Consider the following 72,089-nt stretch of genomic DNA (forward strand, 5'->3'; position numbering starts at 1 on the left):
ATAATCAGTGGGACTCAAGGACAAGATGTCTGAGTGGTGGGCATGTCTCCTGAGGGTGTTGTTGTTGATGTGGATGAGTTTGTTTGATATGTTTCGTCGGTTCCATTTCCTTAAGGTCACGAAGGAATTTGAATCCCTTATAGTAGCCTCTCTCGTCGCATGTTTACCCTAGTTGGAAGGTTGCTTGAGTGGACCTAGGAGGAGGGGGTGTTACATAGGGTTTAATCAAGACTAAAAGGGTTTGGTTATTTTAAGAGGTCCACTCTGTTACTGTATAAATTTGAGCTCGGATATGGGTAAAGCTCCCCAACCTTAGCCATGGTGTTTTCTTTAACAATTAATATTGTCTCGGTTATGTAATATTGTCTGACCATGTTGGGAAACTTATATGTGTTCACTATCTTATTTATCTGTCACAAGGAGACTATTCTCCCAACTACGAGTCTGGTAATGATGTTTAGACTATCCCCCAAGCTCCTTGCTCCAAACAGTTCCTTAGTTTTAAATATCGAGGTAACCACTCTGAACCTCAAGGCTGACCAATCTAGTTTAGGGTTATTTTCTTCCTCAAGGTTCACGACTAGCATCCAATTCAATAACACTCTAGCCAAAAATACTACACCTTTCCGTAGAGATCATTGCTTCCAAATCCTTTTCTCGTTATTGTTTCTTTTTATTCTCCCTTTGAGATTCCCCTTTTTCCCTTTTTTTTCCATCTCCAAGGAAAGAAAGAAAGTGATAATTGTTTTTTCCAACTGAATTCAATTGTTTGGAGGTTTCTTGGAATTTGTTACTCATGATTCTTCTTATGATTTGTTTTCCACACATATTTAATTTTCAAACATTTCATGTGAGCTAGAAAATTTTACTAGACTCTTCTCCAAGCCTTAAGGTCGATTACATGCATAGTTCAAAATATTTAAAAGCAAAGAAAAACAAAGAAAGTTATTGTAGTAATTGATGCATGCAGGGGTGTTACACTTCTCCAGTTTAATTTTTCTTATGTCATATCCACCATTTTATATAAAAATATACATTCTTATAAACTTGATTTTCTATATCATTTTCATACCAATGAATTACAAAAGTCAAATCATGATCTACCATATATTTTTACTTTATAAATTGAGATGGTATGAAATTATAAATGTATATAGTTTCATATTAAATTGAGCTTATTCAAAGGATATTGATGTTGCAGTGTTGGTAAGTGAACATAAATTATTGACTAAGTTAAAGATTTTCATAATTTTAAAAGAAGAAATTAACTTAAAATTTATTATATAATATATTTTTTTTTATAAATTAAACCAGTTTAGATTCATCTCAATTCTAGATCTACAAGTGCTAAGAAGGATTAAATCTTTTTTCACTCTAAAATAAATTTTCCTGTCAATAGACGTCATCCCTCTCGGTTCCTGGTAGATCTGAAGTTAAGATGGATTTAGGCTCATTTACTTTCCCTCTTTAAATAGGCTATATTCTACATGAATACCATGGGTCAATTTTTTTTTTATTTTTTTTTTATTTGTATAGGATTACTTTTATTATTATTTTTATTTTATCTTAATCGAGTTGAAACGTTTACATTACATTACAACATATCTACCTTACTAGACGAGAGAGCGGCTCTCTGGAGCAATTAATTTAATATCGATTTGATTTCATTTTAAGTTTAGATTTATTTAAACATTTTTTCATTTATTTTATTATATAAAACTACTTTAAAACTATCTTAATAAAACAAACAATAAATTTAAGTTAACATTTAAAAGAATTTAAATATATTTTTTCATTTACTTTTAAAAAAATTAAATATAATTAAATGAGCTCAAATTAGTTTTAAAAAGCTATTATTTTAAATATTTAAATAAACTTAACGATTAATTTATAAAAACTAACATTTTTAATTATTTTTGAATTGATTACTTCTATATTATAACATTTTCTTTAATAAAATAAGGGGTGGCAGGAGAGGGTGTGAATCTCACTAATCCCAAAGAAATGCTTGTCGACCAGTATGCCTAGGGCTTGGGAAAGAAGTCCAATAACCATGCTAAAGCTTATGGCCTCTATCTATGGCTCCTTTTGGCCCACCAAAAGGGAGTTATGAATGTCACAATTTTGGGAGATTCCTTCCTGGTCATAAAGCACATGCGCTCCAACTGTCCTGCCTAGAACAACAACTTAAATAAACTGCTTCAGGGAACCCATGGAATTCTCCCTTTCTTTGTCAATTTTCGATTTTACCATATTTTAAGAGCATTAAACTCTGAGGCGTATTTACAAGCTAATAAGGGTTGTCAATTGAATGAAGGAAAAAAGGTTGTCAACGAAACCTATGGTTTTGTACCCATCCCTTAGTTTCATTATGCAAGTTTCCCTTATATTCTCCACCCCCCCCAAGTCTTTTATTATAATCAAGAACTTATAATTTAACCCCTCCTTTATATGTCCCCTCCATGGCCCCTATATTCACCATACCCCCCACCGACTCATGTGGACTCTCCCCTCCGGCACCTAGAAATGTTTGAGGTTTCATATTTCATTTCTCTTGACGCGAGGCGATATGAATACGGGCAAAGTGATGTCTCCTATGTTGAAGAACCCAAAAAGTGTGAGAGCGCTCTTTTCCATTTCTCGGATTATGGTTTCTCACTAGAATTTTGAAGCGTTCTCCATGTGAGCTTCCTTTGAGAGTGAGCCACATTTAATCCTCCTGGTTTAGATCGGATGGCTCAATTGCTTGAAGGAAAGGATGCATGAAGTGAGGGTCAATTACAACATCGTGAATGGTGTTGGGACGCACAATTTATTCATGGAGTACATTCCAGGTGGCAGTGTGGGGGATCTGCTGGTTAAGTTTGGTGGGTAGGTTGACGAATCCGTGATCAGAGCCTACACTCATGGCATCCTACATGGGATCGATTACCTTCATAGGCAGGGGATTATGCATTGTGATATCAAGGGCAAGAATGTTCTTGTGGGTGCCAATGGTGTGAAGCTTACTGAGTTTGGTTCTTCCAAGAGGCTTGGGGATAAGGAGCAGGGTCAGGAGACACTGCAATTAAGGGGGACTCCTATGTGGATGGCTCCATAAGTAGTGAACCAAGTGGAGCAGGGGCCTGCTTATGACATGTCCTCACTCGGATGTATTTTATTGGAGATGGCCATTGGCATGCCTCCATGGAGCAATGTTTCCAATCCCCTTACCGTGATGTATAATATTGGATGCACATGACAGCTACCAGAGTTTCTTGCATCACTTTCACTTCAGATCCAAGATTTCCTAGAGAAATGTTTTCGCAGAGACACCAAGAAGAATCAAAGAAATGTTTAGGTCCCTATACTACTAGTGTAACCCATTATTGTCATTAGTACAACCCCCTTATTATATTGTTGTTCTCATGTAGTCCCCATATTGTTATTATTGTGCCCTTACATTATTATTGTTATGTCGGCTCTGATTATATTATGACCCCTTAGGCTCCTATATATAGAAAGGAGGTCTTGTCTAAGGTGTTGGTCTATCTTTTTTACCTTTTTGTGAGCTAGTTTCATAACAATTGGTATCAGAGCTTTGGATTCTAGGGTTTCGTTGTTCCAAACAGGTCATCGTGGCATTTTCACTATAACTAGTTTTATGCAATGTTTAAGAAGCTAAACAAAAAACCCATTTGAGCCGAAATTATTTTGAACTTCAGGTCTGAATTTCAGAGCTTGTCACGCTATATTTGCGGAGATATGATCTAAGGAAGTTAGGGTTTTTGCAAACCCTCGAATTACATTACAAACAAGTGACCTGGGTAAAATCATCATAACTTTTGTTCTGAGCATCAGATTGAAATTTCGTAAGAAGTTTCAGAAATAGGACGGCATGTAGTTTTCTGTATATCAGTTTCAGGTACTAAGGTCAAAATAATGACACGTGGAATGTCATACAAGTTTTCTCTACAGAAACATTATATAATCAAGTTATCTTAGGAAATTGGGCATAACTATTTCTTGGAGAATCAAATTCTGATCACACTTGCGGGGTTAGAAAGAGGACTTAGAGGGCTACTTCAGGACACAATTCCAGAACTTGGAGAATTGAAAGTACAGAGTCACAGTCGTTTCAAGATCAAGCTCCTAAAATCAAGAAAAGGCGATATGAGGAAGTTTGATGGCAAGGATCCGATAAATTGGATACTACAGATGGATAAATATTTTGATCTACATGAGGTTCAACTCTTACAAAAGGTACATATAGTATCTTTATTTAGAACCGAATCAATTTTTATGGTATAAAGGGCTTTGTTCTCATAAAGAACTTGTCACTTGGTCAATTTTCATGGAAGAAATGATAGCACATTATGAGGATACAAAGAGTAACACCTTCTTTAGCCAATTGATAAATATCGAACAAAAGGGTTCAATGGCAGAGCACATTGAGGACTTTCAAAAATTGAATATAAGGGAAAATGATATTCCAGAGAAGCAGAGGATTGATGTCTCCATAGGGACTTTAAAGGATAACATTCAACATGAGGTTCGTCTTTGGGAACTTGATTCATTGGAGAAGGAATTCAGGCTAGCAAGAAAAGTGGAAAGGAAAATTATCGCAATAAGGAAGTCTACCCATCACAACTATAAAGATGGAAGTGTTGTTTCTCCTACCCTTCCACAACCTACAAGGTTGACACCACAATAATTGGAAGAAAAAATAGCAAAAGGGCTTTGTTACAATTGTGATAACAAATATATTAAAGGTCATAAGTGCGCTGAGAAGAAATTATTTTACATTGATTGTATAGAGGAGGAAGAAAAGGATCAAGAAACATCAAAAGAAGAGGATATACACCAGGAACCAACCCCAGAGAAAGAAGAAATGAACCCGACCATATCTTGTAAAGCATTGGAAAGAATTACCACTCCTCAAACTCTTAAGATAGAAGGACATACCAAGAAGAAAAAGGTTCAAGAAGTGAAAGATCACATCAAGAAAGAAGAAATGAATCCGACCATATCTTGTAATGCATTGGCAAAAATTACCACTCCTCAAACTATCAAGATAGAAGGACATATCAAGAAGAAAAATGTTCAAGAAGTGAAAGATCATATCGAGCATCAAGAAATGAATTTGACCATATCTTGTAATGCATTGGAAGAAATTACCACTCCTCAAACTCTCAAGATAGAAGGACATATTAATAAGAAAAGGATTCAAGTAGTGAAATATCACAGCGAGCATCAACAACAAGTTCTCCAAGTTTTAAAGGATAACGCCACTTTGGTGCAGAATCGAATGAAACAACAGGCAGATCAACATCGCAATGAAAGAAGTTTGATGTAGGCAATTGGGTATTTTTATGGTTACATCCATATTAACAAATGTCCCTCAAGAAAGCTATTTATGAGAAGGAAATGTTGGCAGTACTACATGCACTTAAGAAATGGCAGCCTTACCTAAAGGGAAGACACTTCAAGGTAAAAATGGATCATGATAGTCTGAAATACTTTTTAGAACAAAGATTATCTTTAGAAGAACAGAAAAAATGGGTCACAAATATGTTGGGTTATGACTTTGAAATCATCTACAAAAAAGGCAAGAAAAATGTTGTTGCAGATGCACTCTTAAGAAAGGATAAGGATGTGGAAGCATTATTTTGTGCTATTTCTATTATCCAACCAGATTGGATAAACGAAGCAAGGGACGAATTGAAGAAGGACGAAGAAGTGTGGCCACTCATTCAGAAGTTGCAGAAGATCCCAGTTCAAACAATATTTCCAGAACTTGATGAGGAAGGAAAAATCATATTGGAACCTGGAGAAGTCACAGAAATAAGAACCTGACAACTACGAAATCGATCAATTTCAGAGTATCTCATCAAGTGGAATAACTTACCTGCTGAAGATTCCACATGGGAGGACAAGAATTTTATACAGAAGCATCAAGAACTACTCAAGCGTTGAGGAAAGCACTTTTTGAAGGAGAGGGCCATGTTAGGTCCCTATACTACTAGTGTAACCCCTTATTGTTATTAGTACAACCCCCTTATTATATTGTTGTTCCCATATAGTCCCCATATTGTTATTATTGTGCCCCATAGAAGCCCACTATTGTTATTATTGTGCACTTACATTATTATTGTTATGTTGGCTCTGATTATATTATGACCCCTTAGACTCCTATATATAGAAAGGAGGTCTTGTCATTTGTATCATCCAAGAATTGTTCATTTGTGTAATGTAAAGGAGGTTTCCCCTTAAAGAGGTTGGTTTCTATGGCGTTTGTGTATCTTTTCTATCTTTTTGTGAGCTGGTTTCATAACAGTACAGAGCTTTTGAACCATCCTTTTCTAAAGGAGGACTGCTCTACCATGAAGGAAAAGTCAATTCATGATCTACCATATACTATATATTTTTACTTTATAATTTGAGATGGTATGAGATTATAAATGTAAACAGTTTCATATTAAATTGAGGTTATTCAAAGGATATTTACATTACAGTGTTGGTAAGGTGAATATAAATTATTGACTTAAAATTTATCATAATTTTAAAAGAAAAAATTAAAATTAAACCAGTTTATATTCATTTTAATTCTAGATCTATCAAGTGATGAGAGGGATTGTAACACCCTCAGTTATTGTGAATATTTTCCATTTATCGTTTCTTACTTTTATTGTATAAGACTTAAACGAGTAAGGGCTTAGTTGAAAAGCATAAATGAACTTTATTATTAAATGAATGAAAGATTTTGGTGAATCTTGGAAACTCACAAGAAGGTCCAAAAACAAATTCTCGAACTTGCAAATGGTTACTAGCAGTAAAAATTCTCTCCTTCCACGAAGGTTAAAAAAATATCAGTGGGGAAGAGAAAGGGTTAGCTAGCAAAGGTTGAAACACCTGGAGAGAGATCATGAAAGACATTTTATCAGCTTATCTGAAGTTTGACAGGACGCTACCATGGAGTATTTTTTGAGCTATTCTAGAGCTAGCGGAAATATCCTGATATGACTTAAGTCTGTAAATTTTTGGTTGTAAGGGGTATTGATGGATGAGAATTGACCAGAGATCTCCTAATTTGACTTAGGTCTGTAAATTCTAGGTAGGACTGGGTCTTAATGCTTGAGAATTGACCAGAGAGTCACTGTTTGTTTGACTGTTCTTCAAGCAAGGAGCTCGAGGGGAGAAACATATTTGATTTTCATTCTCGTTGGAAGGGTGGTGTGACCTTTCCTGGTTGAGTTTTCGAGACAAGCCTAAGCTAATTCAGATAAGTGTGACCATGATTTTCAAAGTGTATGTTTTTTCGTGATTTTGTTTCTTCATTTTTTTTGGGAAATAATTAATTCTATGACTCGAAAATGAAGTTTATTATTAATTTTTAGAAGTGGAAATATGCCTTACACATGATTTAATGTGAAAAGTAGAGAAATGGATAGCTCCTGACCTAGTGAGTGGATCCATAATCGTACAATGCAAAACCCTATAGAAATGGATGAAGGAAATTAGCTCTAAGAAAGGAGTTAAGGATTTTGGTTGAACTCTAATTCTTAGCCTAGAGTGGTCTAGAACCGGGTTATAGTGGAGTAAATACCTTATGGGTGGAGACAGGGCCGAGATCTCATACCCATTACTGTCAGGTATGCATAAAAACAAACATAAGAAAGAAAATAATAACAATAGTTTGAGTTAGAATGACCAACATTAAAGGTAATATATATAAATTCTAATCACAACAGGAACACATATGTCATTTGAGTATTGCACGAGATATAAAGTCTGTTCATACCCTTGTTATCTAGTTTACACGGAAAAGAGTAGTGTTGGGTCCCTATAATACTAGTGATTACCCCATTACTATTGTAGTTATACCCCTTATTAATATTGTTGTGCCCCTATTGCCCCCATATTGTTATTACTATGTCCCATAGAATCCCTCTATTGTTATTTTTGTGGCTTTATATTATTATTGTTAGGTCGGCTGGATTATATTGTGACTCCTTAGACTCCTATATATAGAAAGGAGGTTTTGTCATTTGAATCATCCAAGAATTGTTCATTTATGTAATGTAAAGGAGGTTTCCCCCTCGAAGAGGCTGAATTCTAAGGCGTTGATCTATCTTTTCTATCTTTTCTTGAGCTGGTTTCATAACATTTGGTATCAGAGCTTTGGATTCTAGGGTTTCGCTGCTCCAAACAGGTCATCGTGGCATTTTCGCTATAACTTTTTTTCTGTGATGTTTCAGAAGTCTAAAAAAAAACCCATTTGAGAAGAAATCACGCTGAACCTTGGGTCTGAATTTCAGAGCTTTTCGCGCGATATTTGCGGAGATATGATCTGAGGAAGTTGGTCTTTTTGCAGACTCCTGAATTACATTCAAAACAGGTGACCTGGGGAAAATCGTCATAACTTTCTCTCTGGGGATCGGATTGAAATTTTGTAAGAAGGTACAGAAAGAGGACGGACTTTAGTTTCTTGTATGCATGTTTCAGATCCAAAGGTCGAAACAGTGACACGTGGCACGTCGTACAAGTTCGCTCTACTGAACTAGTCTATAAGCAAGTCACTGTGGGAGATTTCACATAACTCTTCCTTGGAGAATCCAATTTGGGTCAGACTTGTGGCATTGGAAAGAGGACACAGAGGCTACTACAGCTCACAAATTCAGAACTAGATGATTGGAAAGTACAGAGATACATCAGAGGCAATATTGAGGTCCTACAAAGTGAAAAAAGGTGTGTAGATTTTCTTAAATTTTTGCTTAAGCTTGGTTTGAAAATTTATTTTGAAGGAATTCAAAGGGCATAGTAGAGCATTATTATCGGTAACTGATGCCCCGAGGAAAGAAAATGCAAACACCTAGTAAGGAACCTGAAAGCTCTAGCATGACTCATGAAGAAGAGGAAGAAATGCAACATGATATATCAAAATTACAAGACCAAGTGCAACAACTGTCCCTTGCACAAAAAGGAACAGAATCTAAGATGGATGGTTTAAAGAAAGATGTAGAAGCTAAGATGGATGGTTTAAAGAAAGATGTAGAAGCTAAGATGGACTGTTTAAGGAAAGGTGTAGAAGCTAAGATGATTGATGTGGAAGCTAAGATGGATGATTTGAAGATAGATTTGAGGACAAACATGGACGAATTGAAGATAAATATGAATAAGTTGCTACAAGAAATGGTCCCTAAGGGTGAAAGGGTACTAAAGGAAAATCATGATGAGAACAAAAGAAATGTTAATCATGATTCCATAGATCTAATGTTGGATCGAAGACTCACCATATTCCAAAAATCGATATGAGGAAGTTTGATGGCAAGGATCCTGCAACATGGATATTACAGATGGAGCAATTCTTCGATCTCAATAATGTGCAAAACACACAAAAGGTACGTATGGCAACTTTATATTTGGAACCAAATCAGTTTGTATGGTATCAATGGCTTTGCTCTCGTAAACAATTTATCACTTGGGCAATTTTTACGGAAGAATTGATAGCACATTATGAGGATACAAAAAGCAACACTTTTTTTAGCCAATTGATAAGTCTCAAACAAAAGGGTTCAATAATGGAGCACATTGAGGAGTTCCAAAAATTGAACATAAGGGTAAAAGATATTCCAGAGGAGCATAGGATTGATGTGTTCATAGGGTCTTTAAAGGATAATATCCAACATGATGTTCGCCTTTGGGAACCTGATTCATTAGAGAAGGCATTCAGGTTAGCAAGAAAAATGGAAAGCAAAATTATGGCAACCAGGAAGCATACCACTCACAACTATAAAGACGGAAGTGTTGTTGCCCCTAGTCTTCCACAACCTATAAGGTTGACACCACAACAATTGGAAGAAAAAAGAGCAAAAGGGCTTTGTTACAGTTGTGATAGCAAATACACTAAAGGTCATAAGTGTGCTGAGAAGAAATTATTCTACATAGATTGTGAAGAGGAAGAAGAAAAGGAGCAAGAAAGGTCAAAAGAAGAGGATATACTCCAGGAACAAAGCCTAGATGAAGAACAAATAAATCCGACCATATCTTGTAATGCATTGGCGGGAATTACCACTCCTCAAACCATCAAGATAGAAGGACAAATCAAGAAGAAAAAGGTAATAGTGTTGATTGATTCAGGAAGCACCCACAATTTTATTCATTGTAGGGTAGCAAAAGAATTGAATTGCTTCCTATATCCAGCACCAGAGTGTCAAGTGATGATTGCAAATGGAGGAACAATAAATTGCTCTGGAAAGTGCCATAATATCAAGCTATCCATGGGAGAATATGTATTGACTAGCCCAATGCTTTCCATTCCAATGGGAGGTGCTGATGTTGTACTAGGAGTCCAATGGCTACAATCCTTGGGTACAATAGCTTTTAATTTTCAAGAACTTTTCATCAAATTTTCTGTGGAAGGAAAGGAAGTTGAATTAAGGGGTATTGCAGGGAAACCAGGAAAGATAATCAGCTCTAATGGTATGACAAAGCTTCTAAAAAAGGAGCAAAGAGGTGTAATTGCACAATTATGTTCGCTAGATGTTTCCACATTGGAATCATCTATTTCTCCAGATCTCCAAAAAGTCCTGGACAATCATTCCAAGGTATTTGAGACTCCCAAAGGTCTCCCACCTATGCGTGATCATGATCATGCTATTCATCTGATTCCAGGAAGTGTTCCTCCAAACATCAGGCCGTACAGATATCCCTATGTCCAAAAGAGTGAAATTGAACGTATGGTTGCAGAAATGCTAGAGGCTGGTATAATTCAACCGAGTCAAAGTTCTTTCTCTGCTCCAGTAGTATTGGTGCACAAGAAGGATGGATCATGGCGCATGTGTCCAGATTATAGGGAGCTCAACAAGCTCACTATTAAAGATAAGTTCCCCATTCCTGTCATTGATGAATTACTGGATGAATTGCATGGATCAATTTACTTCACCAAGTTGGATCTTCGTTCAGGATATCATCAAATCAGAATGAAGATTGAAGACATTCCGAAAACAGCATTTAGAACTCATGAGGGTCATTATGAATTTTTGGTCATGCCTTTTGGCCTTACCAATGCACCTTCAACATTTCAAGGTTTGATGAATTCAATTTTCAAACCATTCCTTAGAAAATTTGTGTTAGTATTTTTTGATGATATACTAATCTACAGCAAGTCTTGGAAGGATCATGTTGAACATGTTGACAGGGTGCTACAACTATTGGAGGAGAAACAATTATATGCAAAAAGATCCAAATGTTTCTTTGGAGTCCAGGAGGTGGAATATTTGGGTCATATTGTATCTCATGAAGGAGTTAAGGTAGACCCTAGCAAAATTAAAGCCATTAAGGAATGGAAAATCCCCACATCCATAAAGCATCTGCGAGGATTTCTTGGGTTGACAGGGTATTATCGCAAGTTTGTTAAGAATTATGGGAGAATAGCAGCACCTCTAACAACATTATTGAAGAAAGATGCATTTTCATGGACTCCGGAAGCAACAAAGGCCTTTGAACATCTTAAAGAGGCAATGTGCCAAGCACCGGTCTTAGCTACACCGGACTTCACAAAAACCTTTATTGTGGAATGTGATGCTTCAGGAAATGGAATTGGTGCTGTTCTAATGCAAGATGAAAGACCCATTGCTTTTGAAAGTCGTCCAATCAAGGGAAAGTTTTTAAGCAAAGCTATTTATGAGAAGGAAATGTTGGCAATACTCCATGCACTTAAGAAATGGCGACCCTACCTAATGGGAAGACACTTCAAGGTAAAAACGGATCATGATAGCCTTAAATACTTTTTAGAACAAAGATTATCCTCTGAAGAGCAACAAAAGTGGGTCACAAAGATGTTGGGTTATGACTTTGAAATCATCTACAAAAAAGGGAAGCAAAATGTGGTGGCAGATGCACTCTCAAGAAAGGATGAGGATGTGGAAGCATTGTTGTGTGCCATTTCTATTATCCAACCAGATTGGATAAACGAAGCAAGGGAGGAATGGAAGAATGACGAAGAAGTGTGGGCACTTATTCGAAAGCTACAACAAGATTCCAGTACGTCTGATACATTTAGCTGGAAAAATGATTCGTTATGGTACAAAGATCGCTTATACCTCTGTAAGAATTCCCAGCTAAAACAAAAGATTCTTATGGAATTGCACACTTCTCCCTTAGGAGGGCACTCAGGATTTTTAAAAACTTACCACAGGGTTAAGAAGGAATTTTTTTGGGATGGCCTTAAATCAGATATTCAAAAGTTTGTGGCGGAATGTTTGGTTTGCCAACAAAATAAAGTTGAAACAATTAAGACACCGGGTCTATTACAACCTTTATCCATTCCAAGCCAACGTTGGGAGGAGGTTTCAATGGATTTTATCACAGGTTTACCCAAGTCTGAGGGAAAGAGTGTCATCATGGTGGTAGTTGACAGACTTACCAAGTATGCACACTTTTGTGCATTATCACATCCATTTAAAGCCAGTACAGTTTCTACTGCATTTATGGAAACAATTCAAAAGCTACATGGAAACCCAAAGATTATTGTAAGTGACAGAGATCCCATTTTCACTGGAAATTTTTGGACAGAATTATTTTCTTGTCTTGGTACTCAGTTAGCTCATAGCTCATCTTATCATCCTCAATCTGATGGGCAAACTGAGATAGTAAACAAATGTTTGGAAGGATATCTTCGTTGCTTTGTATCTGATAAACAGACACAATGGGTCAAATGGTTGCCTCTGGCTGAATGGTGGTATAACACTTCCTTCCATACAGCAACAAAAATGACCCCATTTATGGCACTTTATGGGTATCAACCACCATCCATCACATCATATTTAAGAGAAAATTCTAAGGTTCAGGCAGTGGAACATCACATCGAACATCAACAACAAGTCCTCCAACTCTTAAAGGATAACCTCGTGTTGGCACAGAATAGAATGAAACAACAGGCAGATCAACATCGCAGTGAAAGAAGTTTTGATGTAGGTGATTGGGTATTCCTACGGCTACAACCATATAAGCAAATGTCCCTCAAGCAAGCTAAGAAGGATAATAAATTATCACCAAAGTATTATGGTCCGTACAAGGTGTTGCAAAAGATTGGTACTATGGCATACAAATTGGAGCTTCCTGCAGCTTCTCGATTGCACCCAGTTTTCCATGTTTCATGTTTAAAGAAGGTTATAGGCGACAAGCTCCCAGTTCAAACAATATTGCCAGAACTTGACGAGGAAGGAAAAATTATATTGGAACCGGAAGCAGTCACAGAAACAAGAACTCGACAGCTACGAAATCGATCAATTTCAGAGTATCTTATCAAGTGGAAGAACTTATCCGCTGAAGATTCCACATGGGAGGATGAGAATTTTATGCAGAAGTATCCAGAACTACTCAAGCGTTGAGGACAACACTTTTTTGAAGGAGAGGGGCATGTTGGGTCCCTATAATACTAGTGATTACCCCATTACTATTGTAGTTATACCCCTTATTAATATTGTTGTGCCCCTATTGCCCCCATATTGTTATTACTGTGCCCCATAGAATCCCTCTATTGTTATTTTTGTGGCTTTATATTATTTTTGTTAGGTCGGCTGGATTATATTGTGACTCCTTAGACTCCTATATATAGAAAGGAGGTTTTGTCATTTGAATCATCCAAGAATTTTTCATTTATGTAATGTAAAGGAGGTTGCCCCCTCGAAGAGGCTGAATTCTAAGGCGTTGATCTATCTTTTCTATCTTTTCTTGAGCTAGTTTCATAACAAGTAGAGAATAGTTAAACCAGAAAATAACATTGTAACAGTCAAACCCTGATATTCCATCGAGAAAGAAATGTTAAAGGTGAATAGATCATGTCAACAATAGACACATTTGTATTATGAAGGGAAATGTTATACCACGACCTGGTCGATAAATACCATTATTCAAATGAGAGATACAATAAGAAACAGTAAGAAATAGTGAAAATTCAAGTTAACATATAAATTATGAAAATTGTCAAGGACCTTTATATGAAACCCCATTTACACAACATGTCGAGTGATATTTCAAATTAAATTTACAAACAAATGTTGGAATGTCCATTCTTAACAGGAAAAATTTCAAGGATGGAAATTTATCTTAAGTTTAGAAACGTTGGTGAATCGCATTAGTCCCTAATATGAAAATAGTAAAATGTTTGTTGATATCAATGTAAAATTATTCAAATTTCTATTGATTTTATATAGATCCTCTATAACATTTTGGCAATTTCAAAAGTAAAGTACTTTTATACTATAAAATTTGGGCGAATATTTTTTTTTTTAAATCACTTAAAATTAACCCACTTGCGAATATTAGCCCCTAAAATTCTCCTTGGTTCTTAAGCAAGAAATATAATAGCTGAAGTTCTAAATATATTATTCAACAACAACACAACAAATACCTCAGGTCGTGGGATGTACCGTTGGGCAACTAGCGAATGTCCTTTGCTAATAACCATAACAAATTAATTTCTTCAGGGTTTCCAACGATGACAAGAAAATTTCAAAATTATGATTTTAACCAAAGGGGGAAACCCTCCACAAGGGTTGGTGAAGACATTCTAATAGAAACACGCAAGCAAGGGGAAACCAAGAACCAACCTGGAAGAAGAAAACATCGGGGTAAGTGTAGGCCACGATAGCAGCGAGCTCCAAATGTAAATTTATAAAAGAAAACAAAGTCGAGCAAGAAGCGAACCTGCAAATAGCCAAGAAGGTACAAAGGGGTTACTTCCATAGTAAGACAAATATTGGAAATTCACAAATAATCAGAAATTGTACTCAAGAAGGCCAGGTTTTCTTACCTTGGAAGAGGGAAGAGTTAGACCTCTGCTCACTGCAAGCTTGAGATAGAACATAATACCCTATTAGCTAATATCAAGGGAAAGATATTATCCAAGATTACACTAAGGAAATTCTATGATTTACATAGTAATTGAGTGGATTACCTTCCATGGCCTTGAGTAAATCGTGAACAAACTTGGCACGTCTATGATAAAAAATACCAGGGAATTATAATCTTGCAATTGTGCAAGCCTGTAGCAGGACCAAGGGTAAATGAATGGAGAGCGGTGAAGTTTACCTGCAACTTGCCCAAAGGGATAAACCCTAGATGTTGGAATCAAGTTGCAGACAACCAGAACCCCAACCACTGAACAATGAAATAACCGAGCGAACCGTGAGGGTGCGAGATAGGTAGTTACCCAAGAAGTTGAAATTTCTATCTCCACCATTGGATGAGGCAGTGACACATCCACGGTCTCCCGTAACCTAGTTGTCATCTGGAGTGGTGGTATTGTGTCACATTAGAGGATGTAGTGGTTGATTGAGAAGCTTCATAACACATAAGCTAGGGTGGGGGGGAATCCTTTTCTTAACCTTAGGATTGGAGAGATATTAATGATACAAATAAACCACCACTAAAGCTTAACAATTCTCACATACCACCCATTTATATCCTAATAGTTTGAATATGGGAGTGATAGTCGATTGTACCAATCCATGTGTCTAAACTATTAATAGCCCTTGGTTGCATAATATAACTATTAAGTATCCCTATTATGTTACCAAGCCTATTGTCAACATTCAATATGGGTGTGTAATTTTGTTGTAATTTTTTTTTAGTATGATGTATGTAAGAACATGTTACAAGTGGTATCAGAGCGCCATGGTTATGACATTGTGGCCTATTAGTCAATTGTGAAATAAAAAACATATAATGATGCATAGAGAAGGAGCAACATGAGGAGGGGCACATGAATCACTTCACCTAGAATATTAGCAGGAGGATTTGGACCATAAACGCATACAAAAGCTAATCTTGAAATGTGGGTTCAGTTAAGGGGGGAAAGTCAAAACATGAACACATTGTTGTTGGAAACAGTTCAGCAGCTACGAGCTGAAATGATGAACTTAAGGGCTAATAATGAGCGACTAAGGCTAGAACAAGAGAGAATAATTAAAATTATTTTAGATAGGTAGAATCAAAGAAATACAAACCCCAATCTAGAAGATGGAAACATAGGAAAAATGCATCGATAAGGGGAGGACAACTCAGAGGTTGAAGGAGGTAGAATTGATAACGAGGAAGAATCTGAAAATGCTTCTAGAGGAAAATGGAACAAGAGACCTAGGTTCAATGGAGAGGCGAAAGAAGCCATTAAAGCTTGATTAATTAATATGAACACATATTTCTAGAATTATGAATATGATGACAACTTGAAGGCTCGGTTGGAAATCTATCAGTTGTAGGGTAAAGCCACTTTATGGTGGGAGGAGATTAGAACTGTTCGAGAAGTGGATGAGAAAGAGGTAACATGGGACAATTTTTAGAGGCACTTTAAAGATAAGTATCTGCCAGAACGGTTCTATGACGAAAAAGTGAATGAATTTCATGACTTGAAGTTGGGATAGTAGTCCATTGATGAATTTACAACCAAGTTTACTTCCTTATTACGATATGTTCCCTATATTCAAGAGGAGAAAGCTAAAGCTCAACGTTTTATGAGTAGTTTATCGATTTTAATGAAGGAAAGACTGGAATTTCACAATCCAAAGTCAATGGATGAGGCTATTTAGAAGGCTCAAATATGCTATCAGCAAATGAGGCAAAAGGGTGATGTCAGTAAGGGATGGCCAAATAGAAAAAGGGAAAAGAGTTTTCAAAATTCCGAAAGTGTTAAAGTGGTTTGAAATAAGGATGCACATAAGAAGCAACTGAATGGACCTTCCAGGAAAAATCCGCAAAGATTTCGATCACAAAGCGAAACCAAACAAATAGAGGCGTCTAGCAAGCAAGAACATAATTTGTTACAGAAATCCCCTTACAATGTTGGGGTTGCGGGGAGCCCCATTATTATAAAAATTGTCATCACCGTGACAAAGGAGAGCCAACTGCTAATATATAGGAAGCCTCTACATTTGGGGAGGTGGCAAGGAGCATACTGCGAATCAATGTTGCACTAGAAGATCATTAGGTTGACTATTAGTCGGCGATGGTGGAATTTGAAAGTAAATTAACTAATTGCCTTGTCTCTATTTTGATAGATCTCTGTGCAAGCTTAAGTTATGTTAATCCAAAATTAGTTTAGATGTGTCATGTACACCGTTACATTGAATTTAGGAACCCATGATTAGTGCAACTGGCCACCGGAGCAAAGCGGAGAGTATCTGTCGAGGTGTCGGGTTATCTTATTGAGATAGGAGGACAAAAATCAAGGTGAATCTAAACCTACTGCCTTTAGGATGCAGCGATATGCTAATAAGAATGGACTGGCTAGAAAAGCATTCATCCTTAGTAAACTACAAAGAGAAAACCATCAGTTTCCTCACTGATGAAGGTGTTAGACAAGAGATCCACGACATTAAAAGAGGCATAAAATTCGACAAATTACAACCCATCAATTACGAAAATGAATTCGGAAAGTCTGTCAAATTTATGCAGTGCAAATGGGTTATAACAACTCTAAGAATAAAACAGTCGCTCTAGAGAATATACCAATCATTCAAGAATTTTTTGATGTATTACCAAAGGTTATTCTTGGGCTACCTCTAAAGTGGGATATTGATTTTAGGATAGAATTAGTTACAGGAGAAACACCAGTATCAAAAGCTCATTATCGCATGAGTATTCTGGAGCCAATAGAACTGAAAATACAGTTACAAGAATTACTTGAAAAGGGGTACATACGTCCAAGTGTCACCTTGGGGACCCTTATATTATTTGTCAGAAATAGGGATGGAACCTTACGATTATGCATTGACTATAGGAAACCAAATAAATTAACTATTAAAAATAAGTACCCATTACCAATAATTGATGATTTATTTGACCAAGGGTGCTACCATGTTCTCAAAAATTGATTTACGATCAAGATATCATCAAATAAGGATTAAAGAGGAAGATATATACAAAACGACATTCAGAACTCATTGCAGTCATTAGGAATTTGTTGCTTTTCCATTCTAGCTCAACAATGCCCCAACAACATTTATGAGCTAGATAAATGGTATAATCTACCCCTATTTGGACAAGTTCGTTATGAATTTTATTTACGATATTCTGACTTATTCGAAAAATTTGAAAGAACAAAAATAACATCTTCGAATAGTGTTTCAAACCTTAAGAGAAAATCAACTTTACACCAAATTCAGTAAATGTGATTTTTATCAAGATCAAATTCAATATCTGGGACACATTATTTCTTTTGAAGGTCTAGTTGTGGATCCTGAGAAAATTAAAACCATCATGGAATGGGTTGTTCCAAAAAATGTGACCGACATATGGTCTTTTATGGTTATGGCTAGGTATTACCACCGCTTTATAGAAGGATTTTCTAGAATTGCATATCCTATAACTTCCTTGCAAAAAAAGGGAAGACCGTTCAAATGGACAGTAGAATGCCAACAAAACTTTGAAAGGTTGAAGCAATTATTAACAACTATCCCTATGTTACAAATTGTAGACCAAGAGAAAGAGTTTCCTTTGTGTATGGATGCCTGTCAAGAAGGTGTGGGAGGTGTTCTAATGCAGGAGGGAAAGGTAATCACTTATGAATCTCATAAGTTGAAGGAGCATTAGCATAAATATTTTGCTTATTATATGGAGTTGATTGTTGTAGTACATGCTATAAAGATTTGGTGACATTATTTTCTAGGGAAAATATTTTTTTTAATGACGTATCATAATAGTTTGAATAGCTTCTTTAAGCAACCTAACTTAAATGCACATTAAGCTAGGTGGATTGCTTTCCTAGATGAATTTGATTTTGACATTAAACACCTTAAATGAAAGGAAAATTGTGTGTCTGATGTGTTAAGTATGAAGTTACACTATGTGTATGAAGTTTCCTATAGTCTAGTGGAATTTGAATTTTCTGAAGAAATTAAAGAGGTTTCTTTAAAGGACCTTGAATACAAGTTTTTATGGCAGTAAAGCAAGCAAGCACAAAATACTAGAATGTAATATGAAATTCATATAAATAGTAACAATTTATTAACCTTCATAGATAGAATATATGTTCCTAACCAACAATCAATCAAGCAGTTTATATTGGATTAATTCCACCGAAGCCCACCTCGAATATCATAAACTATTTTCTGCAGTTAAAAAGGGTATTTTTGTCTTGACGTGAGGAAATATATTTCTGAGTATTTGGCCAAGTGTTTAGAATGTCAACAGGTTAAATGTGAGCACCAACATCCTACTGGATTGCTTCATCCACTATCCATACTTGAATGGAAGTGGGATATGATTACACTAGATTTTATAACTGGATTTATGATATCAAAGAAGAAAAATGACTATATCGTGGTAGTAGTGGATAAATTGAGAAAGGTATCTCATTTCATACCGATTAAATCACATACCAAACTTCCAAAATTGTAGATATATTTATGAAGGAAGTATTTCAATTACATGGGATATCATAAGTGATAATTTCTGATTGAGATGTTAAGTTTACATTTGCATTTTGGACAGCTCTCTTTACTAGGTTGGGTACATATATTCAATTTAGTACTGCATACCATCCACAAACAAATGGGAAAATTGAACAGGTGAATCAAGTGCTTGAAGATATGTTACGAATGTATGTAATGAAGCAACCAACAAAATGGGAGGAGTACCTTCATTTAGTAGAGTTTGCATACAATAATAGTTACCATGAATCATTAAAAATGAGTCCTTTCGATGTACTGTATGGGAAAAAATGTAGAAAACCTACTAATTGGAGCAATCCAGAAGACAAATTGATGTTAGGACCTGGCATGTTGCTGGAAATAGAGCAGACAATAAAGAAGGTGTGACAGAACTTAAAGGTTGTGCAAGAGAGACAAAAATCTATGCAAATAAAAAAATGACCTACCGAGAGCTCCATGTAGGTGATCATGTCTATGTAAAGGTTAAACCAAAGAGGAGTACTCTAAGATGGGGAAGTTGTACGAAATTAGCACCCTGATACTGTGGACCTTTCCAGATATTGGAAAGGATCGGACCTATGGCATATCAACTCACCTTACCAAGTCACATATGAATTCATAATGTGTTTCATGTTTCCCTGTTAAAGAGATATGTGTATGATCCCAGACATATTATAAGTTGGCAGAATGTATAGGCAACTTCATGTTAAGTTGTAAAGTATATTTATTGATCTGATGATTCAATAGACTAAAGGAGTTATATGTTGTGGAACAGGTCAAACCGGATGGAGAGTTTCTGGTAGAACCTCTATGTATTCTCGACCATGGAGAAACAATGTTGTGGGTGTGAGCTATCACCCAAGCTACTGTGAAATGGAGGCATTTTAGCCCGAAGGAAGCTGCTTGTGAAGATGAAATTTCATGCAAAAAGCATATCCTAATCTATTCTAAGAACGAGTATGAACACCGAGGATGGTTTTCCACACAAGGGGGGGGAATATGTAACACCCCCTAGTTATTGCGAATATTTTCCACTTTTTGTTTCTTACTTTTACTGTATAAGTGTTGGGCATGGAATCCCCCCAAGACATGTTTTGGGGCTTACAGCCCAAGTTTTGACCAAGTCCATTGTAAAGACTCCGCAATTTGTGGGTGCAGAGCGCGAAGTCATAATAGAGTCACAGGGTTGTCCGCCCTTGTTTTTATAATGTAATGTCGGCTTGAAAGATCCACCCATGGTTCGCAGACCATGGGATTGTATAAATAGAGCGAGGCTCTAAGTGTAGAAGATATTCAAGTTAAGGAAAAAAGCATGATGAGTCTAAGAGCTTGAGTCGAAGTGTAAAGTGTGTCTTGGGTCATAGAGTAGGAGAAGGCTCTGCAACTGTGTGTGCAGAGGCCTAGTAGTCTGCAGCTGAGTGCGCGGACCCCTGCAGCTGAGTGCGCAGGGAAGGTCGAGTCTGTAACTGTGGGAAGAATTAATAAAGAGAAGTTTACCATATTTCTGTGTATCTTTTCTTGCTTTATGTATTATTGGGTATAATTTGCAAGTTTACTGTTTATTTGTTGCACGAACTTATATGCATGAACTGTATAAATAAATATAACACAAGGCTTCTACTTATGTGAAGATAACTAACTGGTGTAAGAAGGTAAGTAAGATCTCGGGTGTGATTTAGGGAAATAGTGCAGAATGCTACTCCAGCAGCGCGGAAGCCCCACAACCCCTGGTTAGGGCTACACGAAGGTGAATCTATCAGGGTGCGAAGGCCAGGGAAGTGCGCGAAGCAACCTGCACATAGAGACTAGCAGTTGGACCAAATCAAAACTCTCAGACATCTCAAGGGTGCGGAAACTTGGTTCCAGAACCCCCCCATACTACTTCGAGTGAGACCTCAGTCTGCGCTCCGTGTATTGTTTCTGAAAGGGCCAGTAGTACAGGGATTTTTTTGGCTAATTAACTCCGAACCTGGGTCAGGCCCCTATAAGCCAACAAATGGTTCCATTGCCGGGATCGGGATCTACATAGAGATGTCTGATGTCGTATCACTGGAATCCAACAAAGAAAGGAATTGAAGATAGGTTGGATAGAAATATTCACGATTTCGCCGCGTAGGAGAACATGAATTTGTGACTATCAAAAGAAGAGTGGTTAGATTGCTACTTATACACAGAGATCCACAAAATTTTCTTCGCATCCTTCCCTATTGAGCTATACGAGTGGATCGCGAAGCTAGCAGATAGCCAAGGAAGGTGCCAGCTCGACGGACCTATTGTGTGGACTCCAGAATTGGTGCGCAGATTGGAAGCATCGAAGGATAAGATCATGCGCAATATTGATCACTGGCTCGATCGAGTTATAGGAGGATTCATCACCAAGTTCACGGTAGATACTTCAGTAAGCTATAGCGAGGCAAAACGACACTTCCTTAAAGGACCACGAGGTAAGTACGTTAAATCTTTTAACACTTGGATTAAAATGCTATTGTATAAAAAGCGGGTTATGTGAATAAATTGATGTTTGGGGCTACGCAAAGTGGGAAAATCTACAGAAACAAAGGTAGTATAGAACTAGAAATTGGTCCCTTGATTTCACCTCCGCAAGGGGACAAGGAAGAGCTCGTGAAGGTCTTCGCCCCAACCAAACTCACCACCTCCGCCACCACCGCGAGTAAATATGGCAAGCGCGATAAAGTTTCCAGTGTTCAAGGGAGTAGGAAGTGAAGATCCGGACCAATTTTGGTTCATGATAAAATCTGTATGGGAAGTGTAGGGAGTTACGGATGACAATATAAAGAAAGCGACGTTGGTCAGCGCTCTGCAGGATCGCGCACTAACCTGGTACATTAAGCATTCTAATGATAATTCGAATGCGGGGATTGTAGATATTCAAACTGTGCTAAACAAAGAATTTAGCAGGCTGAAGTCAAAGGCGCAATCAATCATTGGGTTCAAGGAAATCAAAATGCTACCAGGTGAGACCCCTTGGGAGTTAGATCAGAGACTGAAGTGTACAATTTGCGAAGCTAACATGACGCTGACGGATGGACAACATCGCAAATAGTTTGTAACATCGTTAACGCCACATTTATGGAACGCACTGTCACAACAGAGACTAACAACTCAAGCCGAGACCTTGGAGGTCACGATGAGATTGCACAAGACCCCGATACAGGATCCCAACTTAGGGGTTCAGCAGATTCACGCGCAGTTGAAAAACTTGTGCCTTGAGATGCAGAGTTTGAAACAAGACATGACGGCTCACCCAAAAGTGTGCGACGAAGTATGGTGCATAAAGTGCAAGGGTCAATGACATGACAAGGATCACTACCCGATGTTCGCAAACTACCTCGCGGGAGGAGGACAAATTCCATTGAGACCGGAGGCACAAGCAGGACCAAGCATGGTGCCTACATTATGGTGCGCAATTTGTCAGATAGGAGGAAAGCATGCTACAGATAACTGCCATTTATTGCAAAAGTACACGCAAAATTCATAGCAGTTGTTCTGTAATTTTTGTATATCGGTGGGACATGATGAGTGCACCTGTAGAAGTTATGAACTGATGATGGATCAGACTCCTACCTATAGAGTTCAGGCTGAAATGTGGTCCCTTCACGAGAACACAGGGATGGCGTGAACCGGACTTCAAGGGCACGGACGAGGTCGAGGTGGAGGAGGGCCTAGAAGAGGTCACAAATAGCTGATATGTTACAATTGCGGAGGGCTAGGACATTATGCCCGCGATTGTACAAATCCAACGCGGCCATCATGCTTGTATTGTACATTGTTTGATCATGAGACGGAGGATTGTCCCACACTAATAGCGTGGTTGCGCGATAAAGGAGCACTCCAACCTCCCCCGACTCAGAACTTGCAAATGATGAGGTTTGAGCTGTGCGAGGAAGACCCTAATGTGAATATTGTGCTCCGAAGTGGAATTACGATAGGAGATGACAAAGGCAAGCAACCTAAAGAAAGTACTTGGGTTCGCAAGGCTCCAACGAAGGAACCTGAGTTTGATTTGGAACACGCTAAGGAAACCTTCATGGAAGCCAAGAAGAACTTCGCTGATGCCTCCACTTCAGGAAGTAAAGACAGACCGGAGCCGAAAATGGACCCGTCGATGCTCACAACGTTCCTGGAAACATGCATGAAGCTGCTACACGACAGCAAGGCTATAAAGGGGCTACAGGAACTCATAAATAGATGCGCTGGGACCATGCTAAGAGAACCGTGCGTAGTCCAAAAGGTTGGAAATCACATGACGCGAACAGGAAGGGAAATGAGATTGACTGCACAGATTGGGGAATATGAGATGGACCAAGTGATTTTGGATCTAGGATCGAACGCGAACGTTCTGCCTAAGCAAACATGGGAGCACATGGGAAGGCCTACGCTACAATGGTCTCCTATCCAACTGCGAATGGCGAACCAACAAAAGATCCTACCTATGGGGAGATTACCAGGAATCACAGTGGATATCGAAGGAGCAAACGCGCTAGCAGACTTCGAAGTAATAGAGATTGTTGATGACAACAATACCTACCCTGTGCTATTAGGAATAGATTGGGCCAGTGACATAAATGGGGTGATAAATGTAAAGAAGTGTAAGATGATTTTTGAGAAAAAGTATTTGCGCATATTTGTACCTTTAGACCCTGCAGAAGGATCGCGCTACACAGAGCCAGTGCGCGACTATGAAAGCGACGACGACTTGGATTGCATCTACAAGATAACTGTGCAGGAGAAAGACTGGGTAAATCCAATCGCGGATGGACGAATCTCATGGGAGCGTGAAAGCTCCTACACATCGAATTCTAACGAGGAGATAGAACGATGGCAAAATCGGTTACACGAGGTAACCATGTTGAATTGTAACATGATGACAAGATCGTTGCGTTGTGTATCAACGGAAGGAAGGGATCTGCCTATGTATGATGGGTTAAGTGAGGTGGATGACTTCCTGAACAGATTTGAAAGAGAAGTGTTTGAACAACAAGGTTTCGAAGCTTTGAAATGGGTACTACACGCTACACCCACGAGGTGGTGGGGTACGCACCAAGGAAGCTTCGGGGACTGGCACAAATGTAGAAGAATGATGGGCATACGATCTGGGAAGCCTCAGATGCAATTAACAGACAAGATTTCCAAACGAAATGGTCCATGCGCCCACCTATCCAGATGGATACAGGTATATGGTTTGAAACCTGCGCGGATGTACACAGTCTTCACGTTAGGAGACACGGTCAGTAAGAATGTGCAGGCAAGGAAATGGCGCAAAAAACCCCTCCAGTTGGAACCACAAAGTATGGAAAGATCAAGTGCACAGAAGGTTACCCATGAAAAAGCCTTTAACGAAGTATGCAAAGCACTGAACAAGGTCCATAATGCGCAACGGACTAACTGGGACCTGCACATACTAGTGGTTCTATGGGCTTATAGGACCACGTGTAAGAAACTAACGGCGCAGATGCCCCAAGGCTGGAGTATGGAGCGAAAGTTGTAATTCCCATAGAACATAAAATTCCTAGTCCGCACATGATAGTATCGACAGGTACGACGGTTCGCAGAACCTTGGAAGACGGTGTAGCACAGCTGAACGAAGCAAAATACGTGGGACATAACAAGGAAATCTGACAGGGTGACCTTAGTCTTCGAGAACTTATGAAAGATAGGGTGCGATTAAGGGAGAAAATCACTCTGATTATCTTTCTACTAGCCCTTTCGAAAACAGTTCGCGGAGCATGGACCGAGGTCTCACCCGAAGTAGTATGGGAGGGTGCTAGAACCAGGTTTTCGCACCCTAGAGATGTCTGATGATTTAAAGTGGTCCATGGTTTGACCCTGCGTGCACATCGCTATGCACACTTATCAGTGCCTCGCAGCCTGCGATGATGCCCTCTCGCAGCCCTGCTCGGGGCCCGAATAGTGTTATTACCCAAATCCTCATTAGTAACCCATTATTTGTTGATCAACTTAGCTTATCTGTATGCTTTCAGTTATACTTAACAATATTCACCATTCATATATGTACGCACAGTAAATAAATAGTATAATTGCAAATGATATCAAACAAGAAATAAAACAAGAACAAATGCACGAAATTCAGATAAAACTTCTCTTTATTATTCTTCTTCCTTGGTTATAGACTCGACTCCCCCCTGCGCACTCAACTACAGGGGTCTGTGCACTCAGTTGCAGACTCTACTAGGCCTCTGTGCACTCAGCTGCAGAGCCTCTTCCTACTACTACAACCCGAGACACTTAGAATCTTACTCTATGCTCGCTATCTTCTAGACTCCATCCATTTGTTAATTTCCTTCCTTTACAACTTAGAGCCTCGCTCTATTTATACAATCCCATGATCAGCAGACCATGGGTATGTCGACACTACATTCAAAACTTAGGGCGGACAACCCTATGACTCTAACATACAATTCGCGCTCCGCGCCCACAATTCACGGAGTTTTTACAATAATACCAACTCAAAAGTTGGGCTTTAAGCCCCAAAACATGCTGTGGGGGGATTCCATGCCTAACAGGCCCCCAACACAAACATTGTGACTCGCCCTTGAGTCACTCTGTCGGCATGGCGATCTTGGTGCGGAGTCCCTCCAACTGTTCCCATACGGTGCTGATGTCTGCCGCACACTGAGATGTTGCTTGTTGAACCTGCTGCATTCGTTCCTCCATGTCTGAATTGTGTCCTTACATCTGTACCAGCATTCGATGCGTATGTTTATAGTCTTGTGCCCTTGTTCGGCTCCTCGGGTCGCAAAGACTGTACTTCGGCCAGTTAGTCAGATAGCCAGCCCACCCGTGTAGGGCTTCAAGTGGCTATCATTTACTTTGCCTGGGAAGGGTTCTCCATTTAGTTTTACTAGCTGGACCGCGCCTCCATTTGTGAACTCCTTAACCACATATGGTCCCATCCATTGCATTCTGAATTTTCCCAGAAATTTTTCAAACTTACTGTCATACAGTAGCACTAAGTCGTTTACCTTGAAGGTGCACAACTTGATATGGTAGTCATGCCAGGATTTTCACACTGCTTTTGCACCTGCTGATGAAATCCAACAAAAAACCATTCTTCCTCGAGTTATTTTAATTGCGCGAGCCTTTCCTCCAGATCTTCGCGGTCCATCATGCTTGTAAGCACTGCTATTCACATACTAGGTATGATATATTCCATCGGCATGACAGCTTCCACACCATAAACTAACCGGAAAGGTGCCTATCCCATCAGTTTCTTGCACGTTGTTTTGTAAGCCCATAGCACGACAGGTACACGCAGGTCCCAATTGCTTCACTACGTGTTGCATACTTTGGTCAGCGCAGTCTCCAGTATTTTTTTGAATGCCTCTACTGTCCCATTAGCTTGTGGGTGGTACGGTGTACTTTTCTGATGATACACCTGGAACTCTTCTGTGAGCGCGTTGATGGTTTCATTCAGGAAATGTGTTCCGCGATCACTCATTAAGATTTTTGGACAACCAAATCGGGTCAACACATTTTCGAACAAAAACTTCGCAACCATGGAAGCCGTGCAGTCTTTGACTGGCTATGCTTCCGCCCATCGTGTTAGATACTCCATCGCGGTGATGATGTAGTGTGCACCCATATTTCCCTGAGGTTTGATCGGTCCCACAGAGTCGATTGCCCATTTATCAAATGAATGCAATGTCATTTGTTGATTCAATGACATCTTGTCCCTCTGTGATGGTTTTCCAGTCCTTTCACATATATCGCAGGCCTTACAATGCACTTTTGAATCCTGTTATAGGGTTGGCCACCATAACCCTGTGCGAAGAATCTTCTGTGTGGTCGCACATCTTGCATAATGTCCTCTTGCAACACCCCCATGTGCTTTCGCAAGGATCTGGCTTTGTTCGAATTCAGGTATGTATCTTCACAATATCTCATCATTTCCCATTTTGTATAGGTGCCCTCCGATGACAGAAAAATTCGCTGCACGCACCACCAATTCCTTTTTCTATTGGACGGATTATTCCTTCGATGTAGTCCCTGTTGTCAAAAAATGGATTATATCTCCGAAGTGCCCATCCGTGACACGCACCGCAAAGAGTTGTACATCAAGTAGTCCCTCCTCCAAATTAGTGGGTTCCTCGCCCGTCTCAATTCATGACAAGTGATCCGATCCTGCGTTCAGGCATCCCAGCTTGACCATGACCTCAAAATCATATTCCTGGAACAATAAGAGCCACCTACATATGTGCCCCCCCAACACAGGCTTATTGACTAGGTATTTCAGCGCAGAATGGTCGGTATACATCTTGAAATGTCCTCCGAGTAAATAGTGTCGGTACTTTTGGAGTGCATACACCATCGCTAACCCCTCGCGCTCGGTGGTGGAATAGTTCTTATCTACTTTGGACAACCTTTGGCTTGCAAATGACAATGGAACCATTTTTTGGCTTGTAGGGGCCTGACCCAGGTTCAGAGGTGATTTAGCCAAACAAATCCTGGTACTACTGGCCCTTTCAGCAACAGTCTGTGGAGTGCAGACTAAGGTCTCACCCGAAGTAGTATGGGAGGGTGCTAGAACCAGGTTTCCACACCCTAGAGATGTCTGATGATTTCAAGTGGTCTGCAGTTTGACCCTGCGTGCACGTCGCTACGCGCACTTATCAGTACCTCGCAACCTGTGATGCTACCCTCGCGCAGCCCTACTCAGGGCTCGAACAATGTTATTACCCAAATCCTTATTAGTAACCCGGTATTAGTTGATCAACTTAGCTTATCTGTATGCTTTCAGTTATACTTAACAATATTCACCATTCATATACGTACGCGCAGTAAATAAACAATATAATTCCAAATGATATCAAAAAGGAAATAACACAAGAACGGATGCATGGAATTCAGATAAAACTTCTCTTTATTATTCTTCTTTCTTGGTTACAAACTCGACTCCGCCCTGTGAACTCAGCTGCAGGGGTCTGCACACTCAGCTTCGGACTCTACTAGGCCTCTACGGACTCAGCTGCAGAGCCTCTTCCTACTACTACGACCCAAGACACTTAGACTCTTACTCTATGCTCACTATCTTCTAGACTCCATCCGTTTGTTAACTTCCTTCCTTTACAACTTAGAGCCTCACTCTATTTATAGTAGGCCGACACTTCATTCAAAACTTAGGGCTGACAACCCTATGACTCTAACATACAATTCGTGCTCCACGGCCGCAATTTATGGAGTTTTTACATTAATACCAACTCAAAACTTAGGCTTTAAGCCCCAAAACATGTTATGGGGTATTCCATGCCCAACACTGGAGGACGGGATAAAGAAGGATTTTCTCGATAAAGAACCTAGGATGACAAAGAAAGGTGCACATGATCACATTGATGAATTTGGGGACTATCGCAAAGAATTGAACAGCCTGATGCCTTGGATTGGACCACATATTACCAAACAGATCAATCGTGGTGGCGCAATGCTGATGATAAAGTGCACAACGCGGCCAACAACAATAAAAAGTGGGTATGTTCCATGAAAAGTGATGGATGACCGAATGAAACCCTATACAAGTGGCGCGGCCACCTAATTAACGGTAGGAGGTATAGTCCTAGTTCTCTTGGTAGTTGGAAGGGGGCGCGGGACTATAAACTACTTTGCCCGGGAGCTACTCAATGTTGGAGTTGCGCGCAGGGGTAAAGTGTCACAAGGTCTGTGACCACACAAGGGGGGTTGCGCTGTCGCGCGGGTTGGCCAGAAAGTGACCATTGGAGTCACTATTCATGATGTGATGCTCGACTTAAGACCAAATGGAGTGGGCGGCAGGGATTTAAGACGCGCTTTATGGGAAAGATTTGGGAAAATTTGCTACCAAGGGAGCATTAATGAACCAAATTTGGGGGGGAATGGTCGAATTCAAATTCAAAAGGCACTATAAATTACAAAGGGCTACCCAGCAAACAACACTTGGTCGTTTGCGAATTGAGCTGTTGTATGGGGGTGTAGCCTGAGAAGAGCCTTGTTTGACCTATGCAGAGCATTCATTGAACCCCTGATTACACAAGTGATAGATTTCTAGTCGGACACGATAGCAACATCTGAGGAAGTTATGCAAATTACAGAAATGACCACCGAAGAGGCCGCACAGGCCCTGACTATGGGGGATGCCCCTGAAGGTGCCGAGATTGTGGTGGAAATCCCTAAATCATTGTGCATGCCAAGGCCAAAGAAAGACAAACAGATGATGGTTCCCATACGTGTGTCCCCGTGAAAACCGTTGCGCACCAGGTTAAAGATGGAGGAGAAAGGGAAAGTCGTTAACGTGGAAACTGACGAGGAAGATGAGACCTGGAGGACCTTATCATCGAAGAAGACAGGGACAAAGGCATGGAGGAAGAAAATGAACCTACACACCCTCCAACAAAGCTACCCACCTATATGCCCCCGCTAAAGGGGAAGGCTAAAGTGCCCAAGGATCTTGACGAGAGCAAGAGCTCTCTCCAGACTCCGCTCCGCTGGGACAACATCATTTTTGAGGGTGTGCACCTGGGACAAGTGCCTAGCTTGAAATTTGAAGATTGGGATCTCACTAACCACGAGAAGTTCCCTCACCTAGAGACCGCATAGCTCATGAAGCCCAAGCAAAACATTGCGGCAGGGGTTACCGAATTAGAGCCGCAAAAGTGGTTACGCGGAGTGGAAAAGGCAGGGTTACTAAACCTGCTCTGGGTGTTGCATTTCCACCGCGCCCCAATAACAATTTTCATCATCAGGTAGCTGCTCTTCCTAGTGCATGGTGGGTGTTTGTGGCTGGAGGAGCCCATCCCTATCACAGACCACTTGATTCACTGTATCACTCGGCTCCCATGCAAAGGTGAGGACCCCATAGATATCTCAAAGGGGAAGAGCAGTGACTTGGCCATCGCGGAGGCCATGAAGAAGAAATATAAACTGGAGAAGAAGAAAAGGGGCTACGCCATATCTAGCATCAACAACAAAGCAATAAAAGTGGCGACCCAAATAGTGGCAAGTAAGGTTATGTGCAAGTGCCGTGCGAACAAGGTACCCGCACCGGTGGTAGCACTTGCTGAGTAGTGTGTGAAGGGGGTCCAGTTTAATTGGTCCGAGTTCCTCTGCAATGAGTTCCTCGAAAATTTTTGCGAGGCTCAGGAACAAGGCAAAACGTTCCACTATGCATGGCTTCTGCTGTCCATGGTGCTCGTGGTAGGGAAATTGTCGGAGGACAGTCAATTCCCCATAATTGACAGGGATCTGCCGGAGGCCGCGAAGAAGGCTTCGCTCTGGGCCACGAAGGATGCAAACTAGGTCTGCAACAGTAAGATCTTCTGGGTATTCATGGAAATGAACATCAAAATGGGGATTAACCACAAGTCGCGGTTATCACCCACTATCTACAACAGCGTGCAAAGCTTTGCAGAATTTAAAGCAGACCTCCACAACATCTATATCAGAGCACGCAAGGACCCGACCAAGCAATGGAGAGAGCTACCCTTTGTAGCCACGGACGATGTAATCTTTGATGTACTAGAGACATGGTCGCTAGAGTGGCGTGCCCCAGACATCACAGCAATGGAGAAGTCTGTGGCACAAAAGAAGAAAGAAGAGGCCAAACTGTGCATGGCGCAGTTGGCAGAGAAGAGAGGGTAGGAAGCAGCTGCAGCAAAAGTGCAGGAGGCGCAGGACGCTGCACAGACAACAACAGAAAAAAAAGGCTGCAGCAGCAGCAGCAATGTAGGAGGCAGCCAAGAAGGCACGCGAGGGAAAAAAGTCACCTTCGCATGGGCAGGAAGCAGAGGAAGAGGAGGCAGGCACAGAACCATAAACCGCATCAACACAACTGAAGCACTAGCGCCCGAGCGAGTGGACAGGGCCACGCAAAAAGGTCAAGGCATCAAAGTTATATATTGACTCGATCACTCTTACTGAGGGTGATATGCATGACATCGGCGAGATGGTGTGCGATGTCACCTTTGAGGCCCTCCAGAATTTTGTGCAAGAGAACCAAATTGTGTTGGGGGCCCTCAAAGCGTAGCTGCAGGAGTTGCAGGTGCGCACTCCTTAGGCTGGTACCCTTTTGACCAACCTCGTAGTAGGGACAACTGTAGCAGAGCAGATGTTGCGCGCTCAGACAACAAATACAATAGTGTTGCTGGAAGGGGCATTGGTGATGACAAATGAGGCCGACAGGCCTACGATTAGTGCACTAAAAGGTATCGGGATCAACATGGCTACACTCCTGCGGGAGACACTATATGTTCTGCAGGATGGGATTACTACAGAACTGCAGGCTAGGGAGAGCCGCACGCTGCAAGTACTAAGCAAGCAAAAGATCAACATGGAGTAGTTGGGCTTGCAGCGCGACGAAGTAGTGTCGCAGAATCGGCAGGTGGTACAAGTACTGGAAGAAGGCTGTCAAAGCGTCCCTGAGTTGGCCATCCCAGCCAATACACCAGTAGAGGCGCGCATCCACAAGCTAGCAGCAGGGGTGCACGAGGCACGAGAAGAAATGAATAAGGTTCAGCTAGAGCTAAACCTTCAAATAGCAGAGTTATGGTTGAAGGTGTAACCGTCCACCCCTCTGGAAGTAAGAGAACAGTGCGCCAACACTATTACATCAGGGCTGGAAGAGATCAGAAGTGCAATAGGGAACTACACCAAAATGTTGGAGGAGTCATTTGAGGTCCTCACGAATTTGCAAGAGGACCCCAACATCCAGCGCTTATAAATAGAGGTGCGTGACCTCCAGCAGTAGTACGACAATGTCAAAGGGACCACGCAGACGGTGGCACTCACTGAGAGGCTCGTGTGGATGCAACAAGCCAAAGTGCTGAAAGAATAGGTGGACGCAGCACAACACAAAGAAGTAGTCCTGAAAGCATGCATTCAGCCTTGGATCGACGAGGCCTTCACCATCACGGCAACAATTGAAGGCAAGCTCGCACAAATGCAGGGGATGCAGGAACAGATGCAGGGAAGCAGTTCTGACACCGCGGTCTCGGAACAACGTGTATAGGAAATCCAGCAGGCAGCCGCTCAGTGCGCTTCCGACCTTGCAGTGGTTCAAATAGAGTTGGAGGGACTCCACGTGAAGATCTTCGCGCCAACAAAGTGACTCGAGGGCAAGTCACGATGTTTGTGTTGGGGCCCTATTGGGCATGGAATCCCCCCAAGGCATGTTTTGGGGCTTAAAGCCCAAGTTTTAACCAAGTCCATTGTAAAGACTCCGCAATTTGTGGGTGCAGAGCGCGAAGTCATAATAGAGTCACAGGGTTGTTCGCCCTTGTTTTTATAATGTAATGTCAGCTTGAAAGATCCACCCATGGTCTGCAGACCATGAGATTGTGTTAGGGTCCCACCCTAACCCCCTTATTTATGTCATGGGACCACAGTTAGTTGCAAATGGGTCGTAGTATTAGATAGATGGTATTAATAAAACCCATGGTATTGGCCCGTGGTATTGCATGTATGAGTCATATATAAAGGATAGAGACTCCCTACGAGGAGTATCGTGTCTTATTTTGTAATCGAGCTCTGCTCTATTGGAGGTTGCCCCCTCGAAGAGGCAAGTGAACATTACTCTCTGAATAATAAAATCATTGCTATTTTGTGTTCTGGGTATCTTTTCTTCGCATATTCTGTATTTGGGTATCATTTTGCAGGTTAAGAGCATAACAAGTGGTATCAGAGCACTTTCCAGGGCTGGTGGGATCTCCAATTCTTAGCAAAAAAATTTTTTTTTTGGCTAGAGACGTGTTCCGGCGTATTTAAACCACGGGATCTGTCATTGAGTGCATAAACTTGTGGATTTGGGGAGGCATGCACGTAGGAAATACAAGAGGTGGTCACATCTGTTGGACTCCCTTGTAACCCCTGTGGGTACCCCTTCGAGTAGTAGCGCATTAGACAGAACCGCGCACGGACTGTCTTCTACGTACCCTCTGGGTATATCGGAAGCCCCTAGGCTCCCTTGAAACCTCGCCATAGATAAACCGTCGGCCGTCTTGTGGCTACAGTACACCAAGAACAACACTCGGAGAGATTACTTGCCCGTACGATAGGGTAGTCAGGTTGTACGGCTAAGGGTACGGTCAATCCTCCTTAGTTAGAGCCCTGAAACATTGGGCCGAGTACTACTGCCAGACCCTTATGTATATTGCGATCTGTAGCACCTGACACTGCTCAAGACCATAGTTCCCTTTTCTATCGGGGGATCGCACATCAGTCTCGAGTTCGCAGATCAGTCATTCTGATCTATTAGATCCAGCCGATCCGCAGCAGCAGTCTGTTCTGCCACCCAGAGCTATCTGATCCGCCATTCAGATCCACCAGATCGGAGTTGTTGTGAAGGGTTCCTATACCGAGGTATAAATTTCGCAGGACTTTTGGCCACATTGACATTTTGAGGATTTGGTGACTGCAGTATTGATCAGGAAGGAGTAAAACTCCGTTAGGAGTTTTCAAAAAAAAAGGAGTTTGAGATCTTCCGGGGCACTTAGTGGTGATCTAGCCCATCAGAATAAGGACGACGAGCTGAGCATGGTGGTACCATTCAATTATTAGTGAAAATTTTTAGGCGGTCCCAATTTTTCATCAGGTTGGTGTATGGTAGAAACTAGAGCTCAAGCAATGGCCAACGAAAGAATGGACAAACTTGAAGAATCCCTCCAATCCCTCAATAATCAGCTTACCAGACTATCTCTCCAGGTCCAGCAATTAATCCCGAAGGGCAAGGAGCAAGCCCACGAGGAGGCGTATAATGACAATGAATACAATGAGGGTGAGTCTAGCCACTCTCCTCACGTCTAGCACACCCACCCACCACCCAGTCAGCGACCTCCCAAGTTGGATATGCATAAATTTGACAGTTCTCACCCGTCCGCATGGATAGCCCAAATGGAGCAGTATTTCAAACTGAATCGTATCTTAGATGATGCGACTAAGCTTATGTTGGGGAGCATGTACTTGGACAATGAACGGTGGAAATGGTGGGAATGGCATCAACGTTGCAATGGACCTTTTAAGACTTGGACCCAATTTACCAAAGCTCTTCGAGACCGCTTTGAACAGGAGGACTCTTTTTTGGGTCGTCTTACTAAGCTCCGACAGACAGGTACAGTGGATGAATATATTACAGCTTTTGAAGCCTTAGCCTTCCGCACTTGGGGTCTCTCAGATGTGTTCTACACGGAATGTTTTATCAGTGGTCTTAAAGAAGCCATCAAAGATCAAGTCTTACTGCACCACCCTCCCACTTGGACAGAGGCTTGCAAGGTAGCCTGTAACGTGGAACGTGCATTAGCAGCCCAATACAGTCGCCCAAATTTCCCCGCTAAAGGTCGTCCCCCACAGGCTCACAACAAGACTCAAACACTTAAGGTCCAAAAGGTGTCACCTGTGGAAATGGCCAAAAGAAGGAAGCAAGGACTATGTTACTACTGTGATGAAAAATACTCCCTAGGTCATAAATGCAAGGAGCCCAAATTTTTTCAAATAGATGCCACTGACTACAGCTCAACAGAGGAAGATCCACCACTTGAGGAACATGAGGTGCTAGAAGAAGACAACCAAAAGGAGAATGTCTGTGACGAACCAGTTATTCCGCTGCATGTGTTGGCAGGGATTTCTTCCCCTCAAACTCTCAAAATCCGGGGTTTTCTTAAACATCGCCCAGTGGTAGTCTTGATTGATAGTGGAAGTACCCATAATTTCATCCATCAAAAAATCGCAGAAGCAGTGCATTGTTTTGTACGAGCAGTTTCTAACTTCCAAGTCCAAATTGCGGATGGGGGCACAATGAAATGTGAAGGCCGCTGTGAAAATGTCAAACTTCAAATGGGGGATTATCAGTTGAAAACCCACATGTTTGCCATACACATGGGGGGTTGTGACATTGTCCTCGGCGCTGAATGGCTCCGCACTCTTGGGCCAATCACAATGGATTTTCAGGAGTTATATATGAGTTTTAAGCAGAACACCTACACACATACCCTCCGTGGACTCCAGGCGGGCGCCCCCTCTATCATCAGCTCGCATCGGATGGAAAAATTGTTAAAAAAGGGCAATCATGGAGTGGTAGCTTAATTTTAATGCCATCCAGGTCGTCGAAACCAAGTCTCTGCCAATTCATCCTGAGATGCAACAGATTTTAAATAACCATCTGCCGGTCTTTGACAAGCCTCATGAGCTTCCACCCTCGCGAGGGGAACATGATCATAGCATCACCTTGGTTCTAGGGGCCCAACCCCCAAATGTGCGGCCATACAGATATCCGTTCACCAAAAAGAATGAAATAGAAAAAATAATCAAGGAACTTTTGGAAGCAGGTGTCATTCGTCCCAGCATTAGTCCTTATTCATCCCCAGTGGTCATGGTGCTCAAGAAAGTTGGGGAGTGGTGGATGTGTCCCGACTTCAGGGTCCTCAATAAGTTGACAGTCAAAGATAAATTTCCCATTCCGGTGGTTGACGATTTGCTGGACGAACTCAATGGGGCTCAATTCTTCACTAAGCTGGATCTTCGCTCAGGCTACCACCAAATTCGCATGAAGGAAGTCGACATTCCCAAGATTGCTTTCCGAACTCATGAAGGCCATTATGAGTTCCTGGTCATGCCATTTGGTCTTTGTAATGCCCCCTCTACTTTTCAGAGCCTTATGAATCACATTCTCAAACCATATCTCAGTAAATTTGTCCTTGTCTTCTTCGATGACATCCTCATCTATAGTGGCACTTGGGCTACACATCTTCAGCATGTAGATCTACTCTTACACCTGCTCCGCAAGCATAAATTATTTGTCAAGATGTCCAAGTGTTCGTTTGGCATGGAAGAAGTTGATTATTTGGGCCACATTGTGGGGCGTGAAGGTGTCAAGGTGGACCCCAAAAAGATCCAGGCAATATAAGAATGGCCTCAACCTAAGACCTTGAAGAGCTTGAGAGGATTTTTGGGTCTCACAGGCTATTATCGTAAATTTTTCCACAACTATGGCCGCATAGCAAAGTCCCTCACTCAACTCCTCAACAAAAATTCCTTCTTCTGGAATGAGGAAGCACAACAGGCATTTACCGCTCTAAAAAACGCCATGTGTTCCACTCCAGTCTTAGCACTACCTGACTTCACCAAATCCTTTGTCATTGAATGTGATGCTTCGGGGACCGGTATTGGGGTGGTCTTAATGCAGGAAGGGCGTCCTTTGGCCTTCACAAGCCAACAACTAAGTGGGAGGAATCTGGGCCAATCTACCTACGAAAAAGAAATGATGGCCATCTTACATGCCGTCGAGACCTGGCGACCTTACTTATTGGGGCGACGTTTCCAAATCCACACAGATCATCACAGTCTTAAATATTTTTTGGAGAAACACCTATCCTCCCCACAACAAAATAAATGGCTCGCCAAAATGCTGGGATATGATTATGAGATCATTTACAAGAAAGGGAAAGACAATAGTGTAGCAGATGCATTATCTCGCCAATTTGAGGAAGAAAGTACTCTGCTAGAAATTTCCCTCCCCATTCCAGAATGGATTGAAGAGGCTCGCAAGGAATGGTTTTCACACCCCGGGCTATCCCAACTCATTTCTCAATTCCAGGTAGATCCAAATTCCACCAAGGGCTACTCGTGGCAGGATGATATTCTTCGCTACAAGGACAGAGTCGTCATATCCCCAACATCCACCCTCAAAAGTCGCATTTTGGCAGAATTGCACTCATCGCCCATTGCAGGACATTCCGGCTTTCAGAAGACGTATGCTCGCACTAGAAGATCATTTTTTTGGACAGGCATGAAAAAGGACATCCTTACTTTTGTAGCAGAATGCGATGTCTGTCAACGCCACAAAGGGGAAATCGTCAACACACCAGGCACATTACAACCATTGCCCATTCCGACATCAATTTGGACGGAAGTTACTATGGATTTCATTACAGGTCTTCCAAAGTCCGAGAACAAGTCAGTCATCATGGTGGTTGTGGACCGACTATCGAAGTTTTCTCATTTCTGTGCCCTACCCCACCCATTTACACCAACTTTGGTCGCTCAATATTTCATGGATCAGATTTTCAAATTGCATGGCATGCCCACTTCTATTGTGTCCGATCACGACCCAATCTTCACCAGTAATTTTTGGCAGGAACTCTTCAGGATACAAGGCACTCAACTAAAACTCAATACTTCCTATCATCCGCAAACGGATGGTCAAACTGAAGCCGTCAAAAAATGTCTAGAAACCTACCTTAGGTGTTTCACTTCAGAAAAGCAACACCTTTGGGTACAGTGGTTACCTCTGGCTGAATGGTGGTATAACACCAACTATCATGCCACCACCAAAATGACTCCCTATGAAGCAGTATATGGTCAACTTCCGCTTTCCCCTACTTCTTATCTCAAGGGGTGCTCCAAAGTACAAGCAGTGGGTCAACTCCTACAACACCGCGCAACCATGTTCGCCCATCTTAGAGAGAATCTTCATCAAGCTCAGAACCGCATGAAGCAACAGGTAGACCAGCATCGCTCAGAGCGCCAATTTCAAGAAGGGGATCAGGTCTTTTTGAGGCTGCAACCATATAAGCAAACATCACTCAAAGACAAGGGTTGTCAGAAGCTATCTCCAAAATTCTACGGACCATACCAAGTACTTCAGCGCATTGGAGAAGTGGCTTACAAGTTGGCTTTGCCACCTACTGCAAAAATCCATCCAGTTTTCCATGTATCGTGCCTCAAGAAAGTGATCAGGAACAATTTCTAAGTTCAAACCAGTCTACCTGAATTGGACGAAGAAGGGTCAATCTGGCTTCAACCCGAACAGGTGCTAGACACAAGAGACAAACACCTACGCGGCCGCATGATTAAGGAAGTCCTCGTCAAATGGAAAGACACCTCTCCGGAAGATGCAACTTGGGAACCAGCCACTATTCTTCAGCAGTTTCCGCAGCTTCAGCCTTGAGGACAAGGCTAGTCTTAAGGGGGAGGGCATGTTAGGGTCCCACCCTAACCCCCTTAGTTATGTCATGGGACCACAGTTAGTTGCAAATGGGCCATAGTATTAGATAGATGGTATTAATAAAACCCACGGTATTGGCCCGTGGTATTGCATGTATGAGTCATATATAAAGGATAGAGACTCCCTGCGAGTAGTATCGTGTCTTATTTTGTAATCGAGCTCTGCTCTATTGGAGGTTGCCCCCTCGAAGAGGCAAGTGAACATTACTCTCTGAATAATAAAATCATTGCTATTCTGTGTTCTGGGTATCTTTTCTTCGCATATTCTGTATTTGGGTATCATTTTGCAGGTTAAGAGCATAACAGATTGTATAAATAGAGCGAGGCTCTAAGTGTAGAAGATAGCAAAGTTAAGGAAAAAAGAACGATGAGTCTAAGAGCTTAAGCTGAAGTGTGAAGTGTGTCTTGGGTTGTAGAGTAGGAGAAGGCTCTACAGCTGTGTGCGCAGAGGCCTAGTAGTCCGCAACTGAGTGTGCAGACCCCTGCAGTTGAGTGCGCAGGGAAGGTCAAGTCTATAACTGTGGGAATAATTAATAAAGAGAAGTTTACCATATTTCTGTGTATCTTTTCCTGCTTTATGTATTATTGGGTATAATTTGCAAGTTTATTGTTTATTTGCTGCGCGAACTTATATGCATGAACTGTATAAATAAATATAACACAAGGCTTCTACTTACGCGAAGATAACTAACTGGTGTAAGAAGGCAAGTAAGATCTCGGGTGTGATTTAGGGAAATAGTGCAGAATGCTGCTCCAGCAGTGCGAAATCCCCACAGCCCCTGGTTAGGGCTGCGTGAAGGTGAATCTATCAGGGCGCGAAGGCCAGGGAAGTGCATGAAGCAACCTGCATGTAGGGACTAGCAGTTGGACCAAATCAAAACTCTCAGACATCTCAAGGGTGCAGAAACCTAGTTCCAACACCCCCCCATACTACTTCGGGTGGGATCTCAGTCTGCGCTCCGTGGATTGTTGAAGAAAGGGCCAGTAATATAAGAATTTGTTTCGCTAATTAACTATGAACGTGGGTCAGGCCCCTATAAGCCAACAATAAGTCTTAAACGAGTAAGTGCTTAGTTGAAAATCCTAAATGAAGCTTGATATTTAAGTAATTATTTTATTATTAAGTGAATGAAAGATTTTGGTGAATCTTGGAAACTCACAGGAAGGTCCAAAAACAAATTCTTGAACTTCCAGGCAATTACAGACAGTTACAATTCTCTCCTTAGAGTTTAAAAGAATCTTAGTGCGAAAAAGAAGGGGTTAGCTAGAAAAAGTTGAAACGCCTAGAGAGAGAGCATGAAATATATTTTATCAGCTCATTGAAAGCTGGTAAGGACGTTTCCAGAGAGTATTTCTTGATCTGGTCCCGAGCCAGTGGAAATCTCCTAATATAACTTAAGTCTGTAAATTCTAGGTTGGACGGGGTCTTGATGTTTGAGAATTGACCAGAGATTCATTGTTTGTGTTATTGTTCTGGAATTAAGGAGCTCGGGGGGAGAAAAAACATGATTTTCATTCTCGTTGGAAGGGTGGTGTGACCTTTCCTGGTTGATTTTCTGGGAAAAGCCTAAGCTAATTCAGATAAGTGTGACTGTGATCTTCAGAATTTATCCTTTTCCGTGATTGTGTTTCTTTATTGTGAATTGTTGGGAAATAATTAATTATGTGACTCGGAAGGAAGTTTATTATTAATTTTTAAAAGTGGAAATATTCTTTACATATGATTGAACATGAAAAGTAGAGAAATGGTTAGCCCCCGACCTATTTAATGAAAATGTTTTGCTATAGGAATCAAATTGGGACGAAATTGTTTAGTTGCAAAAAGTAAAAAATGAAAGAAAACCTATAGCGATTGGATCCATAATCGTACAGTGCAAACCCCTCTGGAAATGGGTGGAGGAAATTAGCTCTAAGAAAGGATTTAAGGATTCTGGTTGAACTCTAAGTCTTAGCCCAGAGTGGTCCAGAACCAGGTTCCAGTGAAGTAATTACCCTATGGGCAAAGACAAGGCTGAGATCCCAAACCCATTGTTGTTGGGTATGTATAAAACAAACAAAAGAAAAAAAATAATAACAACAGTTTGAGTTAGAATGGTCGACATTAAAGGTAATATATACAAAATTCTAATTGCAACTGGAACACATATGTCGTGTGAGTTCTATGTAAGATACAAATTATGTGCATACCCTCGTTAACCAGTTTACAGGAAAAAGAGTAGAGAATAGTTAAACCAGAAAATAACATTCTAATGGTCAAACCCTGATATTCGATCGAACAAGAAATATTAAAGGCGAATAGATCATGTCAAACAATACACACATGTATTATGAAGTGAAATGTTATACCACAACCTGGTTGATAACTATCGTTATTCAAATGAGAGATATAGTAAGAAATAGTGAAAACTCAAGATAACATATAAATGAGAAAAACTGTTGATGACCTTTATATGAAACCCCATTTACACAATAGGCTGAGTGGCATTTCAAATTAAATTTACAAACATATGCTGGAATGTCTGTTCTTAAGTAAGAAATACAACAACCAAAGTTCCAAAAATAGTGTTCAACAACATCACTACAAATACCTCGGGTCACGGGATGTAAATGTTGGGAAACCAATGAATGTCCTTTGCTAATAACCATAACACATTAAATCATTCAGGGTTTTCAATGATGACAAGAAAACATCGAAATTCTGATTTTAACTAATGGGGGAAACCCTCCACAAGGGTTAGTGAATACATTTGAACATAAACCCTCAAGAAAGGGGAAACCAAGAACCAACCTGGAAGAAGAAAACACCTGGGTAAGTGCAGACCATGAGAACCATGAGCTCCTATTGTAAATTGATAAAAGAAACGAAGTCGAGTGGGAAGCGAGCCTGCAAATAGCCAAGAAGGTACAAAGGGGTTACTTTCATAGTAAGACAAATATTGTAAATTCACAAATAATCAGACATTGTGCTTAAGAAAGCCAGGGTTTTTTACCTTGGAAGAGGGAAGAGTCGGATCTCTGCTCACCACAAGCTTGAGATAGAACATAATACCCTATTATCTAACATCAGAGGAAAGCTATTAACCAAGATTACAATGAGGAAATTCTATGATTTACTTGGTAATTGAGTGGATTCCATTCTATGGCCTTGACTAAAGTGTGACCGACCTTGGCACACCTGTGATAAACAAGACCAGGGAATTATAACATTGCATGAAGCAACTGTGCAAGCTTGTATCAGACCCGAGGGTAAATGAATGGAGAACAGTGAAGTTTACCTGCAACTTGCCCAGAGGGAAAAACCCTAGATGTTGGAACCAAGCTACAAACCAGCAAAACCCCAACTGTTGAACGAAGAAATGACCGAGCGAACCGTGAGGGTGTGTGGTAGGTAGTAACCCAAGAAGTTGAACTTTCTACGTCCACCATTGGATGAGGCAGTGACAGATCCACGGTCTCCCGTAACCCAGGTGTCATCCGAAGTGGTGGTATCGTGTCACATTGGAGGAATGCAGCAGGTGATCGAGAAGCTTCATAATACATAAGCTAGTGTCTGGAAAAGGTCCTTATCTCAACCTTATGATTGGAGAAATATTAATGATACAAATCAACCACCACTAAAGTTTAACAATGCTCACATACCGCCCATTTATATTGTAACAGTTTGAATATGGGAGCGATAGCTGATTGTAACAATCTATGTGTCTAAACTATTAATAGCCCTCGACTGCATAATATAAACTATTAAGTATCCCTACTATGTTACCAAGCTTGTTGTCAGCATTCAATATGGGTGTGTAATTGTGTTGTAATTTTTTTTGTATGATGTATGTAAGAACATGTTACAAGGATTAAATCTATTTTCACTCTAAAAGAAATTTTAATGTTAAGAGATTTGATCCCTCTTAGTTCTGGTAGATCCCTGAGTTAAGATGGATCTAGGCTTGTTTAATTTCCCCTTTAGATAAGCTATATTCCACATGAATACCATGGGTCATTTTTATTTTTTTTATTATTTTATTTTTATAAAATTATTTTTATTTTTATTTTATCTTGATGGAATTGAAATGTTTACATTACATTACAGGATCTCTACCTTATTAGACTAGAGAATGCCTCTAGAAATACTTAATTTAATATCAATTTAATTTCATTTTAAATTTCGATTTATTTAAACATTTTTTACATTTATTTTATTATATAAAATTACTTTAAAAATATCTTAACAAAACAGACAATAAATTAAGTTAATCTTCAAAAGACTTTTAAATATAATTTTAATAAATATGATTAAATTAACTCAAATCAGTTTTAAAAAACTATTATTTTAAATATTTTTAAAAGCTTAACGATTAATTTATAAAAACTAATTATCTAATTAGATTTCTGCTATATTATAACATTTGCTCTACTATTATTAAAAAAAAATCAGAAAAACATAAAATGTAAACTCTTCCTATCTGAGATATACGTAAATCTATGATTTAAAATTATATAAAAAATTTTAAAATTAATATTCTAATTAACAAAATTAACTTAAATGGTATTCCTATTAATTTACTTTCAATAACTAATTTTTATTATTTTTATTAGAAAAGATTTATAACTTAAATACACTATTATTTTTTAAATTACATAACTTAAATACAATTTATACTATCTTTTTAATTAAAAAATATTATAGCTTAAATACACTTTATCTATATATCTCTATAGTTGTTTATTGGATTATGTTCCACACATATTTTAGCTTTCCAATATTCTTTATGCCAAAATTAACTTGTCATTAATTCTCATGGTCAAGTATAATGAGAAAGAAATAGAATAGAACATGTTTATTGGATTATGTTCCACACATATTTTAGCTTTCCAATATTCTTTATGCCAAAATTAACTTGTCATTAATTCTCATGGTCAAGTATAATGAGAAAGAAATAGAATAGAACATGTTTTCTTAAAGTTTAAACTATTCTTTATGAAAAAAAATTCAATTATTATTAAGATATTTTTAATTTATTTTAAAATAATAATTATTTATAAAATTATTAAATTTAATTTAACTTTTTAAATATATATTTAAAAAATAAAATAAATAATAACTTTTTTAATCTAAAATTTGATTGTGTTAATTATGTTTAATATAATAACTAATAATAAATTTTAATATAATTTTAATAATATAAGTATAATTAAGAAATCCTAATATAAAGTAAAAAATATTTTCAATTTATTCACAAAATTAAAATATATAAGCAATATTATCAACACTATTAATTAAAATATACATACAATACTATCAATTATATATATACATATATTTCAATAATCTCAATTAAGTAGAAAATTGCTTAATACACTTTTAAGGATTTTGATTACTCTAAACTTTACCAAAAATTATGAAACTTATCACACTGTTATTTAACCCAATGTGTAATGAAATATTATAAATGGTATAATTTTTTAATTAGTTTCTCATTTTATATTAAAGAGAAAATATTAAAAAATATAAATAATAAATTATAATAAATATATTTGTTTTTAATCTAATGTGATTTTGTATATTATTTTTAAAATTATTTATTATCTAATAAATTATAAAATTACAAAATTAATATTTTAATATAAATTTAATTCATTTAATAAAATAAAATTTAATAATAAATAATAAAATTCCATGTCACATATATTATTATAAGTTTTATACAGAAATATTATTTCTAATAATTTATTTATGAAAAATGATCGTATTAAAATAATAAATAACATAAAAAATTGTATTTTAAAAAGTAAATTCGTGTAATTACTTCTAATACCACCAACACAAATGATAAGAATAATGGTATTACATATTTAAAAGAAAAAACAAAGAAATAATGGTTTATAGATCTTAAAAGAAAGAACAAAGAAATAATGGTTCATATATCTTGTAGGTTCATTTCCGGGTTTATATCATATGTGTGGGGATGATGAAGAGGTGAAAGAAAAAGATTTGTTGTTAATTTAGTGTTAATTAAATATCAACATAGTTGTGTTGCGTTTTGTAAGAGTTCAGTTTTTAATCATCTCTTAATCATGAATAATATGTAAAACGTATGTTGTTGCATCCAATCTTATATATGGTATTTATATCTAAATTAATATAGTGTTTGCAAACTTATATTAACTTTATTTATATTCCAATTACTACATATAAACGACATTTATATATATACATTTTTTTTTCACTAATTTTTTCTTAAAACTCGCTCATCCAAACTTAGCCAAACTATGACTCTTATTTGGACTATCATATACAATGAGCAACCACATTTTGGAACTCTAAGTTTCTTTTGTGGAGTAATGAAAGGAGAGAATGGTTAAGCAATTCATGTACCATTTGAAAAAGGGAACACTTGATGGGGCTCTAGGGCTCTCCCAACCATGTATCTAAATATTGTTGAGGATGAGGATCTTTCTTTTTGAAGAAAGTAGCAAAGATTCTTAAGTTATTAAGTTATTGTTAGACTTTCTATGGCAACTACCATCACAAATTTTAAATCTTTTTCCTTTTGAGCTAAGTTTAGATGAAAATTTTGATAACTTATCCTTACTAAGTATTCATGTAACATCTAAACTTAAAAAAAATTGTAATAACCATAGTAAAAAGAAAAATCTTTTAATTAATATACATTTCAATGTTTCGTTCCGTTAACTATTGAACATATATACATATATATAGGCATATTAAATGGCATTAACCACCGAGGGATACACTGCCTAATTGCTGTACCTATCCCTTAAATGTGATTAAACATTTATTAAACAACAGGTGTGGAGATCCGAATTGGGATGCTCCTAGGTAGACATGCACATGACTTTATGCTTTACCATGTTGCGTTGGCCCTTGTCCGTAGCTCCACGCGGTGGTCGTATGCTCCGAAGGACAGAACCTTGGGGTGCTCACGCCATCTGTTGTGGCTCTCCGTCGTCGATCTCTACTCCGCGATCTGACGGCAGAGATTGGCTAGAGTTTAACCTAACCAACTGCCCATGCCGAATCTTGTCGTTCTCATTGTTTCTGTCATTCTTCTGTGTCGTGCTGCTCTGCGAGGGTTCGGGTTATGGTGCTTTGTGAAGCCTTGGTGATGGTGCTCTGTGAGGATTGAGAGCAGGAGAGTCCACCCATCATATCAAAATAGGTAGCCCCTTTCTCTGCTATTCCATTTGTTTTTGCTTGCTCGAGCAGGAATACTGTTATCAAAACTGTTAATGACTTAGGAACGATTTGAGGGTTTTCTTACTGCTATATAGGGGTGACTAGAGGAATTTCAGAGATGGTTGAAGGCAGCAAGTACCCCAACTCATCTGCAGCCGGTAAGTAATTATCCTATCAGGATAAAATGAGATTTGTCGACCTTTGTTCAGATTCCTTTATGGACCTTCGCTATGATTTTCCTTGTATGGTGTATTCTTGGTTTTAACACAGGGCTTTAATCCTCTTTTGCAGGTGGGCGACTCATCGAAGGCATGCCCTCATCTCAGGTAAGCCCTTGACTATTTTAAGTTGAGTTCATAATTATGAGCCGCAGGCTTTGGTCCCATTAGCAATGACTAACTTTGCCTTCTCTGGATTACAGGTACGCTATACTCAGAAGGGTTTAGAATTTGAACTTACAACTCATAATTGTCTAGTATCTCATAGTGTGGCCACTACTTTTTAGGTTGGAGCTAGACTCTGGTCTCTGGTCGTAATAGGATAATAAGGTTTCTTTTCTGAAAGGGTTTATTCTTGCTAGTGTTAGAACTGTAATGTTGAGACACAAGCTTCCCTTGATCTTTTTTTTTGTTTAGTTATTTGACCGGCTATTGCCGTTGGTCATCTCTACGGTTGGAACTGTAATGATAATGAATTTGAAAGGCCTTCGAGCCGGTTTCTTTTGTTTAAAGTCTGCATGTATAACTGATTACAAATCCTACTGGAAATGTCGTTGTTCAGTTGTCCGAGGGCTTTGTTTTAATGCATGTCTATTACATTTTATCCACATAATTGTTTTGGTTTATGCTTATATGAGGTATGCGAGAGGCTTAGGCTAAATACGCCTGAATCTTCATGCATAGTCTTTTGGATAAGGAATGTAAACATTAGTTATTAAGCTGTAACAACTTATAAAGAAGACTCGCATATTACTATCTTGGTTTTAGTTTCGATATATATAGATTTTGTTATGTATTCGGTTGACTCATTGAAGCTACTCTATCCTGAGACTGTTTACTGCCTTTCTTTGAATTTCGATGGTAATTATATAAATCAGCATATTGCATCAAAATAAGGTTACTTTTTTTTTTCTAATAATAACAATTATATGCTCATAGTATTCAAGAATTCTTGTAAGTATTCTAGTTTTACTCTATTCTAGACTGTAATTTCTATTTTATTTCATACTCATCATTTATTTAGTTCTGCTATTAGAGGGTTCGTCTTCTGTGGAGTATTTTAGAATCCTTCATAGTTGTTAGTAATTAGTTTACTACCTTAATAACATTCCTGTGTATTCAAACATTAACAACTACAATTCAGTATGGTTAATCTATTCCACAGATATTAATAGTTACTGCATGAGGTTATATTTACAGTTCAGCAATGATTCTTTTGATAGCTTACTACTTCGGTTTTCGATTAACTTATAAAACAGATAATAATGACTATTGTACATAATCATATTTATGGTTTAACAATAAGTCTGTTAAGGAGCTTGCTACCTCAGTTTATCTGTTAACCTATAAAAACAATATTTTTGAAAGGTCTCTCCTCCCAGCCACGAGTCTGGCAATCATGTCCAGACTCTCCCTCGAGCACCTTCTATCTTTTCCATGCTAGATCTAGTCCAGTTATAGTCAGTACTAAGGGCCTCAGGACTCCAGTCCAACCTCAAATCTTGTACTCTTTTGTCAACTATACTGAGCAAGTTTTTCCCACTGGTTTATTCCACCCAGCTCTAGGAACCCCTTTTTGCTCTTTGCCCCTCTCTATATTACCTTTCTCAGGTAGAGGGTAACTGCTTCTTGGCAACCGTTTCTTTTAAATGAACCAACAATTTTATTTTGTTAAAGTATTACTACCTATAATTTAGGTAATTACCATATGTGTTTCTTGGCTCCTCAACCTATATCAGTTCATATTCCTCATCAAATTAAATAACATTTAAAAATATCTTTTTAGTAAAAACAAACATTCACTTAATAATCTCAGTAAATCTTTATGCAACTTGGGGGTGTTACATCCCTCCCCCCTCATGAGGAACATCGTCCCTGGTGTTCTCTTCCTCTTCAGAAAATAATGTGGGATAAGCCTTTCACATGAATTCCTCCTCTTCCCAAGTGGCCTCTTCCGGGCTAAAGTGCTTCCATTGCACTTTAACCTGGGTGATGGCTCGCTTCCGCAAGTTGGTTTCCCACTGATCGAGGATACGAAGAGGTTTTGCTAGGAACTCTCCTTCCGGTTCAACCTGAATATTTTCCCAATCAATAATGTGTTGAGGGTTATACACATATTTCTTTAGTAAGGATACATGAAATACATTATGGACCCGAATGTGGCTTGGTAGCGCAAGTTTATAGGCCACCGGTCCAATTCTTTCTAAGACCTGAAAGGGCCTGCAATATCGGGGCGCTAATTTAGCACAACCCCGCCACTGCAAGGAAATTTTCTGAGGCTTCACTCTCAGATAGACATGATCTCCTGGTTGAAATTCCCTGTAAGTCCTTTTTTTATCTGCATACATCTTCTGTCTATCTTGGGCTGCCCTTAAATTTTGTCGGACTTTCTTAACAACCTCCTCCATTTCTGCTAGCATGTCAGGACCCAGTGCTAGCTTATTTACTGGATTATTCCAGTCTATGGGTACTCTGCACTTTCTTCCGTACAACACCTCGAAAGGGCTCATGCCTAGCGATTCGTGATGTCCGTTATTATATGCAAATTCCACTAGATGGAGGTAATCCTCCCACTTGTGTGGTTGCTGCATCATGAACATGCGTAGCATGTCTTCTAACACCTGATTTACTCGTTTAGTTTGTCCATCCGTTTGAGGATGGTAGGCAGTACTAAACTGGACTTGAGTACCTAGTCTTGCAAAAAGAGTCTTCCAGAAGGTGGATGTGAATTTCACGTCTCTATCTGAAATCACTACCTTGGGTATCCCATGTAAGCGAAATATCTCCTTCATAAATATTTCTGCGATTTCCACTGTTTTAAATGTGGATTTCACAAGTATGAAGTGAGTTGTTTTACTCAACTTGTCTACCACCACCATAATTGAATCATGTTGCTTCCTTGTGTGGGGTAAACCAGTAATGAAATATAAGGATATAGTCTCCCATTTCCATTCCAGAATGCACAATGGTTGTAACAATCCATTGGGGTGCTGGTGTTCCGCTTTAACCAGTTGACACTCCAGACATTTGGACAAATATTCTGCAATATCCTTCCTCAATCCGGGCCAAAAGTACCCTTTCTTAATGGCTAAAAACATTTTCTGATAGCCTGGGTGGCCAGCACAAGGTTTCTTATGAAACTCATCTAATATCAATAGTTTAATCGAGGTTTGATTTGGAATATAAATTATGTTTTTAAAAGTGAGAAGATTATCAAAATTTATTCCAAATTCTGATTCTTCCTTTTTCCGTAGAGCTTCTTTCATTTGTTGTCAGAGGAAAGTATATTTTGGACCCCTATTAGCTGCTCCTTTATGATTTCAAGAATATTTGTAGTTGCTTGGCTCATTTGAACCTCATAAATACAATGCAACTTTCTACTCAGTGCATCATCCACACGGTTTTCTTTCCCTTTTAAATGTTTCATTTCAAATTCGAATTCGTTTAAGAAAGTTGTCCATCTGGCCTATCGGGTGTTTAATCTAGATTGGTTGAAGAAATTGGTAAGGCTGCTATGATCTGTTAGCAACAAAAATTTCTTCCCCAAAAGGTAATGCCTCCACATTTTAAGTGCATGCACTACTGCTGTCAATTCAAAGTCATAAGATGAATATTGTTGCTCATACTCCTTCAAATTTCGAGATTCATAAGCAATCACTTTCCATCCTATGTCAGCACCCTACCAACACCCTCCTTGCTTGCATCCATGCAAACCACAAAAGATTTTTCTGGATCTTCTACTTGTAGTACTGGTGCAGTGGTGAGAAAATGCTTTAATTTTTCAAAGCTTTGCTGACAATCTATTGTCCATTGGAAATCACATCCATTTTTTGGCAAAGATGTCATTGGAAAAGTGATCTTTGAAAACCCCTCAATGAATCTACAATAATATTCGGTTAATCCCAAGCATGATCTGATATCAGCGACATTGTTAGGGGTTGTCCATTCCATGATCATTTTGATCTTTTCTGGGTCTACTGCAATGCCTTCTGTGGATGTAACGTGACCCAAATACTGGATTTGATCCTGGAAGAAATCACACTTGCTGAATTTGGCATACAACTGATTTTCCCTTAATGTCTGCAACACTATTTTCAAGTGTTCTTTGTGCTCCTCCTGGTTCTTAGAATATATTAAAATATCATCTATGAAAATCAACACAAATTTATCCAGGTAAGGCTGGAAAATACCATGCATAAGACTCATAAATGTGGATGGAGCATTTATGAGGCCAAACGGCAATACCACAAATTCATAATGACCATAACGAGTACAGAAGGTTGTTTTGTAAATGTCTTCATCTTTTATTCTTATTTGATGGTAACTAGATCTTAGATCGATTTTCGAGAATACCTTAGCTCCTTGTACCTGATCAAATAGATCATCAATACGTGGTAAAGGGTACTTATTTTTGATGGTTAGTTTGTTTAATTGTCGATAATTGATGCACAATCTGAGGGTCCCATCCTTTTTCTGTACAAATAATACGGGAGCTCCCCAAGGGGACACACTGGGGCGAATATATTTTTTATCTAGAAGCTCTTGTAACTGCATTTTGAGCTCTGTCAATTCAGGTATGCTCATGCAATAAGGAGCTCTAGATATGGGGGCTGCACCTAGAATTAACTCAATGGTGAAGTCAATATCTCGCTTTGGCGGTAAGCCGGGAACATTTTCCGAAAAGACATCTACAAAGTCTTGAATTACAGGGATACTTTCTAGCGAGGTCATTTTATTTTTAGAGTTTGTAAATCCCACCTACACAGCATAAATTTGACACCATTTTCTAATGCATTTTCCTAATTGATTGGCAGTAATAGGATGGAGTTTGGTGTTGGTTTTTATTCCTTGTAATTCCTTCCATTGACCTGATTCTGAAACAAAACTTACAGTCTTCTATTTACAGTATACCAGAGACCAACTTTTTTCCAACTAGTCCATCCCAAGTAGTATGTCATAAGAACCCAAGGGTAGTATATTAAGATCAACATAAATAGGCTGCCCATAAATGGTTATGGGACGATGTTTTGTCTTGGCATTAACTCTTCTCTTTGTCCCAGTGGCTAGTTGAACTAGCCAAGGTTTTGAAAATTTTCTGCTTACTAACTGACAAATTTCAACCACTTTAGGATTGGCATAGCTTAAGCTAGCACCTGGATCAAATAAAATAGAGATAGTTTTCTTAGCAATCATACCTTCACATTCGATCATTGTGGGTTGTAATTTGGCCTGATGATCATCCAAAGCAGCATTAATTCTAGGTATGCTCATGACCACTTCCCCAACTATGTATGCTTCTTGCATTTTTGATAATTGTTCTGTTCTATCTCTTTGTGGACAGTTTTTTGTAATAATGGGGTTCTCCGCAACCCCAACACTATAGTAGCAGTTTTGATTATTGATCGTTGGCAGATTTTGTAACTCCTTCTGTTGGTCTGTTCTCAGAATATGCAGTTCTTGGTTGATTTCTAGCTGGAAACTTGTTGAACGTATTTTGTTGTGCATTCCTATGGTTAGCAAATTTTGGGTGTCTGTTTGGGATCGGGCTTCTACCCTTCTTACTTAATCCTCCTTTTGGCCCTTCATTCCTTTGTTTCATTTTCTGATAGCAAATGCGGGCCTTCCTCACAACATCATCCATTGTCTTAGGGTAGTCAAATTCCAGTTTTTCCTTCATAAAGTTTGGTAAGTTGCTAATAAAATGCTGAATTTTGGCCTTTTCCTCTTGCATGTAAGGCACGTAGTGGAGTAAGGATGTGAATCTAGTCACATATTCATTGATGGTTAAGGTTCCCAATCTTAGCTCGTGGAATTCTTTCGCTTTTTATTCATAATAGCATTCAGTTAGATATTTATCCTTGAAATCTTTTTGAAATTCATTCCATGTAACATGTTCTTCATCAATTTTCCTTACCATCTTGATTTCTTCCCACCAAAGAGTCACTTTTCCCCTCAGTGAATAAACTATCAATCGTGCCTTCAGTTTATTAGTATATTCATAAATCTGAAAGTATTTTCCCATATCGATTAACCAGGCTTCCGCAGCCTCTTCAGATTCTCCCTCAAAGAGGGAAGGCTTAATTTTCTTGAATTCTCCATGTAATTTTGTCCTTGGTTCCGACTTTTGTTTCTTGGTTTTCTGTTGGTTAGATACATTTTCTGAGCGTCCCTCATCATCCTCTCTATTTCTTTCAGCTGATTCAATGTTTTCTTCCCCATGCTGAGCGGTCGGGGTCTTTTCCCGATCTTCTGCGCTAGGATCTGGGTGGCACTGATTTTGTCGATTGGACAAACTTCTTAGGATTCTTTCTTGTTCTAGACGTAGTCGTTCATTATCTATTCTCAAACTAGTCATTTCCGCATGCAACTGCTGCACAGTTTCAAGTAACATTGCATTAGCTTGCCGGGATTCCTCGCCCAGCTATATCCAAATATCTGGGTTAGCATTCACATAAGTTGCTCTGGGTGATTCAGGTGGTCTTGAGTTCCTCTGCATGGTGAACTTGCTTTTTCCTTTGCTGGTGTGATCTTTTTTGTTATCTGTATTCACACATAAGTGGTTTTAGTTAAAACGTAAGCACATGGTTCCTGTACATAGCTATTCCCAAAGGGCTCCAGTGTACAAACCTGGCTCCGATACCATTTGTAACATCTAAACTTAAAAAAAACTATAATAACCAGAGTAAAAAAAAAAAAAAAAAAAAATCTTTTAATTAATATACATTTCAATGTTTCATTCCGTTAACTATTGAACATATATACATATATATAGGCATATTAAATGGAAATAACCGCTGAGGGATACGCCGCCTGGTTGTTGTACCTATCCCTTAAATGTGATTAAACGTTTATTAAACAGCAAGTGTGGAGATACGAATTGGGATGATCCTGGGTAGACGTGCACATGAGTTTATGCTTTACCATGTTGCACTAGCCCTTGTCTGTAGCTCCATGCGGCGGTTGTATGCTCCGAAGGACAAAACCTTGGGGTGCTCACACCATCTATTGTGTCTCTCTATCGTCAATCTCTACTCCGTGATCTGATGGCAGAGATTGGCTAGAGTTTAACCTAACCAACTGGCTGCGCTGAATCTTTCCGTTCTCATTGTTTCTATCATTCTTCTACACGGTGCTGCTCTGCGAGGGTTTGGGTTATGATGCTTTGTGAAGCCTTGGTGATGGTGCTCTGCGAGGATTGAGAGAAAGAGAGTCTGCCCATCATACCGAAACAGGTAGCCCCTTTCTCTGCTGTTCCATTTGTTTTTTCTTGCTCGAGCAGGAATACTGTTATCAAAACTGTTAATGACTTAGGAATGATTTGAGGGTTTTCTTACCACTGTACAGGGGCAACTGGAGGAATTTTGGAGATGGTTGAAGGAAGCAAGTACCCCAACTCATCTGCAGCCGGTAAGTAATTATCCTATCAGGATAAAATGAGATTTTTCGACCTCTGTTCAGATTCCTTTATGGACCTTCGCTATGATTTTACTTGTATGGTGTATTCTTGGTTTTAACACAGGGCTTTAATCCTCTTTTGCAGGTAGGTGACTCATCGAAGGCGTGCCCTCATCTCAGGTAAGCCCTTGACTATTTTAAGTTGAGTTCATAATTATGAGCCATAGGCTTTGGTCCCATTAGCAATGACTAACTTTTCCTTCTCTGGATTACAGGTACGCTATACTCAGGAGGGTTTAGAATTCGAACTTACAACTCATAACTGTCCAGGATCTCACAGTGTGGCCACTGCTTTTCAGGTTGGAGCTAGACTCTGGTCTCTGGTCGTAATAGGATAATAAGGTTTCTTTTCTGAAAGGGTTTATCCCTGCTAGTGTTAGAACTGTAATGTCGAGACACAGGCTTCCCTTGATCTTTTTTGGTTTAGTTATTTGACCGGCTATCGTCGTTGGTCATCTCTATGGTTGGAACTGTAATGATAATGAATTTGAAAGGCCTTCGAGCCGGTTTCTTTTGTTTAAAGTCTGCATGTATAACTGATTACAAATCCTACTAGAAATGTCATTGTTCGGTTGTCCGAGGGCTTTGTTTTAATGCCTGTCTATTACATTTTATCCACAGAATTGTTTTGGTTTGTGCTTATATGAGGTATGCGAGAGGCTTAGGCTAAATATGCCTGAATCTTTGCGCATAGTCTTTTGGATAAGGAATGTAAACATTAGTTATTAAGTTGTAACAGCTTGTAAAGAAGACTCACATATTACTATCTTGGTTTTATTTTCGATATACATATTTTGTTATGTATTCGGTCGACTCATTGAAGCTACTCTATCATGAGACTGTTTACTGCCTTTCTTTGAATTTCGATGGTAATTATATAAATCAACATATTGCATCAAAATGTGGTTACTTTCTTGTTTTCTGATAATAACAATTATATGCTCAGAGTATTCAGGAATTCTTGTCAGTATTCTAGTTTTACTCTATTCTAGACTGCAGTTTCTATTTTATTTCATACTCATCATTTATTCAGTTTTTCTATTAGAGGGTTCGTCTTCTGTGGAGTATTTTAGAATCCTTCATAGCTGTTAGTAATTAGTTTACTACCTTAATCACATTCCTGTGTATTCAAACATTAACAACTACAGTTCAGTATGGTTAATCTATTCCACAGATATTAATAGTTACTGCATGAGGTTATATTTACAATTCAACAATGATTCTTTTGATAGCTTACTACTTCAGTTTTCGATTAACTTATAAAACAGATAATAATGACTACTGTACATAATCATATTTATGGTTTAACAATAAGTCCGTTAAGGAGATTGCTACCTCAATTTATATGTTAACTTGTAAAAACAATATTTTCGAAAGGTCTCTCCTCCCAACCACGAGTCTGGCAATCACGTCTAGACTCTCCCCCAAGCACCTTCTATCTTTTCCATGCTAGATCTAGTCCAGTTACAGTCAATACTATGGGCCTCAAGACTCCAGTCCAGCCTCAAATCTTGTACTCTTTTGTTGACTGTACTGAGCAAGTTTTTCCCATTGGTTTAGTCCACCCAGCTCTAGGAACCCCTTTTTGCTCTTTTCCCCTCTATATTACCTTTCTCAAGTAGAGGGTAATTGCATCTTGGAAACCGTTTCTTTTAAATGAACCTGTTGGATACCTATAGTAATAGGTTTCATATTTCATGATTGGCAAGAGAAAAGCCAAATATGCTCTGCTTTGGTATCCCAAAGATCCCATATTTCCTAGAAAGCAAGAGCTGGGTAAGTGTTTCAAGTATTGAGGACGTTATTTCAATTTTTGTGGATGATTCAACAGTTTAATCTGGATCATGCCATGTTTCAATTTTGAGTTGTAGAATAGAGAAAGAGCTCTGTCCAAACAGCTTAATCTTGGCAGACAAGTAGCTCAGGTAGAGAAGCAAAGGTTCCCAAAAGTTTAATCTGGGACCTTGGAGGACATAAGGGTAGAAGTAGATAGAGAAAAAGAGGAAAAATCCAAAGAAAAGAAAAGGCAATTGAGGGTTGCAAGTTCAAGTGCCCCTCCAAGAAGAAACAAAAAATGCTAGGCAAAATAGTTGGGTAGGCAGTTGTGGTTGCAGAAAGAATATGATCACCATTACACAAGTATCAATAGGTCTCTTGCCAAGGCAATTGATCTATCAGCAAACAAAGTGGTGAATTCCATGAAATTACAGCAAAGAGCATCACTAACTTCTTCCCTTTCCCTCTCTACTCCATCACTAACACTCCCTTTCTAAATCCCCCTCCTTCATTCATATTAACTCCTAATTCTACTATATAACATCCCTTATCTTACCCCTACCCCTAATAGTATTAACACTAAGGTGTATAAAACCCCAATCATAGTATTTCCCTCAGGAGAATTAGATACAGACTGGGCAACTATGCACATAAAAGACAACCGGAAATAGAAAAGTATGCCAATGCACTAGATTGGGAAGAGGGTACACTAATAGAACAACTCACTGAGGTAGAATTGCTTGAGAAAGAAGCCAGGAATGTACAAAAGGAAACTGACTTGGAAACTTGTGCACAGGTGCCCCACTCCTACAGAAAGCAAAGTGGAACAGCTGCTGGATTTTCAGCAGCACAGCAGCAAACCACTGAGAAGACATCCCAGGCAGCAAGCAAAGACAAAGGTAAACAGGTGGAACAACCACCTGTATTGACAGAGGAACAAGTGGACACCTTGCTACAGCAGCAAGAAGAAATGGAACAGCAGGAACTGGGGCAACAACAAGAAAAGGCACAGTCCAGTGAACAGCCCTTGCAGCAGGAAAAGGGGACAGATCAACCTGGCAATACTGAGCAGCAGCCTCAAACAAATGTGCCTCCCAGGACAGACACCAATATAGACACATCAGTCCTCCAAACACCACAAAAGGAGGATGTGACAAGGAAAAGAGAGAGAGAGACCCCCCACACCTCATCTTTCATCAGGGGTGAGAAGAGACAGAGACTGAATGACTCCCAAGAGGAGGACATAGCAGTAAGGAAAGCCATGGGCATGGGCCCACCCAGTGGAGAACTTTCGGCCAGCTCATCCCAGCGAGGACATGACATGACAATGGGAGGAGAGGTCAGCTCCTCCAGTGAAACAAGAAAAGGACAGTCAAGTATAAAACAGCAATTCATTGACATAAAAAGGAGGAGTGATCCAATAAAAGTGCAGCTGTACGATCACTTGTTGAACCTAGCTCCTAGCAACCAGCAGAGACTCATGTCTGCTTTCGATGTGAGCGAAGGCAAAATGATAATGAGCCACTTCATGCCTACAACTTTGCAGCCTCAGTCCACCTCAGACTATCTAAGAACCAACATGGAGGTTCTTGCCAAAGACATACACCCCATGGACAAGATTGAACTACATAAGCAGACTGGCGAAATGGTGTATGCCTCCCTGGCAGATGAGACATTGGAGAATTATAAATTAAAGAGCAGCCTGGACAACACAGCTTCTCAGCTGGAGTTAGAAAGAGCTTCATCACAAGCCAAGGACAATAGGATCAAGTCCTTGGAAGAGGTAATCATAGAGATAGGGCATGATCCTAAAGATGTCAAAGGCATCCAAGAGCTCCTGAAGATAAGAGATGCAGATATGGCAGCCCTAAGAAAGAAAATCAAACTCCCGGCCACCATCCATCCACAAACAGATGAAGTTGCCCAGCAAAGGCAAGAAAAGGATGCTACAGATCTGTTGGTATCCCTATACAAAGAGCTGGTTAGGACTCAAGACCAGCTGGGACAAACTGAAGCTGCAAAGGCAGCACTACAGGAAACACTGAAGCAAAGAGAAGAGGGCCAACCCTCCCAGCCTCCTCCTGTCATAATAAATCTTGAGGAAATCCCTCCAAAGACTACTCCTCCTCCTCAGCAAACAGAAACTACAGCACCATCCACAGCAGCAACAACTACAACATCAGAACAGGCTGCTAGCTTAGACATGAAAAAACTGCAAGCTGAGATCCAAGCCATGGAATCTCAAATCAAAGAGCTGGATGAGCTTAAGAAAACCTTGACTAAGGTAAATGAAAGGTTTGACAAGAGCAAACAGAATGAGGCAGCCAAGGACAGAGAGGTAAAAGCTCTTAAGAGAAGAATTGCTGAACTAGAGAAGGAGCTTGCACTAGAAAAGGTGACAGCTGAAATGAAAGCAGTGCTATGGAGCAACATTGGAAGGTCCATTGCCAAACAGTGGCAATATATTGAGACCATGGATGAGCAAATGGTGCTCATCACTAAAGCAAACAAAGAAATACAGAGAGCCAGGGCGAGCCTTGGACACATGCCAGAAGCTGCTACAAGGATAATCAACACTCTGAACTATAAGACTAGCTCTCAATTAGCTGTCATGGGAATCACTAACAGGACAGAAGCAATTGCTGTAGCAAAGAGAGTCGTTACATTAAGGAACTTAGTTGGAACATTGGAAAGGAGGACCCAGGATATGCAAACTGAAATCAATAGATTCCTGGAAAAATTCGTGACACTGCAGAACAGAGGCCTCCCCAGCATCCTAAGCAGTGTAGGAAGACTGCTCACCCTGGACAATTATAATAAGAGGATTGATGCCCAGGCAGTGGCAGAGATTGCACAACCACCCAGCACTTCAGCAGAACCAGGGCCAGCCACCGGGCAGAGTATGTATGACAGAGTGGAGAACCTGTTTTTCCTCATGAATGAAGTTGACCATCTGTTTGATACACCACCTAACTTCTTCAAATTCACAGAAGCAGATGAAACTCTAGGGGCAATATTAGCACACCAACTGCCCACACAGGATGCCTGGAGAAATTTGACACAAACAGTTCTGTCAGGCCAGAATCAGTAGCGCTATTTCTACAGTCAAATAAGCATACATGCGCAGGCACAGTTTTGAGGAAAGATAGATACAGGGAAGAAGCAGAGGCTGAACCAACTCAGCTGGACCATTGACTCACCACAAGCAACAGTCACAATCACAGGTGACAAGTCCAAGGCACAGCGTACAAAGCATTAAAGACAGATGTTCCAGCATTTACTCAGAATATTTCGACCGACTTAGCTGTCTCCAAAGGCTAAAATATCTTCTGACAGAGCATTAAAATGCCTGTACTCTGTAATCAATGCTGCATTAAATTTTGGCCATAACATCTTAAGTAGTTGGTAAGAAAGAAAAATCTGAGATAACTAAGGACTCAGATATTTTGTAAATAACCGCAAGTATATATTCACCCTTCACAGCAGTGAAAAGGGGTTGTTGTTATTTTCTTTGAAAAAGCTCTAGCCCATTGTAATATTTTGAGAGAATTAATACAAAGGAAGAATGGAATTTCCAAGGCTTGGTGTTCTTTGATGTATTGTGGTGAAAGATGAATGTTACAGGATTCCAGGGTGCTGCATAAAACAGCAAGTATTCTCAAATCTCTTTGTTATGTGTTTTTGAGTCTTTTGTTCTCTTTTGTTGTTCAAATGTTTTTACACTTGATAGCAAGGTGAAAGGATAGTCCCAGGATTTAACAATGTTTACCCTGGACTCAAACTGAGCTATTATACATGTTTTCCTCAGATACAGTGACAGAATTGTAATTCTTAAATTGCTGCATTTCAAAACCGTGTTTTTACTGTGACAGTCATTCTCAGGGATTGAATTTTCCCCCTAAGACCTCTGTTTTCTCCTCTCAAAGCTGTCTGTTGGGAACATATAGATAACAAGTGAAAATTCTTAAATGCTTTCACTGTTTGTATTACCTGTTTCCAGTAATTTAATCAAAAAAACCTGTTCTATTAAGCACTCAAATGGCCCTGTAAGTTCCATCTTTCATCTCAAAGTTTCAAACACTTATAGCCGCAGACTCCATTGCCCAATGGTACTCAACCTCTCTGAAAACTACATCAATAGAATCTAAAAGGAGTTTCATCAACCAAAACATAAACAAAAAAAATCAGTACATAATAGCTAGCCTAAAACCCTATTACAAACAGTTGCAAGTCATAAAGAGAGAGCCCTCTCTGATCACAGTTTGGCTAGGAACAGTGATCCAAAGATTGGTTAGTGGTTACCCCGGCCGTATTCCCTTGGGAGTCATAGGGAACAACCTGGGTGTTAACATAAATGGCGACTCCGCTGGGGACTTAAGATTTCTTCAATTACTATCTATTTCCAAAAGCTACCATCAAGCCTGAAACTAGCCAAGAGGCCTCAGGACTGTTTCTGTAAACACAGGGACAGCTTTAGGGAAGAGCTAACTAGGGAAACTTCATCCTAGCTTTGAGACCTATACAGTCATTCCAGAATTCTTACCTAGTCCTTGTACATACAAAACCTTCTGTATAAAGTTCTAATAGAATACTTAGAAGCTGGCTCCCAAAAGAAACCCAAGGCACACTAGGGCAAACCCTGACCCTAATCAACCCATCATCGTCGATAACCCAAATATCATACCAAAGAACATAAGGAGACAGCAAAAGCAGGAGAAGCTTGCTGATTCAGATATAAGTTTAGACCAACCTATCCTCATTCCAACTCCTTGTAAAGTCCTTTTCCGTTCCACACCTAATTCCCCTAGCTCATCATCAACACCTCACAGCCCTTCTCTCTCATCTTCACCATCTGCACACACTCCCTCAACCAGTTCCCCACTTATTACCCATCCTCTTAACCCGGTTACACCTGTAACCCCTGTTGTCCCATTTGTTCCTATTTACCCTATAAATCCCATAAACATGGCTAACAGATATGCACCTCTGCAGATACCAGCCAATGCTCCAGCTCTACCCCAAGACTACCAAACTAGACTCTCATTTTTTGACTCCCAGGGCCCTTTGACAGCTACCCAGCATGCTAAGAAGATGCAAGATCACTTTGAGACCTTTGAAATAGATGATGACAGTGTTAGGATGAGAATTTTTGTTCAAAGCTTAACTGGGGATGTCAGAACGTGGTTTAGATCCTTAAATGCAAATTCCATTGCAACCCCTGAAGTTCTATACCAGGAATTTACCAACAGATGGGAGAAAAAGAGAGATCCACACCATATACTTGGTGAATATAACACTATTAGAAGGGGTCCCCAAGAAACGGTTTTGGAGTATTGTGCTAGGTTTAACAACATATACAATGCTATCCCCCAGAACTTAAGGCCCCCTCCTGATTTGGCCCTTTATAACTTCCCTGATGGTTTTGATTCTGATATGGCCTATCAGTTGAGAGAAAGAGACCCTCCAACCCTTGCAGAAGCCCAAAGAGTTGCAGTCACTGTAGAGGCCAACCTAATTGCCAAAAGAAACAGGGCAAAGCTGGAAAAGAAGGTTGGTTTCAAAGAAGAGCCCTCAGGTTTTGATCAAAAGTTGGATGCAATACTAAACAGCATGAAGAGACTAGGTGAAAGAGTGGAATCAGTTGAAAGAAAGTCATCATGGGAGGCGCCACAAAACAATCCTCCTAGAAACCCAAATTTTAGGAGAACACAGAACCCCAATATAGGGAAGACAGGCGCTGACCAAGATATCAGACCCCCTTTTCAAGAAAATTATGCAGAAACTTCTTCAGCTAATCAGCTCAATGAAGATCCTGACATCAACTTAATAGGTCTGGATGGTAAAAGCCATGTTTTCTTAACACAAGAAGACCATGAGGAGGATGAAAACAAAACATTCCAAACACAATCAGGAGAGTCTTTTGACTTTAAACAAGGGTATGATACTGCTGTCTATGAAGTCCATAAACAATACAAACTAAGAAGTCGGACTGTAAATGCAAATCAGCCTGAGAAGGTAAAGGAGAAACAGCAATCTAAAGAAACCTTAGTCACTGAACCTAATGACAAAACAAACTTACCTACAAAAGAAGTAGTGGTTGAGGAGGTCACTGAAATACTGTCCACACCACAACAACCCTTGGCAACCTCATCCTCCCACCCAAATCCGAACATTACCCCTCAAAACATCAACATGAGGGGCAGGTTCCAAAATCAAGATGAAATCCAACAAGAAGATTCAATCAACAGAGAAAGGACTGCTATCCGTGACTCTAAAATTCAGGTGGATAAACCCTTTGACCTAGGAACAGAAATTGGCAAGTTAAAGATAGCAATTCCCCTTTCAGAGCTAGCCAAGCATGACATATATAAGCAACAGATCAAAAAATCCCTTCAGCTCACCAACAACAAAGATGATGTAAATGTGCTAGATGACACTCCAGAATTACTGTTTGGCCCAGAGGTAGATGGAAAAACAGTAGTCACAGGAGTTTTGCCTTTTTATGTCAGCTTGCATGTTCATGATAAAATACTGCATAATGCAATGTTTGACTCAGGTGCATCTCACAACCTTATGCCAAAAGCAGTCATGGAAAGATTAAACTTGGATATAACAAGACCATACAAAGACCTGTTTTCTTTTGATTCTAGTCAAGTCAAATGCTTGGGCCTAATTAAGGATTTATGTGTGTCCCTGGTTCAATTCCCCAACAAAACCATTCTAATGGATGTTGTTGTTGCTGATATCCCACCCAAATATGGAATGCTCCTATCAAGATCATGGGGAGCCAAGCTCCAAGGCTCCCTGCAATTAGACATGTCATATGCAAGCATCTCTGTCTTTGGACAACCCAAGAGACTTTATAGGGAAACACTCATGAAATATATGGTCAGCTGTGAAGAAAAGCCTCAAAATTTTCCAATATATGCTGTCCACTCGGACATAGACTCCTTCATCCTTTTCAATGACAGCACAAGTTCCTTAAGCAATGACATTAAGACCGAAACACCCATACAAGAACAAAACATCGATCAAACAAGTGGCACCTGCCAAATTTCAATCAGCCCAACAATACCCATTAACCCTTCTCTAGTTGTCAAAAATTGTCAAACAAATGATGAAATTATCCTAGGAGACAAATGGGAAAAGAAACCTCAACTCATGCTCACATGGCCATCCCATGAAAAGAATTTAAAATCTCCTGACCAGCAAGATAGTCTGTGGGTCCTAGAGTTTGATGGCTCAGTTAACAAGTTAGGGGCAGGAGCTGGAGTATGGATACATAACAAAGAGAAAGCCTGTGCACAAGGCCGGGCTTATAGATTGAACTTTAAATGCACTAACAATATGGCAGAATATGAAGCTCTGCTGCTAGGCCTCAAGATTGCAAAATCATTACAAGCACATAGCCTCTCAATCATGGGGGACTCTGATCTAGTAATTCAACAAGTAAAAGGGGATTTTGTCACCAATGACAAAAGATTAAGGTCTTATAGGTCTGCTGTAATTGAAATACTAGAAACTTTCTCCGAGTTTGTTCTCACAAAGATTCCAAGGGGCCGCAATCTCCATGCTCACAGCTTGGCAACATTTGCCAGCACCTTCAAATTCCCACTACAACCCAACAATTGTTTCACAGCAGAGGTCAAATATAGGCCTTCTATTCCAAACAATGTCAAAGAGTGGCAAGTATTTGAGAATGACAGGCAAATAAACAACTTTTTAACCTTGCAACAGGAGTTTACAGGATTAAATATTGACCTTGAGACAGCAAGTCAATCTCAAATAGTTGATGGAGCAAGTCAATCACAATTACAGTTTCAACAGTCTGCCCACCCAATGTCACCTAGGACAGCAAAACAACTACTCAATCCAACCATTTTCAACAAAGTAAACATTCAGCAAATTCACCAAATTGACTGTGAAGAGCTGAGCAACGCTGAAGATGAAATCATACAACTCAAAGACAATCTTCTTCCAGCAGGCCTTACCCCACTAGAGGACATTTTTGACTCAAATGATGTCCCCAGGAAACCAAAGATGCAGCCATTAGATGCAACAATTGAAGAATGTAACATTGGTACCACTGACAAGCCTAAAATAATAAAGCTATCTGCTGCTTTGCCCCCTGATCAAAAACCCAAATATGTTGATCTCTTTAAAGAGTTCCAAGATGTCTTTGCCTGGGGTTATGAAGACTTGAAGTCTTATGATACCTCTGTTATCCAGCACACCATTCCCCTCAAGCCTGATCAAAAACCATTCAAACAGAAATTGAGAAGAATCAATCCTGTGCTTCTTCCTTCCATTGAAAAGGAATTACAAAAAATGTTCAAAGCTGGGATCATAGCACCAATCAGGTTTTCTGAGTGGATTTCAAATTTGGTCCCTACAAGAAAGAAAACTGGTGAGATTAGACTTTGTGTAGACTTAAGGAATTTGAACCTAGTGTCACTCAAAGACAATTATCCCTTACCCAAAATGGACCACATCCTTCAAAGAGTAGTAGGAGCCTCAAGAATATCATTGTTGGATGGCTTCTCAGGTTTCAATCAAATCCTGGTACACCCTGATGATCAAGACAAGACTGCATTTACTACCCCATGGGGTACTTTCAAGTATGTGAAGATGCCCTTTGGATTGAAAAATGCAGGGGCAACATTTCAGAGAGCAATGGACATTGCTTTTGCAAAGGAAATTCATGATTTCTTGGTCATTTACTTAGATGATCTTACACCCTTTTCAAAATCTGACCAAGAACACTTGAAACATCTGAGACAAATCTTCATAACATGCAGGAAATATGGTATTTCCTTAAACCCCAAGAAGTCTTTATTTGGCTTAGAAGAAGGGAAACTTCTAGGACACATCATTTCGAAAGATGGCATAAGAATTGATCCAGATAGGATACAAGGTATCCTACAAATGCCTCACCCAAGGAATGTCAAAGAGCTGCAAGGATTCTTGGGAAAAATCAACTTTTTGAGAAGGTTTATCCCAAATTTAGCAGAGTTAATCAGATTATTAAACAATATGCTAAAGAAAGATTCAAAGGTCAAATGGACTGTTGAAGCAAAACAAGCTTTTGAAAGTATAAAATTGGCCTTGACTCAAACCCCAGTGTTAACTAACCCTCAGTTTGACAGAGACTTCATCATTTTCTCCTTTGCCTCCCAACACACTATTGCTGCTGTTTTATTACAGAAAGATGACCAAGGGAATGAAAAGCCCATTGCTTTTTTCAGCAGAGCTCTTAGGGATGCCCCCCTAAAGTACCAAATAATGGAGAAGCAAGCCTATGCCTTGATCAAAGCCATCAAAGACTTTAGGATTTACATCCTTTACTCCCATGTTGTAGCTTATGTACCAAGTCCTATTGTCAAAAACATTCTCACACAAGAAAACTTAGAGGGAAGGAGAGGAAAATGGATTGCAAACATACTTGAATTTGACATTGAAATAAAGCCTACAAAGCTGATAAAAGGGCAAGGTTTGGCCAAGTTAATGACAGAAGCAAATTTCCAAGCTTTAGATATCAACCAAATGGACAGTGAAACAGAGCTGGCGACTCCAAAGATCAATGTAGCCTTTGAACAATCTCCCTGGTACTCTGATATCTGTTATGTGTTACAAAACCTGTGTGCTCCCCCAGGACTGTCCAGAACTAAGTCTAGGTTCCTAAAAATGAAAACATCTAAATTTTGTGTGATAGATGAGAATCTACTCTGGAAAAACCATGAAGGTATTTTGCTGCACTGTCTTCTTGAGAGTGAAACTGACAATATTATGCAAGAATTCCATGCTGGAGACTGTGGTGGGCATTTGTACTGGAAGTCCACTGTGGACAAGATATTAAGGGCTGGTTATTACTGGCCCACTATGTTCTCAGATATGAAGAAATTCACAACATCATGCCACAAGTGCCAACTGTTTGAAGGCAAAAGACAATTGCTGCCACTCCCTTTGAGGCCCATTGCAACAGAGAGACCTTTTCAACAATGGGGCTTGGATTTCATTGGAGAAATTCACCCCTCATCTTCAGGACAACACCGATGGATTCTAACAGCAACAGACTACTTCACCAAGTGGATTGAAGCTGCCCCATGCAGACAAGCAAATGATTCAGTAATCATTCAATTTTTGGAGAACAATATACTGGCTAGATTTGGCTGCCCAGACAAGATAATAACAGACAATGCTGCTGCCTTCAGATCCAAAAAGATGGTAAACTTTTGCCATAAATTTCACATTACTTTGGGCCATTCTACAGCTTACTATCCTCAAGGAAATGGTCTCGCTGAATCATCAAACAAAAGCCTGATAAACATCATAAAGAAAGTGCTGGAAGAGAACAAAAAGAACTGGCATAAGAAACTAGTAAATGCTTTATGGGCAGACAGATTAACCACCAAAAGATCAATTGGGACCAGCCCATATGAGTTAGTCTATGGATTAGAGGCCAGATTTCCTTCATCACTAGGAGTGCCAGTTATGAAACTTCTACAAGAAAGCCAAGCAGAGCCTAATGACATGCAAAGAAGGATTAACCAGATAATTTGTCTACAGCAGACCAGAGAACAAGTTTTCAGCAGAGTGCAGATACTACAAGAGAAACTGAAAAAGGCCTTTGACAGAAGAACTAAAGCTGAAGATTTCAATGTGGGGGACAAAGTTTTAAAGTGGGATGCAAGAAGAGAAGAGAAAGGAAAACATGGGAAGTTTGATTCTTTATGGAAAGGACCATTTGCTGTCCAAGCAGTACAAGGTAATAACACCTACTTCCTAAAAAGCTTGACTATAACTGAGCTGGATGAAGGTCCTGTCAATGGCAGGATGCTCAAGCACTATTTTGACTGTTCACTATGATAGAAATTCAGAGGTTCATTGTATATATGCAATTGTACATATTCTCTTGTGATTTAAATTGTATAAAGAGGTTTTCCCAAATGCTGCACCTAGCAGCAACAGGCACATAGAATCAGAGGTTCTCCAAGAAAGAAGCACACTATTTTGACAGATTATGTGCAGCAGATTTTAAAGACAAAGATGGGCAGTCATGCAACAAGGCAATCTGACCTGCTGTTCTTGGTCTTTCAAAAGAAAAACCATCCCCATGTGGAGCCACTGTTGGATACCTATAGTAATAGGTTTCATATTTCATGATTGGCAAGAGAAAAGCCAAATATGCTCTGCTTTGGTATCCCAAAGATCCCATATTTCCTAGAAAGCAAGAGCTGGGTAAGTGTTTCAAGTATTGAGGACCTTATTTCAATTTTTGTGGATGATTCAACAGTTTAATCTGGATCATGCCATGTTTCAATTTTGAGTTGTAGAATAGAGAAAGAGCTCTGTCCAAACAGCTTAATCTTGGCAGACAAGTAGCTCAGGTAGAGAAGCAAAGGTTCCCAAAAGTTTAATCTGGGACCTTGGAGGACATAAGGGTAGAAGTAGATAGAGAAAAAGAGGAAAAAGCCAAAGAAAAGAAAAGGCAATTGAGGGTTGCAAGTTCAAGTGCCCCTCCAAGAAGAAACAAAAAATGCTAGGCAAAATAGTTGGGTAGGCAGTTGTGGTTGCAGAAAGAATATGATCACCATTACACAAGTATCAATAGGTCTCTTGCCAAGGCAATTGATCTATCAGCAAACAAAGTGGTGAATTCCATGAAATTACAGCAAAGAGCATCACTAACTTCTTCCCTTTCCCTCTCTACTCCATCACTAACACTCCCTTTCTAAATCCCCCTCCTTCATTCATATTAACTCCTAATTCTACTATATAACATCCCTTATCTTACCCCTACCCCTAATAGTATTAACACTAAGGTGTATAAAACCCCAATCATAGTATTTCCCTCAGGAGAATTAGATACAGACTGGGCAACTATGCACATAAAAGACAACCGGAAATAGAAAAGTATGCCAATGCACTAGATTGGGAAGAGGGTACACTAATAGAACAACTCACTGAGGTAGAATTGCTTGAGAAAGAAGCCAGGAATGTACAAAAGGAAACTGACTTGGAAACTTGTGCACAGGTGCCCCACTCCTACAGAAAGCAAAGTGGAACAGCTGCTGGATTTTCAGCAGCACAGCAGCAAACCACTGAGAAGACATCCCAGGCAGCAAGCAAAGACAAAGGTAAACAGGTGGAACAGCCACCTGTATTGACAGAGGAACAAGTGGACACCTTGCTACAGCAGCAAGAAGAAATGGAACAGCAGGAACTGGGGCAGCAACAAGAAAAGGCACAGTCCAGTGAACAGCCCTTGCAGCAGGAAAAGGGGACAGATCAACCTGGCAATACTGAGCAGCAGCCTCAAACAAATGTGCCTCCCAGGACAGACACCAATATAGACACATCAGTCCTCCAAACACCACAAAAGGAGGATGTGACAAGGAAAAGAGAGAGAGAGACCCCCCACACCTCATCTTTCATCAGGGGTGAGAAGAGACAGAGACTGAATGACTCCCAAGAGGAGGACATAGCAGTAAGGCAAGCCATGGGCATGGGCCCACCCAGTGGAGAACTTTCGGCCAGCTCATCCCAGCGAGGACATGACATGACAATGGGAGGAGAGGTCAGCTCCTCCAGTGAAACAAGAAAAGGACAGTCAAGTATAAAACAGCAATTCATTGACATAAAAAGGAGGAGTGATCCAATAAAAGTGCAGTTGTACGATCACTTGTTGAACCTAGCTCCTAGCAACCAGCAGAGACTCATGTCTGCTTTCGATGTGAGCGAAGGCAAAATGATAATGAGCCACTTCATGCCTACAACTTTGCAGCCTCAGTCCACCTCAGACTATCTAAGAACCAACATGGAGGTTCTTGCCAAAGACATACACCCCATGGACAAGATTGAACTACATAAGCAGACTGGCGAAATGGTGTATGCCTCCCTGGCAGATGAGACATTGGAGAATTATAAATTAAAGAGCAGCCTGGACAACACAGCTTCTCAGCTGGAGTTAGAAAGAGCTTCATCACAAGCCAAGGACAATAGGATCAAGTCCTTGGAAGAGGTAATCATAGAGATAGGGCATGATCCTAAAGATGTCAAAGGCATCCAAGAGCTCCTGAAGATAAGAGATGCAGATATGGCAGCCCTAAGAAAGAAAATCAAACTCCCGGCCACCATCCATCCACAAACAGATGAAGTTGCCCAGCAAAGGCAAGAAAAGGATGCTACAGATCTGTTGGTATCCCTATACAAAGAGCTGGTTAGGACTCAAGACCAGCTGGGACAAACTGAAGCTGCAAAGGCAGCACTACAGGAAACACTGAAGCAAAGAGAAGAGGGCCAACCCTCCCAGCCTCCTCCTGTCATAATAAATCTTGAGGAAATCCCTCCAAAGACTACTCCTCCTCCTCAGCAAACAGAAACTACAGCACCATCCACAGCAGCAACAACTACAACATCAGAACAGGCTGCTAGCTTAGACATGAAAAAACTGCAAGCTGAGATCCAAGCCATGGAATCTCAAATCAAAGAGCTGGATGAGCTTAAGAAAACCTTGACTAAGGTAAATGAAAGGTTTGACAAGAGCAAACAGAATGAGGCAGCCAAGGACAGAGAGGTAAAAGCTCTTAAGAGAAGAATTGCTGAACTAGAGAAGGAGCTTGCACTAGAAAAGGTGACAGCTGAAATGAAAGCAGTGCTATGGAGCAACATTGGAAGGTCCATTGCCAAACAGTGGCAATATATTGAGACCATGGATGAGCAAATGGTGCTCATCACTAAAGCAAACAAAGAAATACAGAGAGCCAGGGCGAGCCTTGGACACATGCCAGAAGCTGCTACAAGGATAATCAACACTCTGAACTATAAGACTAGCTCTCAATTAGCTGTCATGGGAATCACTAACAGGACAGAAGCAATTGCTGTAGCAAAGAGAGTCGTTACATTAAGGAACTTAGTTGGAACATTGGAAAGGAGGACCCAGGATATGCAAACTGAAATCAATAGATTCCTGGAAAAATTCGTGACACTGCAGAACAGAGGCCTCCCCAGCATCCTAAGCAGTGTAGGAAGACTGCTCACCCTGGACAATTATAATAAGAGGATTGATGCCCAGGTAGTGGCAGAGATTGCACAACCACCCAGCACTTCAGCAGAACCAGGGCCAGCCACCGGGCAGAGTATGTATGACAGAGTGGAGAACCTGTTTTTCCTCATGAATGAAGTTGACCATCTGTTTGATACACCACCTAACTTCTTCAAATTCACAGAAGCAGATGAAACTCTAGGGGCAATCTTAGCACACCAACTGCCCACACAGGATGCCTGGAGAAATTTGACACAAACAGTTCTGTCAGGCCAGAATCAGTAGCGCTATTTCTACAGTCAAATAAGCATACATGCGCAGGCACAGTTTTGAGGAAAGATAGATACAGGGAAGAAGCAGAGGCTGAACCAACTCAGCTGGACCATTGACTCACCACAAGCAACAGTCACAATCACAGGTGACAAGTCCAAGGCACAGCGTACAAAGCATTAAAGACAGATGTTCCAGCATTTACTCAGAATATTTCGACCGACTTAGCTGTCTCCAAAGGCTAAAATATCTTCTGACAGAGCATTAAAATGCCTATACTCTGTAATCAATGCTGCATTAAATTTTGGCCATAACATCTTAAGTAGTTGGTAAGAAAGAAAAATCTGAGATAACTAAGGACTCAGATATTTTGTAAATAACCGCAAGTATATATTCACCCTTCACAGCAGTGAAAAGGGGTTGTTGTTATTTTCTTTGAAAAAGCTCTAGCCCATTGTAATATTTTGAGAGAATTAATACAAAGGAAGAATGGAATTTCCAAGGCTTGGTGTTCTTTGATGTATTGTGGTGAAAGATGAATGTTACAGGATTCCAGGGTGCTGCATAAAACAGCAAGTATTCTCAAATCTCTTTGTTATGTGTTTTTGAGTCTTTTGTTCTCTTTTGTTGTTCAAATGTTTTTACACTTGATAGCAAGGTGAAAGGATAGTCCCAGGATTTAACAATGTTTACCCTGGACTCAAACTGAGCTATTATACATGTTTTCCTCAGATACAGTGACAGAATTGTAATTCTTAAATTGCTGCATTTCAAAACCGTGTTTTTACTGTGACAGTCATTCTCAGGGATTGAATTTTCCCCCTAAGACCTCTGTTTTCTCCTCTCAAAGCTGTCTGTTGGGAACATATAGATAACAAGTGAAAATTCTTAAATGCTTTCACTGTTTGTATTACCTGTTTCCAGTAATTTAATCAAAAAAACCTGTTCTATTAAGCACTCAAATGGCCCTGTAAGTTCCATCTTTCATCTCAAAGTTTCAAACACTTATAGCCGCAGACTCCATTGCCCAATGGTACTCAACCTCTCTGAAAACTACATCAATAGAATCTAAAAGGAGTTTCATCAACCAAAACATAAACAAAAAAAATCAGTACATAATAGCTAGCCTAAAACCCTATTACAAACAGTTGCAAGTCATAAAGAGAGAGCCCTCTCTGATCACAGTTTGGCTAGGAACAGTGATCCAAAGATTGGTTAGTGGTTACCCCGGCCGTATTCCCTTGGGAGTCATAGGGAACAACCTGGGTGTTAACAGAACCAACAATTTTATTTTGTTAAAGTATTACTACCTATAATTTAGGTAATTACCATATGTGTTTCTTGGCTCCTCAGCCTATATTAGTTCATATTCATCATCAAATTAAATAACATTTAAAAATATATTTTTAGTAAAAACAAACATTCACTTAATAATCTCAGTAAATCTTTATGCAACTTGGGGGTGTTACAATTCATTTAATGATAAGTTTGTTTCTCAATTGAATCCATCTTAATTCTCAAAAAAATAAATTTTTTATTCCCTTTGATAAATTGTGGTTTAAATTATTTCATTTATATAGAAAGTTAAAGTTCCTTTAGAGCAATATGCTTCAATCAACTTGTAAAACCTTAAGTTGTGATTGCATCTCTATATTTACTAAGAGAATAAATCCCTTGTCATTTATCTTCTGAGTTATAATTTTCATTTTTTCACACACACACACATATATATATTGAAGATGCGTAATTAATTCAATTTTTAATATAAAATTGATATGTGGCATTTAAAAATATTAATAATAATAAAAATATTCAATGTGAGTTATAAATAAAATATTTCACTAAGATTAAGTAATATTAATATGTATGTAAAACTATATTAATAATGGATAAACATTTTAATATGAACAATATACTTCATAAATAAAATATTTTAATGTCTATATCAAGTAAAATATTTCAATATTGTTTATGCATATATGTATATGTTATAAAAGAAATAAAAAAATACACAAATTTTATGATTAAAATATTATAAAATATTTCAAGTAGTCGTACAATTTTACATTTTGGTCATTTTTCATGTATATTTAAAGGTCAATTTAGTCTAAAATCTAGCAAAAATGCATTGAAATTGCAAATCTATATTTTGTTGTCTACATAAGTCAGATATCCAAGAAAACTTTCAAGTTATTATATACATTTATACATTCAAAAATATAATTTAACTAATGAAAAAGTACATATCATGTGTTGGTCTATATCTATATATATATAAACTATACCCATTTATGTATTCAAAAATATAATTTAACTAATGAATATAAATTATCAAAAAAGTTAAATCTAATGAAAGAGTACATATCGCGTGTATTTATATATGAACTACCAAAAAAAATAATCTTTTGAAATGTAATTTTTTCTAAAAGATCTAATTATTCCCATAAAATTTTGATTCCCATAACTCTAGGAAACAAGCTCATTTTCATTAATCTCCACCTTTTTCGATTTAGGCATCGAAGGGTTCCCCAAGGTCATTTTCATTAATCTCCGCCTTTTTCAATTTAGGCATAAAAGCAACGCCAGCATCTGAATGCTGCTTTGTGTGCCCTCCATTTTCTCACAGGCCCTCTATAACCTTACCATAGCACGCCAGAGGGTCTACACGATTCAAAACAAAAACATTCATCTTGTGTATTGTTGAGTTGGGCGGGAATGGA

Source organism: Pinus tabuliformis, chromosome 4_2 (genome assembly GCF_031772625.1).
Source record: "Pinus tabuliformis cultivar Carrire ecotype Pingquan chromosome 4_2, CPIR1, whole genome shotgun sequence".
In the NCBI taxonomy this organism is placed as follows: domain Eukaryota; kingdom Viridiplantae; phylum Streptophyta; class Pinopsida; order Pinales; family Pinaceae; genus Pinus; species Pinus tabuliformis.